At 47.1% G+C, this 68,565-nt stretch overlaps 6 protein-coding genes across 8 annotated transcripts; 1 reads left to right on the top strand and 5 right to left on the bottom strand.

Annotated features, from left to right (window-relative positions):
* Positions 1–17,873: 17,873 nt before the first annotated feature.
* On the bottom strand, positions 17,874–19,179 carry LOC306665149 (uncharacterized protein C6orf15 homolog). The gene is made up of 2 exons (XM_079146423.1): positions 19,064–19,179; positions 17,874–18,846 (listed from the first exon to the last, which is right to left on the bottom strand). The coding sequence occupies exons 1-2, from the start codon at positions 19,128–19,130 to the stop codon at positions 18,005–18,007; spliced, it is 909 nt and encodes a 302-aa protein (XP_079002549.1). The 5' UTR covers positions 19,131–19,179; the 3' UTR covers positions 17,874–18,004.
* Positions 19,180–22,567: 3,388 nt separating this feature from the next.
* On the bottom strand, positions 22,568–27,191 carry CDSN (corneodesmosin). The gene is made up of 2 exons (XM_079148800.1): positions 27,035–27,191; positions 22,568–24,769 (listed from the first exon to the last, which is right to left on the bottom strand). The coding sequence occupies exons 1-2, from the start codon at positions 27,117–27,119 to the stop codon at positions 23,295–23,297; spliced, it is 1,560 nt and encodes a 519-aa protein (XP_079004926.1). The 5' UTR covers positions 27,120–27,191; the 3' UTR covers positions 22,568–23,294.
* Positions 27,192–39,464: 12,273 nt separating this feature from the next.
* Positions 39,465–41,532, bottom strand: PSORS1C2 (psoriasis susceptibility 1 candidate 2). The gene is made up of 2 exons (XM_079147297.1): positions 41,389–41,532; positions 39,465–40,826 (listed from the first exon to the last, which is right to left on the bottom strand). Exons 1-2 carry the CDS (start codon positions 41,438–41,440, stop codon positions 40,471–40,473), a joined length of 408 nt encoding a protein of 135 aa, XP_079003423.1. The 5' UTR covers positions 41,441–41,532; the 3' UTR covers positions 39,465–40,470.
* Positions 41,533–43,263: 1,731 nt separating this feature from the next.
* On the bottom strand, positions 43,264–55,085 carry CCHCR1 (coiled-coil alpha-helical rod protein 1). Of its 2 annotated transcripts, none has more exons than XM_079147294.1 (18): positions 54,913–55,085; positions 53,828–53,894; positions 53,533–53,746; positions 51,711–52,014; positions 50,986–51,149; positions 50,751–50,886; positions 50,463–50,573; positions 50,197–50,346; positions 49,578–49,688; positions 49,376–49,482; positions 46,523–46,635; positions 46,286–46,331; positions 45,981–46,141; positions 45,666–45,854; positions 45,487–45,588; positions 44,240–44,391; positions 43,954–44,083; positions 43,264–43,543 (listed from the first exon to the last, which is right to left on the bottom strand). In XM_079147294.1, the coding sequence occupies exons 1-18, from the start codon at positions 55,078–55,080 to the stop codon at positions 43,434–43,436; spliced, it is 2,535 nt and encodes an 844-aa protein (XP_079003420.1). In that variant the 5' UTR covers positions 55,081–55,085; the 3' UTR covers positions 43,264–43,433. The 2 variants fall into 2 exon arrangements, with proteins under 2 accessions (XP_079003420.1, XP_079003419.1); XM_079147293.1 differs by having other exon boundaries at positions 43,954–44,125; positions 54,913–55,082.
* Positions 55,086–55,222: 137 nt separating this feature from the next.
* Positions 55,223–59,529, top strand: TCF19 (transcription factor 19). Of its 2 annotated transcripts, XM_079147295.1 has the most exons (4): positions 55,223–55,573; positions 55,903–56,464; positions 57,341–57,890; positions 59,118–59,529. In XM_079147295.1, exons 2-4 carry the CDS (start codon positions 56,227–56,229, stop codon positions 59,125–59,127), a joined length of 798 nt encoding a protein of 265 aa, XP_079003421.1. In that variant the 5' UTR covers positions 55,223–55,573; positions 55,903–56,226; the 3' UTR covers positions 59,128–59,529. The 2 variants fall into 2 exon arrangements, with proteins under 2 accessions (XP_079003421.1, XP_079003422.1); XM_079147296.1 differs by lacking the exons at positions 55,223–55,573; positions 59,118–59,529 and adding an exon at positions 58,764–59,077 and having other exon boundaries at positions 56,205–56,464.
* Positions 59,530–61,099: 1,570 nt separating this feature from the next.
* On the bottom strand, positions 61,100–67,438 carry POU5F1 (POU class 5 homeobox 1). The gene is made up of 5 exons (XM_079147508.1): positions 67,017–67,438; positions 62,635–62,755; positions 62,223–62,353; positions 61,661–61,819; positions 61,100–61,483 (listed from the first exon to the last, which is right to left on the bottom strand). Exons 1-5 carry the CDS (start codon positions 67,419–67,421, stop codon positions 61,217–61,219), a joined length of 1,083 nt encoding a protein of 360 aa, XP_079003634.1. The 5' UTR covers positions 67,422–67,438; the 3' UTR covers positions 61,100–61,216.
* Positions 67,439–68,565: the final 1,127 nt, after the last annotated feature.

The following is a 68,565-nucleotide window of genomic DNA, read 5'->3' as shown; positions in this document are numbered from 1 at the left end:
TTATTGAAACTACTGGATGGAAATAATAATCTAAGTGTAATGTATAAAGCTGCTCCCCCGTCCATCAGGTGCAGACATTTTCCCCGCCTCCCAAACACTTGTCAATCTGTGAACATCCTAGCTAGCTATTGGTTCATCAGTCAGCTTGCAAGTATCCTTCTCCAATATTGGTCCCCTGTTAGCCCAGCGGAATTCAACTGTTTACTATAGCTTCCCCACCACCTTTTCCCATCCTTCTGTCTGCTTCCTCACTTTTCTGTGTTCTCCTGGCTTTCCACTCTCTCTAGCGCACGCCCTTTCTCTTTCCTTTCTCTTTTCCTCTCATTTTCTCTCTTACCCTGCAGGGAGACACTCTGTTTGCTTAATAAACTCCCTTATGTGATTTCCCGTGTCCGGCGTGGTTCCGTGGAAATTTCCTTACACTAAGAAATTCAATGTAATACAAATGAATAAAGACTAGGAGGAGGAGAGAAGATATTTTATATTTGAAGTTAAAATTGGCTCCCATTTAAAAACTGTGAACCCACCTGGAGAAATAAACATGAGATTCTTCAGGCTAAGGCAGTTGCAGAGTCCAATACAACCCACAACATTTTTTCTCCCCCAGACAGGGGTCCTCTGAGAAGTCCCCAAGGCAGCCACCCCAGAGTTACCCTGCCTAAGAACATCTTATCTACAGGGTCACAAACCTCTAAAAGGTGCCAGAGAAAAAAATAAAGTTCCTAGGGCTGAACTTGGTGGTGAGTGCCTGTAATCCCAGCAACTTGGGAGGTCAAAGTAAGAGGATTGCAAACTGGAGACCAGCCTGGGCAATTTAGGGAGACCCTGTCTCAAAATAAGAGCTGGGGATCTGTGATAGAGCGCCCCTGCGTTCAATCCCCAGTGCCAGTAAATAAATACATACTAAAGTCTCTAGGACCCTGGACCAAATGAATTACAGTACCCCAAGTCCTGACAGTGGACAGAAAGGAAAGGAGAGTAAGAAGAGTGAGAGAAGGAAGCGGATGAGGAAAGAGAAGTGGCAAAGGAATGGAGAAGGGAGTGGTAAAGAGAACGAGGAAAAGCAGGAGAAATGCTGACAAGACAAGAAGGAGCCACTCATAGGACAGGGAAACCCAGTTGTGCAGCTCCTTGGATAACTGCCAGGCTCTCCCCTCCTGGAGAGCCCAGGCTCAGTCCCAAAAGCCTTATCTAGAGATGAAAAGAAAAAAGGCTCAGCACCAGCAGCAGTTGCTGTACTACTTCCTGGGTTTTAGAGGAGAAAGCTCATTTGGGGAGGAAATTTGGAGACAGTGAGGACTCAGGAGGTCTGAATGGGGGAGAAAAGGAAGCCAGTAGATGCTGTTTTGTGCTTATCATACTGATAATCTTTACAGTTCTCAGTGTTGTCCCTCTGGTCTGCCTGCCCAACCCTCCAGACCTCTGGACTTCCACAAGGCTCTGCAGAGGCTGCCCCATCTCCCACTGAGTGAGCAAGGGAGCCAAGATGCCTGTGCCTGCAGGAGGGGCCAGGTGGGTGCAGCTCTCCAGGCAGGTGTTATTATCTTAGTAGAGAAATCAGATGAGATCATGAATCTAAAACTCTGCACAGGTGAAAGATGAGTTATTTGTTGCTCTTCTGCCTAAAGAAGAAAGCTGAATGGCCCTTTGACTGGGAGGGAGAGTCCTGAGGAGGCCCCCAAGGGTAAGTGGACCTCAATTCAAGCTGTTGTTGACATCTCCCACAGAAAGAAATTTAAGGGCAGATCAAAGTGATACACAGATTGACTTTATTAAAAGAAAGCAAGAAGCAAATTCTGACAGAATAGAGTGTGAGTGAGCATTACAGAGGAAGTTGCTGGCTTGATCTTGGCATAAATATGTAAAACCTGAGGTTGGTTGGTTTGTTTTGTGGTACTGGAGACTGAACCCAGGGGTGCTCTACCACTGAGCTACATCCCCCAAGCCTTTTTTTTTTTTTTTTTTTTTTTTTTTGAGATGGTCTCACTATGTTGCCCAGATTGACCTCAAACTTGAGATCCTTCTGCCTCAGCCTCTTCAGTCACAGGCCTGCAGCCACTGCACCCGGCTAAAATCTATAGCTTAAGAGACATGACCTAAGAAGGTGTTTTTGGTCCTCCTTTGTGTTAGTCACTTGACATGTTAATCATTACCTTCTAAGGTGTTGGTTTTTTGTTTTGTTGTTTTGTTTTGGTTTGGTTTTGGTTTTGTTGTTGAAAATCTTCCCTATCTGGGGATTTCATCACCTGCTTTGTAAGTTTAAACAGAACTACATTTGTTTAACATTGAGGGCTACTGTGGATTTTATCAGCAGTCTGGCTGGTGTATGCATGAAGTAATCAGATCCTATAAATAGAGATTCCAGAAGAGTTCGGTTGACCAAAGCATTTTCTGGTTTGTTTTTAAGCCCAGGTCAGGAAGAGTTATTTATGAACTCTCTGGATAAGGTCTGATAATTGATTTAATAGCGTTGTTTGAGAGCATAGGAGGGGGAACTGGCATTTAAATCAGGAGTTTAAATCATGGCCTTTCCTGTCCTGTCTCCTTTCTACCTATCCTATGTCTTCTCTCCTACCTTACCTCCAGGGGTTTTCGGTTTATAGTCTCTCTTTTATTTGTTTAAGTAGAAGATATCACTGCTGGAGGAGATCCAGTACTCAAATCTCAGAGCACAGGGAGAAATTAGGGTTTTCACAGGGAGGGACAGTTAAGAGGTGGATTTAGGCGTCATGGTGAGCGGAGGTCATAGGGATAGAAGCCAAGACCACAGGAGACCCGGAGGTGGGCCCGGACTTCGGGAAAAGAGGGAGCAAGCGAAGGAGGTGGCCCCTGGCTGGCCCCTTGCATCCCTCCGGCCGCGGTGATGCCCTCTTGCTGCGCGGCCGGCTCCCGCGTGCAAAGGCAGCCCAGCCCGCCCCCTAGTGAAGGACGCTGGGCAGCGGAAGCGCGGGCTCCTCTTTCCCCTCCCCTCCCCACAGGGGCCTGGAGAGGATAATTAATGATTGTAGACTTGACAGTGATGGGAATGGCAATAGTTATAGTAGCTGTGCTAAATGATTATATGAGTCATCTCAATTCCCACAAAAAGGGAGGTGATATTATTCTATTTTACAAATGAAGAAACTGAGTCTCTGAGAGCTTCTTTGACCTGCTACAGGTCAACAGCATTAAGTGGATCCACCCAATAAACTGCCCATATCCTGAGTCGTGCTGCGGTGATGTTTACTTCCTTTCCTTTCCCTTCTCCCCTGGAAAGCATTTGCTTCGTATGAAAGGAGGAGACAGACATCATTACATGTATGATTACACGAATGGTATGAATCTACATTGTGTACAACCATAGAAATGAAATGATGTACCCCATTTGTGTACAATGAATCAAAATGCAGTTTGTAAAAAATTAAAAGCTAAATAAAAAATATTTTTTTAAAAAAGGAGGCAAAGGCATTAGCTGTAGGGTATATTACTCAGACAGTTCCCTTTGTGGGCTAGGGGGTGCTGGATTTGGAACCCAGGGCCTTAAGCATGGTAGGCAAGCCTCTAACACTGAGCTATGCCCCAACCCAAGACAACTCCCTTCTGAATTCTAGAACAATCCAGAAAAGAAACAGATTCAAGATTATTGCTGGATCTCCAGTTTCAGAACCAGTTGGCCCCTAAGGTAGAATACCCTTCTCCGCTTGCCAGAATGTCTACCTCCTAGTGGCAAGATACCTGGAAGGAAAGACGATTGCTAATCAAAATGTTGCCTGGTGACCAAGAAGTTAAAGTCAGAAGGGGTAGATATTTTAGGAACATTTCATTCAAGGCATAGTAGAACATTATATTTATTTATACCAACCTTGTTTTAAATAATATCTAAAATAGCCTAAACACAATGCAGAAACACACACACACACATACACACACTCAACTAGGGCAAATTGAGAGTTATAAAAATCAAATAAAATCAATGAGGTTAGCATGAACATCATGTTGCAGGGGATCACAAATTTGGCACTGAGCCCTCTAGCAGCCAATTCAAAGAGGAAAATGCAACCATCACATGGCTCCCAAAATACTTATGGTAAAAAGAGACCAGAGTCACAGAGGAAGAACAGCTATTTCCTTTTTCTGAGACCAGAAGGTAGTTTTCACCTGATCCCTAGGGGCTGGAAGTGATGTAGTAAGATGAGCAACATCTCAACCTCATTCTAACATATATACAAGTTTCATAGAGTTCATTTGTTGCTTCTATGTCCCTGTGACAGTTGCTGGCATCATGGTCAGGTAGAATCATGCAGAGCAATGTGATCTGATGCTGTGTGCCCATGCTATTGGTCAGGCTTCATCCATCCATAGAATGGATTCTAGCACAATCATGAAATAGGTGGCACACATATTGTTGCTTCAAAGTAAAATAAGAAGTCCCTCTCTGTAACCATCTTTTGATATAAAGAGCATGATTATCCGTTTAACATTATACACTTGATCACATATGAATATAACTCCACACAATGTACAACCACAAGAATGGGAAATTATACTCCCTGTATGTAGGATATGTCAAAAACACATCCCTAGGGCTGGGGAGATAGCTCAATTGGTAGAGTGCTTGCCTTGCATGCACAAGGCCCTGGGTTTGATCCCCAGCACCGCAAAAAAAACACATCCCTACTGACATGTATAACTAAAAATTTTTTTAAGTATTATATACTTGACTTTGCAACCGCTTTGGGCTTCTGCCTAAAAGTAGGTTACAATAGAATACTATACTCATAGCCAGAATGTGTCTCTCTCCCAATGAGGACCAATCACCAAGCAGTTCACAATTTTTGTCCTGTGGGCTCCCCTTTCTTAGATTCCATACAGACCCTCTTCTGCACCCACGTTCTTTCTTCAGATGGGACCTATTGCCACAGATTAGATTTTTATTTTCTTAGTTATAGGCTGCTAATGCATGCTTCCTGGGATTATCCTTTGATTGCATTTATTTGCTTCCCAATTTCCATGGCACAATCCTTCCCCAGATAATACCTCTCATTCCCTGTAATTTCCATTTATGGTAATTAACTTCCATCTAATCTCCCAGGAAACACTTGCTAGCTGTATGACTTTAGGCAGGTTACTTAACCTCTCTGAGCCCTATTTTCCATCATACCTGCCTAGGAAGGTTGTTTGGCATTAAATAGCAGCAAAAGTTTATTGAGTTCTTATGATGACAGACATTATACTAAGCATTTAACATCCAAATATTTGGTAGAGTCATCTCCACAACCCTATCACATGGGAACTCTGACTAGACCCATTTTACAGATAAGGAAACAGGCTTAGAATGCTTAGTGCTTGGTTTATTAGCCACAGTAGTTATAACTATAGTAATAATAATAATAATTATTATTATAATAGTAATAATCATCATCATCATTATTATTATTATTTTGGAACCAGGGATTGAACCCAGGAGAACTTCATCACCGAGTCACATCCCCAGCCTTATCTATAACTAGTTAATGTCATGAGAAAGGCACCATGAGCATGGGGGTTTCCTTAGGGGTAAGGAAAGACTGGAACAATGAGTTATCTGCAGATGGATGGACTTGCTTGGTTGTTTTGTTTTCATTGTACCTAGCACTGGATATGGTCCTTGAAAAAGTACAAAGTGAAAAAGTTGAAAAGTTTCTGCCTCCAAAGAGTAACCACTGAATAGCATCTTGACATTGTTCTCCATGAATACCTTCCTCCCCCATTTCCTCTGTACTGTGGATTGAACCCAGCGATGCTTTACCACTGAGCTACATCCCTAGCCCTTTCTAAAAACTTTTTAATTTAAGACAGAGTCTTGCCAAGTTTCCCAGACTAGACTGGCCTGAAACTTGTGATCCCCCTGCCTCAGCCTCCCAAATAGCTAGAATTACAGGCATGCACTGTAGTGCCTGGCAGGAATATACTTTTTAAAAGAGATCAACTTACAGTCTATATTATTTTATTTTTTCTGGGTAACATTTTTTCCCCTGATTTTCACTGGAAGGATTGCTTTCTATATGATAGTTTCAGCCTTTCCAGTAGTTTAAAACATGAAACTTTAATTCTCGTCTAAGTAGTGATAAGTTTTTTTTAACAAAGCTATTTGGTTACATTTTTATTTAACATTAAAGATGAGTCAGTATCTTTAGTCTTTCCCCTGAACCAAACACACTCTCACTTCTTTCCTTCTTCTGTTTCCCTTTACAGCACACTCTCCTAGGATTCCCAGGTCTGGGAAAATCTGGAACTGGAATCTGGTGAATGAATGGACCACTTAATAGTAGAGAAAGAGAAGGTGGGTGATAATAGGAGCCAGGTGCAGGGTTCAAGGTCCGAGTTCAAGTGGGTCCTAGGACATTGATGCATTCATTCAGGCACATATTTCCTGAGTCCCAGTGGTGCTGTCTGCCTGGAGGGTGAGAAGTAAAGGGAGGCAGCAGCCTGGAGGGGCAGCTGGCTGCACGTGAATGACCTTTGGTGCAAGCTCCAGGCTCTGCCAACAGCCAATACCTGAGCAGGGGAGTGGTGTGACAGCTGACCTACAGGATGGGCTTGAGGTCACTGAGCCTGTGGGTATGAGGTCAATTAGGAGATTGCACTAACCACCCAGGCAGGAGGGCCACAGAGGATTCCCATGTGAGAACAAAGAATATAAACAGGAAACAAATTTAACAATCAAACAAAAGCACCTCCTTAACAATTAAACAAAAGCACCTCCCTCTTGCGTGTATCTGTGCCAGGCCCTGCAGAAACATCTGAGGAGTCATTTTCTCTTCTGGTGACTTTCCTGGCTGGAGACTGTCCTGGCAAGCATGAAGGCCTGCACTCACTATCAGTGCACAAAACCATCTGTTGCCCACCTTGCTGAAGCTCCTGAGATCACCTGAATCTATTTCTTAGCTCACTCACACTTTCTGCCCCCTCCAATTCCTTCACCACCAGGAACATATTTTTTCTTTTTCTTATTCTTTTTTACAGTGCTGGGGATTGAACCCAGGGGTGCTTTGCACTAAACTATATCCCCAACCCTTTTTATTTTTAATGTTGAAACTTGGTCTGCTTAAGTTGCCCTAGTTGGTCTCAAACTTGTGATCCTCCTGTCTCAGGCCCTAAGTCACTGGGATTACAGGTGTGCATGTCTGACTCAGAGAACTATTTTACAAGGTAAATATGATCCTGTTACTTTTCTGCTTAAAACTTGGAATTCTCGTGATTCTTCAGATATGACTAAATCCCCAAGTCTCTGAGGGGGCCCATGGGCCCTGCAGGATCTGGCCAGTCCCTCCCCTTGGGCCTTTCTGGGGCTTTTAGTCTTCCTTCAGTTATTTAAATGCTCCAGACTCTGCCCTCAGGGTTTCACAATTTCCTGACCACTGTCCCCCATTTCCCCCGCCACACACACACACACACTCAGAGTTTTCTCTCAATATTTTTTGTATAAACATGGGATTCAGAGTAGTTTGTAAGTCCCATGTGCATCTGTTTTTAAAAAAATTTTTTAGATGTTGATAGACCTTTTTTTTATTCATTTTTTTTTTTTTAATGTGGTGCTGAGAATTGAACCCAGTGCCTCACACATATTAGGCAAGTGCTCTACCACTGAGCCACAACCCCAGCCTCCTTGTGTGCATCTTCTTCCCTTCCCTAGCCACAGTGCCTGGACATGAGAAGTGCACCATAATTAATACTTAAATGAATGAATAATGTGACCTGCTCTCGAGAAAATATCTTAAAGCAGTCAGACATGGCGGTGCATGCCTGTAATCCCAGTATTTCAGTAGTCTGAGGCAGGAGGATTGTCAATTCCAGGTCAGCTTGGGCAACTTAGCAAGACCCAGTTTCAAAATTAAAAAGGACCAGGGATATAGTTCAGTGGTAGAACACCCCTGAGTTCAATCCCCAGTACCACAAAAATGAAGAAAGAAGAAAATTCTTGAAGTCATTTGCTCTTTGTTGCTAATGACTTGAAACAATTTAGGTGATCCCTAGAGAGATGACAGTCTAAGAGGACGTTCACTGAAGAATGTGTATCAGTTTGCTAAGGATGCTGTAACAAAGTACCACCACTTACATGGTTTAAGCAGCAGAAATCTATTGTCTTGCAGTTCTGGAGTCTGCAGTTTGAATTCAAGGGGTAATCAGGGTTGATTCCTTATGAAGACCACAAGAGAATATGTGCCAGACTTCTGTCCTGGCTTCTGGTGGCCTCAGGCCTTCTGACTTGTAGATGGTGTTACCCTGTGTCTTTACATCATCTTTCCTCTCTATATATGTCTGGTGTCCAGATTACATCAGCCATATTGAGTTAGGACCCACCCTAATAACTTCATTTTAATTTGAATACCTTTTTGAATATCCTACTTCCAAATAAAAATTACATTCTGAGGTACTGGGGATAAAGATTTCAACATATCATTTTTGAAGGGCATACATCCTAAATAACAGTAGCTTACACAGGTCCTAGCTAGGTAAGAATGACAGATGGAAAATCACTGAGCACGTCATCCCACCCCAACCTGATGACTTCAAGATCTTTACCATGAACTGCCTCCCTCCTAATCTCACCTTTCCTGGAATGTTGCTGGATCCTCATCTTCCAACCTTCCCCACACCTGCCCTAGCCTCTACATGTCTCTTCACTTCATTCACTCATAAAACCTGGTCCAGGGTATGTTCCCCCCATTCAGACTCTCAGTGATGTAGAAAGTCTTCATGGTTAATGACACTATGCTCTAATAAAAGTAGGATGTGATAATATCATTTATATAAGCCAATGATGTCCATTGTCTGACTTAAATGCTAGTTATCATGTCCTGGGCCTCACACATGCTAGTTGCATGCTCTGCCACTGAGCTACATCCCCAGTCCAAAAAAGAAAGTATTTTTAACACCATTTCTCATATGGACCCCCACACGTAGCCTTTGGTTTCAGAAACCATCCTCCACTTAAAGAAATTAGAACCCCTAAGAATGCAGGGCCTAGACAATAGCTGAGACCATGTGTCAAGGAAGGGAAGAACTAGGACAAGACTTGAAAGTTCTGTCATTTCCAGAAAGCAGGGATGTCTTCAAGAATGCCAAAGATGGTGGCATACACCTATAATCCCAGCCACTCAGGGATGGAAAGTTTGGGGCCAACCTTGGCCAAAATAAAGAGAACTGGGTGTATAGCTCAATGGTAGAGCATCCCTGGGTTCCATCCTAACACTGAAAAAGGAAGGAAGGAAGGAAGGAAGGAAGGAAGGAAGGAAGGAAGGAAGGAAGGAAGGAAGGAAGTTAGTCAAGGAAAGTACTAAAAAGGACAAAGGAGCCAACTTAAAGGAGCTCCCATTGTTCAAGAGGAGATGACTGAACATAAGAAGGGACTGAGGGGGAGAAATGACAATGATGACTGGTCAAAGTAAATTAGACTATGAAGCACCCTGAGGTCATTAGGATCCTCAAAAGATTCAAGTTAATATAAAGGGCACAAAAGATGGCTGTCAAAGAAAATAATGGAGTTTTTTACATTGATTTGAACAAAAAGGAAACTGCTCATTTTGATTCTTCTGTTAATTATGTGTCTATTCATAAAGCAGAGGTAGGTGCTTATTTTCATCTATGTAAGCTAAAAAGAAACTCACAGGGAATGGTGAGAATGCCAAGCAGTCCCACTATATGCATGAACTTCAGCAGCAATAAGACCATCTGGCGCTGGGTGTGGTGGTGCACGCCTATAATCCCAGCAGCTTCAGCAATTTAGTGAGGCCCTGAGCAACTTAGTGAGGACTTCTCTCAAAATAAAATATTAAAAAGGCTGGGAATGTGGCTCAGTGGTTGAATATACCTGGGTTCAATAGGTGCCAAAAAAAAAAAAAAAAAAATTCTGGCAAGAGGCAATGTAGGAAGCAAGAACAAAAGAGAAGGCTGTATCAATAATAGGTACCAAAAAATCCCTAAAGAGGAGAGCTAACAACATCAACCCCATTCCTCATGCCCCTCAAGATTAAATATCTAGCCTGCTCTTATGGTATGGATATAGGTGTCCCCCAAAAGCTCCTGTATTAATATTCAGGAAGATTCAGAGGAGAAATGATTAGATTGCGATAGCTGTAACTTAATTAGTTCATCCTAGTTTGAATGGACTGAGTGGTAACAGTAGGCAGGTACAGCGTGGTTGGAGGAGGTGGGAAGCTGGGGGTGTACCCTTGGGGATTAAATCTTGTCCCCCAGGCTCCTCCTTTCTTCTCTCTGATTCCTGGTTGCCATGAGCAGGAGCAGCATTCCTCCATCATGCAATGTCTGGCCTCACCTCAGGCCCAGAGCAATGGAGCCAGCCACATTTTTCCTCCCCTAAATTGTTCTTGTTAGGTATCTTGGTCACAGTGATGAAAACTTGACTAACACAACTACCTTACTAATTACAAAAGGAATTATAAGCCGAATGTGGTGGCACATGCCTGTAATCCCAGCAGTTTGGGAGGCTGAAGCAGAAGGATCAAAAGTTCAAAGCCAGCCTCAGCAATTTAGCAAGGTCCTAAGCAACTGGGTTCAATCTCTGGCATAATAATAATAATGATAATAATAATAATAATAATAATAACAACAACAAAAGAAGTGCACAAGATTTAATAATGCTAATAGATCAAATCAATGTATCATAATGCAAGGAAAATGGATTATGTAATGCCAACCAACAAATATTTTTAAAAATATTTTATATTAGCCAAAGAAAATAGGTTACAAGTCAAGCATGGTGGCTCATGCCTATAATCCCAGCAGTTCAGGAGGCTGAGGCAGGAGGATCTCAAGTTCACGGCCAGCCTCAGGAATTTAGTGAGGCCCTGAGCAACTTAGTGAGATCCTAAGTGAAAAATTGGGGATGTGGCTCAGTGGTAACACACTCCTGGGTTCAATTCCCAATATTGAAAAAAAAGGGGGGGAGGGGATGAATATGGAGTTACCTTATGACTCAGCAATTCCACCCCTAGGTAAGTATCTCAGGAAAACAAAAATACATGTCTACCCAAGAACTTGTAGGCAAATCTTCATAACAGCATTATTCACAATAGCCCACAAATAGAAACAGCCTAAAATATCCATAAATTGATGATTGGAAAATAAGATGTGCTCTCTCTATATACTGGGATAAAATAGAAAAATGTTTTCATTAATTAATCAATTAATTTCTGTGGTGCTGGAGACTGAACCCAGGGCCTCATGCATTCTAGGCAAGCACATATCACTAAGCTATACCCCAGCCCCCTTAAAAAGGAATTTGACAATAAAAAGCTATATGCTACCACATGGGTGAACCTGGAAAACATTAGTGCTGAGGGAAAGAAGCAATCATGAAAGACCAAACGTGCATTATGCCATTTACATGAAAGGTCCAGAAGAAACAAGTTCATAGAGACAGAAAACACATTAGTGGTTACTTTGGGCTGGGGGTAGACGGGGCAGAGGAGGATTGGGGGGAAATGGGAAGTGAGTGCTATTGCATACAGGCTTTCTTTGAGGTTGATGAAAATGTTCTGAAATTGATTATCATGATGGCTGCACAACTCTATGAATATGCTAAAAACTACTGAATTGTGCTCTTTAAATGGGACCTGATGCTCCTATTATCCTTCCACTATCCTTACCCCTGGACTGCATGTCCAGGACAACACCCTGGAGCATGACAGATACTCCTGAGGACTCGTGGGAATGCGGGTTAGTAAAGGTAAGTGTCTTGGGGGTCTTTGCACAAGTCCCCTGAGAACAAAGGGAGAATGTTGACCTAGAAGGCGAGGGGAACACGCTGAAGACACCTTCCCTGTTGAATAATAAGAGGAACAGAGGTCAGTGCCTGGTCTAGGGAGAGAGACAAAAACAGGTGGCCTTTGAGTGTCACGAAAGATGGGTGAAGGCTGGGCACAGTGGTACATGGCTATAGTCCCAGGGGCTTGGGAGGCTGAGGCAGGAGGATCATGAGTTCAAAGCCAGTCTCAGCAATTTAGTGAAGCCCTAAGCAACTTAGCAAGACCCTGTCTCTAAATAAAAAATAAAAAGGTCAGAGATGTGACTCGGTGATTAAGTGCCCCGGGTTTAATCCCTGGTACCAGAAAAGGAAAAATTTTTTTAAAAAGGTGAAATGTGGTCCAGTATGGCAGCGCTTGTCTGTAATCCCAGCAACTCAGGAGGCTGAGGCAGGAAAATCATAAGTTCAAAGCCAACCTCAGCAACTTAGCAAGACTGTGTCTCAAAAAACAAAACAAAACAAAACAAACCTTTTAAAGGACCAGGGATGTAGCTCAGTGGTAAAAGCACCCCTGGGTTCAATCTCTAGTACCAAAAACAGAAAATGGACTTGTTGGAGGAAAGACCCCAAGTGACAATTAAACTGTGGAAACTATGGAATTTCATTTCAACCTGCTCTGTGCAGTTTTTCCACCCATTCCTGCAATGTCCAAATAGTACTTTAGCCTAGCTCAACCTCTTACTGACTATGTGACCTTGGGTAACTTACCTGAGTATCAGTTTCCCCATCTGTAAAATGGAAATAAGAGTAAGTACATCCTAAAGTTGAGAAAAAAACCTTTTTTTTTTTTTTTTTTTTTTTTTTTGCACTGGGAGTTATACCCACTTTGCCACTGAACTACATCCTCAGCCCTTTTTATTTTATTTTTAATTTTAAGACAGGGTCTTGCTAAGTTGCTTAGGGCCTTGCTAAATTGCTAAGGCTGGCCTTGAATTTGTAATCCTTCTGCTGTCAAATTGCTGGGACTAATGTTGTTAAAATTGACATAATCTTGCAACACATTTAGGTCGTGGTAAATATAGGATGATGGGAGCTATTATTCTTACCGCCCAGAGTGTCAATGAAAAGCATCTGACAGGCAAGCGCTGCCACCAAGGGTTGCGCCAGACTGTGGCAGATGGTAGGAGGGTGAGTGCTTCCTTTGGGCTTTTTCGTTTGGACCTCAGAATGACACAGTCTAACATCCAGATCAGTGGGGTAAAATACAGTTTTATGATCCTATGGAGTCCTTAATCTTTCACCAGCAAGCAAAGTTGTAAGGAAGGGAACCAGGCCTGGCACTGGACTTGCAGTGTACTCCCATGGTTAACCCGACTGAGGTGAAGCTGCTATGGTCCTGAGTTCCTGGATCCCTAATTGACAAAGAACATGTCTGCAACCCTGTGACTGAGCTCACTTTGTCCAGGAGCTCAAGAAGACTCAGCTCACCAAAGCTGTCCCAGTGAGAAAACAAGTTCAAGTTTGCAGACTCAGTAACTAGTAAGTTCACCAACGTGATGATGAAAAAAGAAAATGAAGCGCTGACCGATCCCTTATGACACAGACTATAAGCTGTAAGAAGGAAGCAGTTTGAGAAGCACCATGCTGCTTCTGCAGGGGAACAGGCAACCATCAAACTCAACCCCTCCACAATCTTCCTCTGAAAAGCTGTGAGCCTCTGATGGGACTGGTACCCATCCTCAAGGGCCACATTTCCACCAGGTCCCTGTGTCCCTAAAGACTTACATTGCTACTCCCTATGTAGTGGATGATCACTGAGTACTGAGAAAATAACCACCTGAAGATGCTGAGGCCAGAGAAATTGTCACACAAACTGCTAGCGGCTTTTGCAGCCAGGGACTCAGAATCAAGAGGAAGTATGGCATGCACAAGATGACCAAGGCCAACTGCTCCCTGGCCCACTACCTCAGGTGGTAGGAGAGTAGAAGTTCCAGGAGGAGCTCAGGGGTCTCTGCCATAGGAAGCCACGTGAACCACTGCCCCATTGAAAAATACCTGTGGGTTAAGGACCTGTTTAAGGGCAGGCAGGTCTCACAAGAGTGATGGAACAGCATGTTTATTGCCCATTAATCTTTCTTCCTTTGGGGCTAGAACTGGCTGTCCCTGACACATCTACTTGTAGAGGTAACATATAGACAGGAATTTCCCCCAAGAAACCTAGTGCTCAGTCTTCTCTTCTCTTAGCTTTTTGTGGACCTTTGAATAATAAGAAATGAAACAGTTTTAGTATCAGAAATAAATTATTAGAAAATTCTCAACCTAGCTGGGCACAGTGTTGTACTCTTGTAATCCCCAGCTACTCAGGAGACTGAGGCAGAAGGACCTCAAATTCAAGGCCAGACTCAGCAACTTAATGAGGCCCTCAACAATTTAAGGAGATCCTGTCTCAAAATAAAAAAAACTTAAAAGGGCTGGGGGTGTAGCTCAGTGGCAAAGGGCCTCTGGTTTCAATCCCTTGTACCCAAGAAAATAAAAGAAAACCAAAGAAAGAAGAAAAATTCTCATCCTGAACTGTTGTAATAGGTGATGCAAGAACTACATTCACTAAAACTATCTGGAGGGCTGAGGATGGAGCTCAGTTGGTGGGATGCTTCCTTGCATACACAGGGCCCTGGGTTCAATCCCTAGCTCCACAAAAAACAAAAATAAAACTATCTGGAGGGAAGAAAAAAGAAAACCATCTGAATGAGTAAATGTGGTTTGTTTGAGGAATAAAATATTTAAATGAGTAGCCACCTCTCCCTTCTTGATCTTGGAGTCCTCCTGAGTGTAATTCCCAGTGGAGAGCATTATACTGACTCCCTCCCAAACTCAACGACAAAGTTAACTGCAGCCATGTCACCATCCCATAGGGATTATAGTTCATAGTTCATAGGGTTATGAACTATCCTATGTGGTACCGCCAGGGCAGCCTCATTGGGAAAATGTGCAGCATTAGCATCAGTACTCCATGCTTGCTCAGAGATTTGCAGTCTCTAATGCACTTTGTAACCATCTTAATTAAACTTCATAACAACCCTGTGAAGTAGGCTGCACATCTCCCTTCATCCCATTTTACAGATGAGAAAACTAAGGTTCACAGAGGTAAAAAAAATTCTCCTGGGGCTGGGGAAATAGCTCAGTTGGTAGAGTGCTTGCCTCATAAGCATAAGGTCCTGGGTTCAATTCCCAGCATCGCAAAAAAAAAAAAAAAAAAAAAAAAGAGTTTATTCTGAACTAGCATAGTGGGAAAGGTTGTATGGCAGGAGGAGAAATGTGGTCTCCGAGCTTCTGGACAAGTGCTCTTTCTCCCATAGCCTCCTTCCTCCTTGGACAGGAGAAATGATTCCTGCTGCTTCAACCACCACTTCCACCAATAACCACTAATAAAAATGTAACAATCAGCTGTGCATGATGACACATACCTGTAATCATGGTTTGGGAGACTGAAGCAGGAGGGTGGCAATTTGGAAGGCAGCCTGGGCACTTAGAGAGACCCCTGTCTCAAAAAATAAAAATGCCCGAGCACTTAGTGAGACCCCTGTCTCAAAAAATAAAAAGGAGTAGGGATGTAGCTCAGTGGTAAAGTACCCCTGGGTTTAATGCCCAGTACAAAATTAAAAAAAAAAAAATTTAAAATCAGTACAGCAGCAGCAGTCTCCATTGCAATAGTAGCATCTTTATTAATTATATGTCAAGTTACCAACACTCTCCCCTTTAAGCAACACCTAACCTTAAGCCAGAGACCACTCTGATGGAACTGGCTACAGCTACCCAGGACCCTCCTCCATTGCAGCCCCAGCTTTCCTAAGATCAGTGCTGAACTTCACCCGCTCAGCTCAGTGTTGCCTGCATGCAAGCCCTGGCCCCCTGTCCTCTCTGGGCTTCAATATCTCCTCTGCACCTGGGACCCTGCAGTGCCTCCCTGGTGGAGTTGTTCAGAGGACTAGCTGGAAGGGTATGTGTGAAAACACTTTGTCCAGAATCTAGCACAGATAATAAAAGTTAGTTGGTATTTCTGTTAACAGCACATTGTATTTGAACACTCCCTGGACAGATAATAAGAAAAATTAGCTTGGAGTCACTGCCTCTGTCACTTGTAAACTTTTGTGAGTTGCTTCATTTCTCTGAGTCTTTGTTTCTCCATCACTAAAAAAGAATCTTATAATACCTTCATCACAGAGGGTTAAATGGTGAAATGTGTGGAGTATGGTATGAACTGAGAAGGGAATGAAATATTTCATGAGCTACAAGAAGAAATGTCTGTGAGGCTCTGGAAAGGCACAACAGGAGTGCAGATTGAGTTCTGTGTATAACCATGTGGCTCAGGAAGAGAGTGGAAGAAGAAAGAAAATGGCAGATTAGTGTATTAGCTTTCTGTTTCTATAACGGATACTTGAAATAACTTATAAAGAGAAAAGGTTTATTTTGGCTCTCAATTTAGATTCCAGTCCTTAAGGAGCTGGCCCTGTTGTTGTGGCACCTGTGCCAAGGTAGTAGTACATCATGGTGGGAGCACACAGCAGAGCAAAACCACTCACTTCATGGCAAGCCAGGGAGCAAAGAAAATGAGGAATGGTCCAGGGTCCCACAGCAATCAATGTCATAAATACTTCCCACTAGGCACCAGCTCCTAAAGTTTCCACCACCTCCAAATAGTGCCATGCTGGGGACCAAGTCTTTAACCCATGGCCTTTTAAAGGACATTCCAGATCCAAACTATAGCACAAGTAGAGAGATGGGGAGGAGGTTTGTCCTTTCCTTCAGTATTTCCTGAGCACCTGCCCTGGTCCAGACCTTGTTCTTGATGCTGGACATGCATCAGTGAACAAATAGACAAAGTCCCTGTCCTCTGGGGCTTACACCAATGAATCTGGGGAATAAAGTAGGGAATTTTTGACACAGGATTTAAAAAGTGCAAATAGGAGTGATTATAGTGAAGGGGCCACCAGAAAGAGGGACAGAAAAAATGAACCCCCAGGTCTGAGAGAATGACCTTGGGCATGAAAACAGCTCCTCATCCTTGCCCTAGGACCAGGAGAAAATGAGACTGTCCAAGGAGGGGAAGTAATTGGGCAAGGAGATGGAGGGAAGGAAAAGGTAGGCCGATGGGAGAGTGTCCCATAAAGGAATTCCCAAAGCACCTTCCACAGAGGAAAGTGGCTCCCCATCTCTTGGGCTGTGGTGTTGGCACCCCTGTTCCCTCCTCTTCTGCATGCTGTCCAGTCCCCTGGACCTGGGGTGATCCCATACTATATGGAGGACACACAACTGCACACTGAGGGTGGAGTAGGCAATGTGGAGAAAAAAGAATCTGGAATCACCTCCTTGCCTCTTCTGCTATAAATTCTGTCTGCACTTTTGTAGACTAACCCTCCACCATCTTCACACCAACTCCTGTACAAGGATGCTGAGCTCCTGGGAAAACCAAAGGGAGGCTGGAGAAATACCAGTGTGACCACAGAGTGTACATCATCCTGTAGGAATAAAAGCATCAGATTCTGTTGTAGTCAGGATTGCTGGCTCCAAGGTTCTTTCCCTTTTCTCTTTTCTTTATCAAGGGTTGCTATTCACTCAGCAGATGTTCAAAGTCTGTGGTTCTCTGGGGCACAATGCCCTAAGTGATGCATGTAAGGGAGGAGATTAGTGTATCTCCACTTTCAAGAAGTTTGACTTTCTGGGGAATAAAAGATAAGCATAGGCACATGACCTCTGGCTCTCTGTGTCTCTGTGAATGGAAGGGTATCATCCCACCTGGCCCTGGTGCTGGCTTCCTGGTCCTTCTCCCTCCCTCCTGCAGCAGGTGTCCTCTCAATGAGTCCTGTTACCTCTCCTCCCCTTTCCAGATTCTAAGACCATTCTGGAACCGCTCTCCTACCTAGGCAGGGTGAGACTATGAGGCTCCACCTGCATACACCTGGGCTTTGATCTTTCACAAAGATGGGGATGGTAAGAGAGGGTCCACAGGGGACCTTAGAGAAACATGGGGATGGCTAGAAAATAGGGATGGACCAAATGCACTTCAGTTTATACCCAGAAACAAAGACACCAAGAAGAAGCAAGTTCAAGAATTGCTTTTTATTTTATTGGACAGTAGCATGGGGGCAGCAAGGGAGGAGGTAAAAATGGGGATAATGCTGGAAAGCGCTGATGGAACCTGATTCAACTCGCATCACGAGGGGCTGGAGCACCACTCCCTTCTCTGACTCCCAACCTCAAGTTTCCCTTCTGCCATCTCTACTCCCACTGCACACCAGGGTTTTGAGGATTAGGGATACCAGCTGGGGTGTTCCAAAAGAAGCCAGGAGGATGAAGAACTCCTGGAGGAAACTGATTATTGACACCTGGACGCAAATGAATATTCCCCCAGTTGGTTCCTGGATATGGATTAAGAGTTCCCCAGCTGCTCCCTGGGAATTGATTATTGATACCCCAAATTCCAGAAGGGTGTGCTATGGGCCTAGTTCCCCATCCAGTCCCAGGACCTCCACCTCCCCAGGACACACCAGGGTTCAGGGTACCCCAGGGGAGGCCAGGCAGAATCCTATGGATGAGAGACCAGAGAGGGCGCTGGGCAAGGGCTTGTCCCTGAGCTCCCAGCAGATTAGAACGTGGCAGCTGTCCTGACTCTGAGTCCTGGTGGAGAACTGCAGTCTCAGATGAGGGCTGCATGGGGTGTGCAGAGGATGCCACAGGCCAAGGATGGCCTCCCAGTGCTACAGCACCAGCACTAGAAAGGTAAGGCAGTCCTTCAGGTGGCATCTGTCCCAGCTGGTTCTCATTTGCAGCAGTCATCACCTGCCAAGGATACTCAGAGGGCCAGGACACCAGAGGTGGCCACCTGGATGGAGGCCCTCTCTGCACCCCAGATCCTCCTACAGGTTGGGGGGCATCTGGTGGAGGAACATTGGACTTTGGAGGAAGCCCCACTAAATCATTAGACCCAGAGCCTGGTTTGGGCTCAGGATGTCCATAGTTAGTGGGACCAGTGAAGGAAGGTCGTCCCAACAGAGGCATGTTTGTCCCCAAATGTGGGGAAACTTTCTCTTCCACGGCACCAATGCTCCGGGCAAAGAATCCTGAGGGAAGGTAAGACAAAGCAGGCGATAAACTCATGTTTGGCAACAAGTTTCCTCCCTTTCCTGATTCTCTTCACTACAAGTCCCTTCACTTCCCCAACACCAATTCTCACTTCCTCAGGGACCCGAATGGGTACCTTTTGTGTGTATCCTACAGTCTTTACCCTCCTGTAATTTCAGTTCCCTCCTGCCCAAGGATCACGCATGGGCTCCATACCTGGCAGATGCAGACAGACCAGGAGCAGGCCCAGAGGAACCCAACTCCCTGCCGCACGGCCCGGCATCCTGCTCGGTTCCAGAATCTCCTTCAGCCCAAGACGGCACCTTTATCCTGTTAGTCGGGTGGGGGACAGAAGAAACAGGCTGGGCCAGTGGTTTAAGAGACAATAGATCTCCACGGTCCACCCTCATTCTTGATTCAGTCTGTGGCAACAGGTGCCACTTGAATGTCTCAGAGAAAGCTGGGTGTTTCTTTGCTTGAACCCTTTCCTTAAACTCCCTGCCTCTTCTTGATCCAGGTGTTCTGACCCACAGCTCATTCCTGGTTGCCATATCTGCCTTTCCTTTGTTCCTTCATCAGGCCCACTAGGATCTTTACCCTTTGCCTCCATCAAAAGGAGAGAAATCCTTTGTTCTCCTCTTTCTTTGGGATAATTCTCTCTCAGTACCCTCCCTCATGCATGCCCATATCTCCTTCATCTTGAACCTGACCAATAGGGGATTCTGGGATACAGAGTGCCCCCACCCCCATCTGAAGAACTGCTCCTACATGAAACCCTGTAGTAGGGAAATAGACCTGGTTCCCATCCTTATGAGATGATAGTGTATTAATTTCCTCTTGCTTCTATAAAAAAAAAAACCCACAAACTTAATGGTTTACAATGCTACAATATACTATCTTACAGTTTTGGAAGTCAAAAGTCCAAAAATGAGTCTCAGTCAGGTGTGGAGGTATCCTAGCAAATGGGAAATCTGAGGTAGGAGGATTGGAAATTGGAGGCCAGCCTGGGCAAACTAGTGAGGCCCTAAGCAATTTGCTTTGAAAATGAAAGGATTGGGATAGCTCAGTGGTAAAGCAACTCTGGTTTCAATTCCCAGTACCGCACCCTCCTCAAAAAAAAAAAAAAAAAAAAAAAAAGAAAAGTCTCCAGATTAAAATCAAGGTGTTGGTCAGCAGGGTTTTAGGGAAGAATCTGTTACCTCTCCTTTCCCAACTTCTGGGACTAACTGCATTCCTCGGCTGGTGATTCCAAACCTTCTCCATCTTCCCCAAACACCATGTTCTTTCACATTATATCAAGCGTCTATCTTTTCTACCTCCCATGTGCACATTTTAAAACCTGTGATTATATTGGATCCACCCAAATAATCCAGGATAATCCCCTTAAAATAAAGTAGGATGACTAACAACCTTAACTCCATCCACAACCTTATTTTCCTTTGCCATGTAATCTAGTACATTCACAGGTTCCAATGATGAGAACATGGACATCTTTGGTGGTGTTGGGGTGGGGGCAGAATCCTGCCGACCATAGATGGTCAGACATGAAATACTGAGAGAGAGCAGGTGTTTCCAAGTAACAGTAGAGGAGGACATTTTAATTCTATTGTCAAATGGCCATGCCTTGCAGCAGAGCAGTGGGGTTGTAGGATCTGTTAACTATTTGTCCACTTTTACATATTGCTATGGTCTATATATGGTTTGAATGTGTCCCCTACAGGTTCATGTACTGAGGCATGGTCCCCAGTGTGGCAGTGTTAAGAGGCGGTAGAACCTTTTAGAGGTGAGGCCTAATGGGAAGCAATTAGGTCATTGGGGTGATCAATACTGGGCTCTTGGAATGAATTAGTTCCCACTAATGGGTTGTTATTAAAAAAAAAAAAAAAAAAAAAAAAAAGAGTGAGCCCAACCTTGGAACTTTTCTGGCATCCTGTCTTGCCATGTGGTCTCTTCCTCTCACATGCAATTCTTCCATACTGTGACACAGTCAAAGGGATCCTCATCAGAGTCTAGCAGTTGCTAGTGCCATGCTCTTGAACCTAGTTACATGAACCTCTATTCACTATACATTATTCAGACTCAAGTAAGTTGACTGTGAAATATGAATATCTTTAAAATGGTTAAATAAAAAGTTAAGGGTTGGGATTTAACTCAGGGGCAGATATACACTAATCCCTGGATTCAATTCCCAGGAAAACACACACACACACACACACACACACACACACACACAAATGCCTTTGTTCTCCTCATTTCTTCTAGGAATGCCTCTTCCCACTAGATAGTCTCCCTGGTTTCCTGAGGAAAAATGTGAGCTGTTAGACAATATTATTGCTCTGGTCTCATCCTCAGACCCTGCTGAATAGGTATTGGCAGAGTGACAAACTCCTCTCCAGAACTTTATAGTGCAGGAAGCACAGTATTCCTTTTGGGTGACATCCACCAATTTTGCGAAACTTTTAATGGGGATCATACCAGAGACTAGAGTCCCCATATCACAGGGCCTATCTCCCCTGCATTTCCCATCCACAGAGCTTCCAAGGGCCTTGATTCCTGCCATGGACTTCACTTTGGGGGCCAGGTGCTGGGCCAAGGATGACTCTACGGTAATGACAGAAATAGAACTGTTTTGGAGCCCTGTTTTGCCTCCAGTCAGCCCTGAAGTTTGGTGCAGTGCCCCAGGTCATTGTCAATGTAATATATTGCTGCTGGGTCTGGACTTGAAACTTCAGCAGTTCTAAATTCAGCACAAGCCTACTCCATTCTGATAGGAGGGAAAAGGTCAGATCCTATGACAAGGGTGAATTCCTTTCCGTGAAGCAGGGGATCTGAGAGGTGGCCGGTGAGGCCTTTCCTATAGGGACACAGACTGCACCCTGCCCTCCTTGGGCTGTGAAAGCATCCTCAACCTCAGCTTCTCCTCTGCCAACTCTAGGATGTAAATCACGTGGCCCTGTCTATCCACACTCTCCATTTTCTCTCTCTTCTCCATGAAAGCCACCTTCCCTTCTGCATTGGAGCACTCTGACCTCTTCTCTGAGAGTTTTATCAACCACACCTCTCACTCTAGAACCACAGCAGATGCAGCAAGAGAGTGGAGGCAGAGAGGACACTGCTGGCTCTATTTTGCATGGGCTGGGATCTTGTAAGTAGGCCAGTGAGTCAATGTGCTTGGCTGCACTCCCTGCCAGACTCCTATCCTGTCTCACTCTCTCCACCCCTAGAACAACCAGGTTCTTACTCAGTCACCAGGAATCTGGTCTGAGTTGTTGTATCCCAGCCTTCCCAAGGTTCCAGGTGTCCCAGAAACCTAGGAAATCATCAACACCGGGGACTCCTAGAGAGGATGGCGTCTAAAAGGTGAGGCACACTAATGGTGGAAGAAACAGAGCTTGGGTGGAAAGGGGAAGGAGATAATGAGGGCTTTGTGTAAGGGAGGAAAGGACCCCGTGTGGGGAGTAGAGAGAAACTGGATCTTCTGGAGCAAAGAGAGAGGAAAAAAAATGGATAGAAGGGTTTGGGAAACCAGGCAATCTCTGCTTTCAACTCAACAAATATTTATTGTTTTCCTTCTTTGTGGGAGGAGATATAAGGTATGAGAGAAATACTGGGCCAATTTATAAATGGAAACAGGGACATGGGGACCTCTAGAGGCATAGGAGGTGCACCACCCAGGTCCTAGGAGGAAACCCAGGACTCTAAAAAGACAAAAATTCTGCATCAAGTTCACACAGTTTATTGAGCCATGTCCAGGGTCCAGAGAGAACAAGGACACTGCTCCAGTCTCAGTAGATGCCCTGGTGTCTCACTCAGGGCAGCATCTGAGCACTGAGAGAAGTGACAGCCAGGGAGAGGACTGAGATGGAGACTTTGAAAGGCAAAGGATGTGCAGGAAACAGCATCATGTTGGATGGTACAGGTGAGTTGGGAGCCAGAATCCAGTAGCATACAGGACTGGTTGAGCAGATGGTGAAGAGAGGTCAGTGAAACATGGTCATTATTTTCTAGTAACAATTTGGACTTTGCTTTATTTGGTCAAGGAAGAGAAGAAGGAATGACTTGTCCAAGCATCGGAGTTCAGGGGTTCCCAGTCAAGAACCTTAGTAGGTGGGTTAAGTCAATGGACCATCTCAAAGAAATGGCCAAGGAAATTTTAAAGGGTGGTGATCTGTAGAAATGACACTGCAGTAGAATGGAATCTAAGCAGTAGAAGAGAATGAGGAAAGGGATTTGGAGTCTACCATTTGGGCCAGTGAGTCATAGGAGATGAAGAAAGAAGAGGTGATAAGGGAGAGTCTACAACACTGGCATTATGGAGGAAGTAAAGCAGCTCTCTTGGGACCAAGGAGAGGACATGAGCTGGATCCCCAGACCCCTGGATGTCTCCCAGCTGGGAGATGGCATATGTATATGTGTGTGCCCGTACATGCATGTACAAAAAACTGTCTTATGGACTGTCAAGTAACTCTCCCTGGGGTAGAAAAACTTCAGGGTCAGCTAGCTGGGGCCCCAGAGGCTTCACATGGGCCAGGATGTCCCGGATAGAGCGGCAAGGAATCCTTCCAGGGCTGCCGAGGCCACAGGGCTTGGCACCAGCAGAGGGATCAGGTTGAGGAGAGCCATCAGGACCCCCACTCAATGTTGAGGAGGAAACGGAAATGCAGGGGTGACCGGAAGAGCTGGACTTGATGCTGCAGGGCTGAAGGATGATTTTTCCACTGGATAGGGAACTGGAGCTGGAGCTGGAGCTGGAGCTGCCACCAAAGGAGCCAGTGCCTGGTGGGGAGCAGGGACCCTGGGAAACACCACTGCAGGGGTGGTAGGATGAACCGGAACTGCTGGATATGCTAGAACTGACGTGCACTCCAGAACCAGAAAGGGAGCAGGGCCCCTTAGATCCTGTGAAACCAACTCCACAAGGCTGGACCCCGCCAGAGCCCACGGGCTGGAATACAATGGCTGAGGAAGCGCCTGACGGGTATGTGTTGGAACTAGAGGAGCCATGGCTGGGGATGATGGGGTTGCTGGAAAAGTATTTTCCCTCTGAGATGGGGGGCCCAGCTGCAAAGGATGGGGACCCTGGAGAGCCCTTGACAGGGTTATCTTTGGTGAAGTAGCCCACAGGGTAGATTTTACCCTTGCTATAGGTCATGCCTGGGACCAGATAACTGTCAGAGGAGCCACCCACCACCTCATAGCCACCATAGGATTGCTGTACAGAGGTGATGGGGGGGCAGGGTTTGCCTGGGAGACCACCATTGCTACAGGGGTTACCTTGAATCACTCCGGGGCCACCAGAGCCATGCTGCTCCACCACCACCACTACAGGCCTCTGCCCCCCTGACACGGAGTGGGAGCTGGAGATATAGGGGCCAGAATGTGAGACAATGGGTCCCCCACTGCAGGGAGAGTCGGGGACATCTGCACTACAGGGACGCAGGTTGGAGCTGCTGCTTTGACTACTGCTGCTGGACATCCCAGAGGTTTGGGAAAAGGAAGAGCTTCCTCCAGACTGGGAAGAGCCTGATGTCAAGCGAGATTTATCATCGACTGGTAGAGCTGAGCCATTTCCTGGTCCTCTGGGATATCCTGATCCTGGATTAAATAATGCAGATCCTGGAGAACCACCCTGGGAGGAACTGGATCCACTGGAGCCACCACTGGAGCCACCACTGGAGCCACCACTGGAGATACTAGAACCACTGGAGCCACCACTGGAGCTACCACTGGAGCCACTGGAACTGGAAATGGAATTGCTGAAGCTGCTGGAGCCACCATGGCTGCTGAAGCTGCTGGAGCCACCATGGCTGCTGAAGCTGCTGGAGCCACCCTTTCCAATGAGACATGGGTTGTTCGGAGAAGTGATTCGTGTGGGGTCCTTACAGGGGTCTGAGAGAGTCCCGATGCTCTTAGCCAAAGTTCCTGTGGAGGAAAGTAGTCAGTAAGGGCCAGAGAGGAGCCTGGATTTCTCTCTCACCCAGTCATCTGCCACTCTGGTTTCTCCAGAGAGGAGCCCAGGAGAGTTTGACAACAGAGAAAAAAGGAGGGAAAAGAGGTTGTCTCTAAAGGATATTGGGGTGACAGAATAAGGCAGTTTCTAGGAGTGTGGTATTGGGTGGGGAGGTGGTTAAACATTTACCAGAGAAATAGCGAGCCTCTAAAGTGGGAGGCATTGGAGAAGTAAGCTTTAGATAATCAAGAATGGGAAGAGGCAGGTCCAGGAACAAACAGGCCTAAAAGAAGACAGACTGAAACTCTGAGAGGTAGGGAGATCCGGAGGGGAAAAATCCTGGGCCAGACCCTGGGACCAGACAGAAAGAAAAGACAGAGGCAAAACAACAGAAGGTCGAGGAGGGAAGGGAAAATACCAAAATAAGATACTGGGAGAAGAGACACCCAGTGGCAGAGGGACCCACACAAGAAGAGGGTCACAGGTGACCAGCTCCCTCATAGAGTGCAGGCTGAAGGAAGGATGGAAATCCTGCTTCCTGTCTCAGTGCTGGCCATGCCAGTAAAGCTGGGTGGGGGCCAGGATGTGGGGGCACTCACCTGTTGCTTCAGAACCTGCTGGTACCAGTGTGACAGGACACCGCGCCCTGAACCACCCTTGCTCTCACTGGCCCAGCCTTGGGACACCAGCATGAAACCCGCCTCAGAGGCACATGACCATTATCAGCCTTCCTGTCTCCCCACCCGGCCTTTGCACGTGTGCATCTGCTGTCCCCACCCAGCCCTGTATCTGACTCCTGTTGCCTTTATTTACCTCAATTGTAGAATCACTTCTTTTTTAACTAAGCCTCTGCTCTTAACCCCCAGGCTCAACTTACCCCAGTCTGTCTCCACCACTCTCTATCACCTAAGTGTCTTCTTCCTACCTTTGTCCCTTTGGGTCCCACATGGCATGGACGGAGCCACAGACTAGCAGATCACTAAACCTCTCTGAGCTTCACACACACAGGGAGGCCCTGCCTTCCTTACAGCATTACTATGAGGCTGAGTGAGATCACCTACCTAGAAGACGCTTTCAAAAACAGAAAGCATTAGACATTATGATTCATTATTTAGTGCCGCTCATCCTTGAGCTCTCCACAAGCTACCAGATCTCCAGTCGGCTGCATCCCCTGTTCTCAAAAAGAAATCCTCTGCATACACCTCCAAGCCAAATCTCAGCTCTGCCACTGTGCCTCACTCCACATGAAATCATCTAGCACTCCTGGTCTCCTCCATTGCTCCCCCAGACACTGTGCACCCTGCTGTCCACCTGCCCACCTGACCAAGGGGGAAGGTCACAGAAAAGCCTCAAGAGCCACAAACACCTGGTGATCAACAGCACAGACCCACAAACTGCCCAGCCTGGAGTTTGAATCCTGGCTGTACTGCTTCTAATCATGATGCTGAGCCAGTTTCCTAACCTTTGGGAACCTTGGTGGCATCTGTACAGTGGGAACCATAACTCTTCTCTCTTATTGTTCTTGTCATAATCAAAAATGCTACTGTATTTAAAGTGCTTAGAACAGTGTCTGATACATTAAAAATAATTCCAAACCAAACTTGGTGGTGTACTCCTATAATCCCAGCAGCTTGGGAGGCTGAGGCAGGATGATCCCAAATTCAAAGCCAGCTCAGCAACTGAGGGAGGCCCTGAGCAACTTAACAAGACCCTGTCTCAAAATTAAAAAGGCCAGGGATGTGGCTCAGTGGTTAAGCACCCCCTGGTTCAATCTGCAGTACTCAAGAAAAAAAAAAAAAAAATAGGAAAGGAGAAAAAACCTTAAAAATGGTAGCAATTCTTTTTACTATGAAATATCCAATCTTCATCTTCTAGTGCTTCCATAATGACAACAACAACATTGAAACAATCCTCTAGAGCTTCCAAAACACCTGTCACACACATTAGCTAATTTGAAACACACAGGAAAATTAGTAGCAAGTGTTATTTTTAACCCCACCTTAGAGTATCGGAAACCAAGGCTCAGAAAGTTTAAGAAACTTGCCTGAGGTGACAAAGCAGTGAGGAGCAACCCCTAGACTCAAAGGTCAGATTCCAAAGCCCCTGCCTTTCTCCTCTGCTGGATTCTCTCCTAGACCCTCCTCAGGCAGTGGATTCCCCCAGCCTTCTCTGACCCTGGGTCTGTGTTCCTCCTCTCCCACCCCATCCTCCCACCCCTAGGGCCCCCAGCCTCCTACCTGGCAGGAGGACACCAGCCAGCAACAATGCCATCATCCCTTGCCCTCCCACACGCCCCATCTGGGGTGCCCGAGAGGAGCCCATCTCAGATGGTGTGGCCTTCTGACTGACAGCAACTTGTGGACACCCAGGGCCTTTATGTCAGGGCTGGACATTCTCTGGGCAGGAGTCATTGTGGGGAGGGGAGGAGGAGCGGAGGGGGTGGGTGCCTAGGGGCAGTTGGTGTGGCCCAAGGAGCTGAAGTAATCAGCCAGGGCATCTGCCTACTCAGCAGCAGTGGTGGCTGTAGTGTGGGGGACCCATGGCCACAGGGCCCCAGATCCTGCAGCCTGACTGGCCTGCCCTGGCTCCTCATTGCTTAACCTGGAACCAGATACTCTGCCCCATGGCCACCCACTCAGGTATAGCCACTCTCACCTTGGGACCCAGTCTCCTGGTTCCTTTGCTCCCTGCCTCCCAGGGTTGGCCTGTCCAACTGTCATCCTCCCATCCTCCCTCCACTCAAGCATGCAGGCATTTCAGCTTTTCCTTTGGTGTCTGGGAAGTTCCCCACACCTGATCCAGCCCCCACCTGACCCTGCTGCATGGTTCCAGCCCCACTGGGTTCCCATCCACAGCCCTGGGTCTGCCCGTTTCCTTGGGCTCCTGTCACTCAGCTTCCGCTTCCCTCCTTCAGATATGAAGATTTGCCCCCACCCCTCTGTCTCCTTGCTGCTGCTGCTCAAGCACGTGCCTGCACACACCCATTATGTGTCCCATCATTGAGTAACCTTTTGCCTCTCAGAAATTGAACATCCACATTCTGAAAGCTGGCTCCCTGACATCTGCCTTCTGGGGGGCTCCAAGGACAGTATGAAGGGCACTAGGTGGCAGGAAGAGGCCTGGACTAGGGACCCCTGTCATAGCTGGGCCTCAGTTACTCACAGGCCACTCACAGCCTCTCCCCCAAGGTGGTGACCTAGACTCCTCAGGGTGAGCAAGAGGCTAATAAGGCTAATTTGAAAGGTGGTGGCCGGGCAGCCCATTAGTTGGCTCTCTGGCCTGAATGAGTGAACAGGAAGCAGCAGCCAGCTATGTCTGAGTGGGATAAAGGAGAGCCAGGCAGTCTCCTAGGTCCCTGAAAGACAGAAGGCCAAGAGCCCTGGGATCTGCTGGGAGGGTGGCGGTTTCTCCTCCACTGCATCTCTCTCCCTCCTGCTGTGGTCCTGGCCCCACCCTGACCAATTGCTCACTGGTGTTGCCGAGAGTAGGGGAGTATCAGTATCAGAGGGAGGGGCCCGGGAGGCTGTCCTCCTACCCTGTCGCCTCGGACAGCCACCAGCCTGGTGAAGCCCTCCTCCCCTCACCTGAACCCATTTCCAGAACTTCTTGTCTCCTTACAAAGGTATCTCTGTCCTTGGAACCCTTTGGTTGGTCTATCCTGTTCTATCTCCTGACCTGCCTTGAATTTGTGACCACCATGGTGATGGAAATGTCTTAAGTCTGTGTTGTCTGATGCTATAGCCACTAGCCATGTGGGGTTACTGAACCTGTGAAATGGGGCTGGTATATTCCACTGAGGAATTTCATTTAACTCTAATCAATTTAGATGTACATAGCCACACACAGCTGCTGGCCACCATGTAAGTGTGGCCCTTGCCTTCCAGTTGGCACCCAAAATAGGAGTGAGAGGGTAGAGGATCTGGGAAACCCACCAAATCTTTCTGAACTTCAATTCCTCAATTGTAAAATGGGGGATATTTTAAATAACGACTGCCTTGGAAAGGTTTTTGTAAAGATCATATGAGAAGTTATCAGAAAGAATAAATGAGACAAGGGCATGGTCCCCTCCTGGCATGGTTGCTCAGCTAATGGAGCCCCACAGTTGCTCCTGTCTGAGTCCTCCCTTTGGGGAAAAACAAATGGGAGGATTTACCCACAGCCCAGGCGCTCTCCAGCCCAGCCCACCTGGAAGATTCTCCTCTACTCACTTCCCACCTGGGGCAGAAAATTTGAGGCATCATTAAAAATGATGTTGCTCTTTCTGGACATCAGCACCCATCCCTAGCTCTCAGGCCTCATCTAGGACCTAAGGAAGGGAGAGGGCATGGGCCAGGGACAGGAATGGCAGGGAGAAGAGGGGAAAGGAGGCTGGTGGAGGAGAGCAGCTGGGCTGTCCCCAAGTAGGTGGGGAGAAGTCAGGAGAATGCAGGGACTGTGGGTTGTTCTTTTCCAGCACGAGCTTCCCCTGAGCAGCCAGAGGTGGCAAAGTTTGTCTTGTTTTCTTCTTCACATTCCTCCTGGCTGCCGTCAGCCCTTGGCCAGGCTGGAGGAGGCTCAGTCTCTCTCGGCCTCCAGCCAACTCTCCACCACCCACACGGGCATTCCTCTGAGGCTGCTCTCCTCCTGTTCTCTTTCCACTCTTCCCCTCATTCTACCACCCTGGGCTGCACAGGTCCCCGACTGTCCTGCCCTCCCTGAAGTCCCGTCCACTCCCCTGTGCAGTGGTCCCCCGCACCCAATCCATGGTTTCACTTTTCAGTTGTTTTCAGTGGATAAATATGAAATTCCAAAAATAAGTCATAAGTTTCACAATACCTTTTATCACAAAATATAGTTATAATTGTTCTATTTTATTGTTAATATTAGTATGCTTAATGTATAAATTAACCTTTATCATAGATATGTATAGACAGGAAAAATCGTAGCATGATGCATACAGGGTCAGGCACTATCCACTGTTTCAGTCGTCACTGGTGGTCTTGGACTGTATCCCTTGCAGTTACAGGTGTGGCTCTAGTTTGTTCTGCTGTGTCCTTGATCCTCACCATTAGCCTTTCTCTCAGCTTAGGCAGTGAAAACCTGAAGTTAACGGGGCTAAGAAGGGAAAGGAAGGGACATTGGTTGAGTGCCTACACAGGGCAAGGTCACCCTGTGGGGAGCTGGTCAGTCTGGTAATGTCCACAGTGGTGCAGGCAGGTCTGCTGGATTCCACAGTGAGACTATCGACTCGAGCAGAGAGGACCCGGAGCAGTGGGAGGGCTGGGTGAGAAAGTGTGGGTGGAAGGAGCAATCCCCTCCCACAGAAGGAAAACCAAGTGCAAAGCACTGCCTTCTGCAGACAAGAGGTGGGGGTCCCTGCCTTTTATCTGTGAGGAAAGAAGGTGGCCGTTCATTCCAGTTTCTTCTCTACCACGAACTGGCTCACCATGCATGTTCATGTGCTGTGCTTTGGAAACTGCAACGAAGAGGAAGATGAATTATTCCTTGTCCTGAAGGGGCTGGAGTCCAGCTGGTGACATGCAGCACAAAGAAACTTTGAGTGGAGGAGGCAGGCCCTTGGCTTTGAGTAGGTGGGAGGACTTTCCCTGGGTCTCGTGGAATGAGGAAAAGAACAGGGAGCAGGAAGCTCAGACCCAGGGCCTCGTGGTGGGTGCGTGGGGTGTACTGAGAATGAGTAGATGACCTGGCATGTGCAGAGGAACAGTAGGGCAGAAGACAGGCAGCCCATCCACACCAGGGTGCCTAGTGATCTCTAACACCAGGAAAAAGAAATTTGGATTTTATAGGAAATGGAGTAAATGTGGTTAAGAAGACAGGAAACCAAAAGGCTTTGAATAGGAGACTTCTATAGTCCAAGAGGAGCCATGGGAGGAGAACCCCATTTACTGCTGCCCAACCTAGTACTGAATCTTTATTATCTTGTCGAATCTTCACAACAGTCTTACGGGATAAGCACTGCTTTTCTTTTTTCACAAAGGAGAAGCTAAGTTTAAATAATATGTTGGAACCAGCTGCTAACAAGCAAAAAGAAGTTCAGAAATGATTCTAATCCAAGCCTGTGGGGCCTCCAAGCCCATGGAGGTCCCTCCACTCTGCACCCCTGGCACTGTGCTGTGCACTGCAGCAGTGCTTCATGGCCAGGCTCAGAGCTTCCTCTCACCCTGTAGCATGGGTGCAAAATTCCTTGTGCATCTGTCTTTCTGGAGAGAAGGTTCCTGCTTCTCTCAAAGTCTCAAAAGTTAAGAAGCTCTAACCCAGAGAGTGAGGGGCATACGAGATCCCTCCCACTCAGCTTTTCTCCCTTGCATTTCACCAGCGCGTCTAAATGTCAGGGCAAAAGTTCTCGAACAAGCATTCCATGAAGGGAGACTTTGTACACCTGGGACAGACTAGGGAGAAGGAAATGGAGTAGACAAAGATAAGAAGATGGAAAGTTTGAAAGCAGAGCTAATTTACAACAGGAGAGGTGGACAAAGGACACCCAGAGTCCCTCGGAAGCCCAGGACCCAGGCTCCTCTGTGCTGCTGCTCCACTCATCTCAGGGAGAAGGCCTTTTTCCCTCCTCCCTGCTCTTTCTCCATCACACATGTTGCCCGTGTGGACTCATCTCTAGTCACAACGCCCTCCTCTCCCTGCAGTGGGAGCGGACACTCCTGGCCCACTCCCACTGGGAATGTCCTCTGAGTTGTTTTTCCTGTAGTGGGGATGGGTGGCCCTGAGTCACCACACTCTTCACCTGGCTACTCTTGTGACCAAAACAGCATAGAAGGAGAGGACTTATCTTCATGTGGAGTTCCGACTGGTCTGTGCAGGATGGGACAGACCCAGCCTGTGCTGCCCCCTATGACCAGGGAAACATCCCCCCTTGGTCCTGCCTCTAATTCTCTGCCTTCCTTTTGGAAGCACCCCACTCCCTTCTATAGAAGCGGACATGGTAGATGGACTAGGGTGAACCAGTCCATGCTCTGCCTGGCCCTGATTCCTGCATCCTCTTTTCAAAGAGATTCTGCGGCATGTAATCTATAGACTTCAAAATGTGGCAGAAACCACTTCTCTTCCACCAGAGGGCTCCATGACAGTGAGGACAGCACCCACGTGTTTGTTGAACTCCCTGTACTCAGCTCTGATAGGTGCTTGCTGATTTTTTGGAATGAAAGAATGAACAAATGCATCCAGGCTAAGTTTCCTCTTTCCATCTTACTCAGGAACAAGTTTTCCTCCTTCATGGCTTCCTTGTCCTCTCCCCTTCCAAACACTTCCACCATGTGCAAAGCCCCCACAGGTAGTAGGAGGTGGGGGGATGCACTATGGCTCTCCAGGAGAGCCATGTGTGGGAAGCAGGGAGACAGATATGTGCACTTGGCTCTGAAACAAAGCCATTCACCAACTCCCTGTGCTCTCTCCATCTGTCCGGCCCTCATTCCTCATGACTGACTAACTCCCCTGAGCCACTCTTCTCTCTACTGGATTTTTTTTAAGATGCAACAAACTTCCATTAATGAATAGCAGTGTTCACATGGCTGTGATGAGGAAGTTCAGGGATTTCCCCTAGACAAGGCATTAATCTTGTGCTGGGGGTGAAGTAGGACAGTGCTATGTGTTTTAAAAATTCCCTAGGGGATTTTGACAATCACTGCTCTGGGGAGCAGACTAACTCCTCCATCCCTCTCCCTCAGAATATCCAGTGATGTGGCCTCTTCTCCGCTCTACTCTTCCTTCCTTTTTCCCTGCCCGTCTCCCTTTCTGTTACTCTTTCCTCCAGAACTGCCCTCCTGCATTTGGCCTAGTCAGCTTCCCTTTTCCATATCCCATCCCTGTTCTCATCCTCTTAGCAGGACCCAGGGCTCATGGGAGTGAGGACTAGGATCAGAGCCAAGTGCACCTTCAGGCTTAACTCCTGAAAGAGGAGGAATTGACAGCTGAGGACCCTGCCCATCAGGCTATCTGCACCCTCAATCTTATCCCTTCACCCCTCCTTCTCCAAAGCAGCAGGGAGTCAGCTGAGGACCAGTCATGCTCCCTGAGCTCAAGACTTCATGGCCCTATTTATGTGACACCTAATTTGGCCACCACCCCTCTCATCCTGTGAGGAGATGCAGACAGAGGCTGTGATTAGCTCTCAGAGTAACAAAATATTTTCCCCTTCTCTGTTCTGTGGAGCCAGTATCAGAGAAACCAGTGCTCCTTGTCTACTCATTGTGTGCACCTATTAAATAGTCATTCTTTCCACTGGGGTTATTAATGCTTTTTATTGTTATTGGTCACCCAGAATTAGAGATGCAGTTCCCTTCCCCATGCAGGAGAAACTTGCAAGAGAGGAAGGGAGAGAGACTCGGGGCACAGTCTGATTGTGGTCTTGTGGCCTAGGGAGAAGTTGGAAGGAGTTGTACCAGGAGAGGAACTTCTAGGCTGGGTGTGGCCCTCAGAGCCCCAGGAACAGGACCCCTGTGGGGTCTTCTGGTCTGAATGCCTCTGGTCAAGGGTTCCTCATGGACAGGGAGCTTCTCCAGTTCCCTAGTTCCCCTGGCACCTGATGCACCACCTAGCACACAGGTGACCAGTAAGCACGGACTCCTTTCGGAGAGGCGGATCCCAGGACTACACCATCTGCATCAGAGAACAGCTCTGATCCCTGGACAGTGTAAGACATTCAGTTCATCGCAAACATTTGCATGCATGGAATTTATCTAGAGTCTCTCAATGACCTGAGAAGTTAGGAGTTATTATTTGTTCTTTGGAAAGTAAGTTCCAAGAGTTAAACATGATGTTTACTGCCAGTATCTGGGGGTTTAGCTTGGCATCCTGATGCTGCAGTCTACAGACTACACCAAGCTGTTTTTGCCTCTCCTCCCCAGATATTCCCTTAAACCTGGTTTGCTTGCTCATTTCAAGTTCTTGTCACCTGTCATCTCCTTAGGTAGATCCTCTATGACTTTTCTTTTTTTTTTTTTTTTTTTAACTTTTTTTGTTTTGACAATTGAATCCACTAAGCTATACCCCTGGCCCTTTTTATTGTATTTTATTTTGAGACAAGGTCTCCCTAAGTTGAGAGCCTCCTTAAGTTGCTGAGACTGGCCTTGAACTTGCTATCCCCTAGTCTCAGTCTCTTGACTCACTGGGATTATAGGTGTGCGCCACTACTCCCTGCCCTCCATGACTTTTCTACTTAAAAGTGTGTCCCAGCCCCCTACACAAACCATCACTCCTTCCTCTGCCTTACTGCTTCATATCATTTATCACTACACAACATCATATTACAGATATCCTGTACCCATGTTAAGCCTTCAAGTCCCCCACTAGAAGGTAAGTCCTGTGAGCATGCTAACCCCATTCCTTTGCCTCACTGCTGTTTCCACACCCCTAGAGCACCTGCTTTTGAAGGAACTCAATAAATAATCCATGAGAGAAAGAATAAGTAATGATTGTTGGACCACTGACCAAGCAGTCTGAGAGCTGCATTTTCCTGAGGGCTCCAGAGCCTGCCTCACTTCACCTTACCTTAGGTGTCTGGCTGGCCTTGTGGGGTCCCCTTTAGGTCTAAGAGGATTCTTGTGTGTGCTGACAACGGCCCAGGAGCACATGATTTTAATAAAACCAACAAGCAAGGAGGGGTAGCCAAGAAAAACCCTTACAAGGAGCCTCTATGCTGCCCTCTGGTGGCCGTGTGAGAAACACCCACGCACAAGAAACCGGGGTTCTCAGCCTTGTGTGCAAGTTTAGAGATTATTAAAGGAATTCCCTAGAGTCACATCCCAAGACTGCACAGAGAATACATGACAGAGTAGGGACAAGAGCCTACCTCACAGTCTGGTGTTCTCACCACAGAGACGAGTAGAGATTATGCTACAGAAAGGAAAGATTGGGGACAATTTTTTACTGCCTTTGAGGATTTTAGGCTGAATTTGTTTTAATTCAACAAGTTTTTAGACCAATGCCAGGCACCTAGAGGGCACTTAATTAAAAACCAGAAGCCATGGGGCTTGGGTTGCAGCTCAATGGTAGAGTATTTGCCTAGCATGCACAAGACCCTGGGTTCTACTACAAACACACAGAGGATCACTTGATCCTGGGAGTTCTCTGGGTAACAAAGCAAGACCCCATCCCAAAATAATCAAATAAAATAAAGGGAGATGAGACTGGGAGTGTGATTCAGTGCATAAGGCCTTGGGTTCCATCCCAAGACCCCAGAGAAAGAAAGAAAGAAAATACTGTACAGTACAAGAGTTCAAGTTTATACTAAAACAAGTCTTTTTCAGTCAAATGAATTCCAAACATAAAACTAGCCAAGGTCTCAGGACTTTTTTCCTGGGCTCCTGCCTCAAATGTGCCCTCTCTAATTTAACTTTTATCCCTTCTTATTGCCATGACAGACATGCTGATTTCCTCCCTAGACCCAGAGCTCCTTGAGGGCAGGGAGGACAGAAACTGCTTCCTGGGATTGTCACCGTGACCCAGCATCCCACACAGCAGAAGCTCAATAAATGCTGGATGTATGGACAAATGGGGAAACAAATGGGTGGTTTGGAGTTTCCCTGCCTGGAGATCTTCAAAGCAGGGCAGACAACCATCTCCTCTGTCTAGTCCAAAGACATGATTCGCCTGCCCAAAGGCTGAGGGCTGTGCCCGATGCTTTCTCAGGGTAACTTGGCTTCTATAATTAGACTACACCAGGACACTAGTTCTAGGTTCTTTTCTTTCATTGGCAAGCATTTATTGACTATATGCTGTGTTCAAAGTACTATGCTATTGTTCTATGAATCTGTAATTCTATTCTATCATTTAATTCCATGACTCCTTGTTGACATAAGATGTGACGCTGTCCCCTGCATTCACTCCTAGGTGAGGTCAGCCAAGGCAGACAAAGAGCAATTGGCATTGTCTAACCTGATGGATAAGGTAGCACAATGGGTCTCCCTGTGCTAATACTCATACCATCCAATCCCACTCAGTGTCCCCAGCTAATAAACATGGTATGTTTGAGTGCCAATACCCACTGCCTATTAATAGGTATTAAAATCCCCAATTACCTCATGCTTCCTCCCTCTCTCTCCCTTTCAACCCACCTGTTGTATCAAACTGAGAATCGGTTTGAAGCCAAGCAGTCTATTTTTGGCATCTGCAATATGTCTTAGGTAAATTACCTCTCTTAATGCTCAGTGTGGTCTTATTTTTTCTATTATCTTTCTTTTATTTGTTTTTTTTTTTTTTTCTGGGGGGGGGGGGGATGTTCAACAGAAGGCACTTTAGCAGGGCATCATGGTGCATGCCTATAATCCCAGCGGCTAGGGAGGCTGAGGCAGGAGGATCGAGAGTTCAAAACCAGCCTCAGCAACTTAGCAAGGTTCTAAGCACCTCAGCGAGATCCTGTATCTTTCCCTCACTTTTTCTCTCCTTCAAAATTTTTCTCCCCCTTCCCTTTCCCAATTAACTCTATCTCTCTGGCTTGGAAGGATATGAGGATTAGTGTTAGGGGCCAGACTTTCTTTCCCCACCTCAATCGCATACTTCCATACCTCCCTGCCATGAGTACCCACCCATATGTGAATATATCCCTTCTCGCCTTGGGCACTGTTGTACAGAGGATAAAGAATTTCAGACACAAGCTCTGGCACCAAGACCTTCCCTAATTTTCCCCATCCTCTCTGTCCAACAGTATCTCCCACTTCCTCCGGTATATTCCTCACTGAAACCATTTGAATATGTTTTCTGCTGCCCTGACTTGGCATTCATTAATGCATTCACCCACTGACAAAACATGCATTAAAGGGTTGGGGATATAGCTTAGTTGGTAAAGTGCTTGCCTCACATGCCCTACGTTCAATCCCCAACATCACAAACACACACACACACACACACAAACATGCATTAAGTGCCCAGCCTGGCTCAGGCACTGCATTGTACCTGGGTTACACAAATGAACAAAGATGGAATAAGTAGTGGTTAAAAAAAAAAAAAAAAATCAGACTTATTAGCATAGCACTGACCAGAGTTCAAATCCCAGTTCTGCAATTTCCCATGTATGACCTTGCATGAATCACTGTACTTCTCCAAGGCCCTGGTACTCTTTTCTTTAAAATGGTGAAAACATGGGCTTATTGTGTAAATTAAGCAAGAGCTTAATCTATAGAATATTTGGCAACAATGCCCTATAGCACATTTACAGCAAAATCAGCTGCAATGGTATATAGCAAATGATACTTTGAGTCTTAAGTAGCATACCCTGATAAAAACATTCAAGTGAAAAATACATTAAAAAGTGCTGAGAGCCTGGTGAGATATGGTGGCATATGCCTCTAATCCCAGCGGCTCAGGATGCTGAGGCAGGAGGATCCCAAGTTCAAAGTCAACCTCAGCAAGACCCTGCTTCAAAATAAAAAATAAATAAATAAAACGGGCTGGGGATGTGGTTCAGTGGTTGAGCACTTTTGGGTTCAATCCCTGGTACCAAAAAAAAAAAAAAAAAAAGTGATGGAGCTGGGGCAAGCCTGATGCCAGCAAATCAGGAAGCTGAGGCAAGGGAATGGCAAGAGGAGGCCAACCTGGCCAACTTAGCAGAAACCCTGTCTCCAAACAAAAGTTAAAAAGGGCTGAGGATGCAGCTCAGTGATAGAGCTCCTCTGGGTTCAATCCCCAGTACGGTGAAAGGAGGCTGGTGGGGGGTGGCGGAGTTGAAAGTGGGACCTGGAAGGGAAGGAGGCCAAGCAAATGAGTAAAACCATTCAGAGTCTCAGGGAGGCCAACTTGGGTGCAGGGGACTGAATGCTTTCGTATTTGTCAGTTATCAGTTAAACCCTGGGGTGGGAGTGGCGCGAGGGTTGTGTATGAGGATGTGGGAGAGAAAAACTTCCAGCACTAGGCACCAGGCAAAGATCCCCACAGCCCAGCATGGGTTGGGCTACTGGGAATGATACAGCACACTGGGAGTCAGTCAGTAGGCACTAAAATGGTAAAGGCTACCGAGAAGAAATGTACAAACTCAACAGTCTCTGATCCCAAGAGGGACGTGGCCTGAGAGGAGAAGACAGGGCTAACAAAACCATTGCCCACAGGTGGCGTGCTGGGTAGAGGTGGACAGTGGTGTGGTTGATTCTTCTCAGAGGAGACACAAGTGGTTGGGGGAGAGGGTTAGAGGAAGCAAGTCCTGCTCTTACAAGCCGAGGGAAAGGCACACGCACAGGCAGAGGCCTGCAATCGCCTGGCCACACAGGCTCCTGGGTCCTTCTGCCGCTTACTTAGGCCGCTGACCTAGGGATGAGAGGTGAACAGGAGCCGACAGCTTACGCACCTGCGCCGTTCCACAGCCCACTTTTCCTCCAGGTCCTGGGCAGTTCTTATGGGAGCCTCCTCTGATTGTTCTTACTCACGGTGGTGACTCTAAACTCCGCATTTACTACCAAGGTCACTGCTTTGGTGCTTACTCACATACTTAGTTATAACCTTGCATGTAAATCCTGTCTCTCTTGGCTTCATTTTAAACTTCCTTGAGAAGAAACTACAAATTTTTACTCTTTATATTCTTATAATCTCCCATGACTCCAGGAATTGGAGGACATATTAAGGGTATAAGATAATGAATGAATGAATGAATGAATGAATGGGTGAATCTGATCTATTTTGGGTACTATTGAATCCTACTAGGGTCCAGCACAGGGGCACACTCCTGTACTCCCAGAGTTTGGAGAGATTGAGGCAGGAGAATCTTTAAGATAGAGGCAAGACTGGTCAACTTAGTGACACTCTCCCTCAAAATGAAAAAAAAAAAGGGGGGGGAGGGCTGGGATGTAGCTCAGTGGTAGAAAATCCCTGGGTTCAGTTCAGAGTAACCATCCCCCACCCCACAAACAAAAAAGAACAAAAATCCTACTAGGCTTACCCCTACAATTCTTTTGTGTTCTAAAATTATTATTAAACCCTAAGCTTATTTTTATTTTTTTTCATTTGGGTCATCTATAGATTTTAATGGGAGTCATCACAAAAGCAAACTGGATCCTATGGGGTGAGTTTAAGGTCATACACCTCAATTTTTTTATTTATTATTATTTTTTTTATCCTTTCCTCAACCCTCACCCTGGTCAGCCACTTGATTGACACTAGAGTTAAAGAGATTGAGATCTCTGAACTCCTGCCTTTTGAACTAACTGCTCCCTAAAGGAATTTTGAAAAACTATGTATTCCTTACACATTTTAAAATCAATATCTAACAGTTTAAATACAAAACTAAATTGCAAAGAATACATTTTCCAGGGATTTAAAAGTACTTACCTGTGAAAAGTCACATCACTCTTTTAAGTGTAGCAGATAGAATATAATACCATAGATTTTCATATCTATTTAAGAAAACATCTATCTATTTAAGAAAAGTCCTTTAACCAAATAAAATTTACCTAGTTCCTTTTTTCTCTTTAGTTCCTTTTCCATTCTCTTTTTCCTATAGAATTTCCCCTAATGAAATTTATTTTTTATTGTAGATCTTTTATATTTTGCTGTATATCTTTTTTAGTAAGTCTTTTATTGTACCTCTCTAACAAATATGTGTGCATAAATTGAAATTTATTTCCTATGACCATAGGACTCTGATAAATGATTATTCTTCACTGGGTTCATATTACAATTATTGTAAGACAATTGATCAAAACAACAAATACTGGCAATAATTAGACATTAAAAAGTAAACTTTTATTGAAAATGCATCTCTTGGGGCTGGGGATATAATTCAGTTGGTAGAGTGCCTGTCAATCCCCAGCACCACAAAAAAAAAAAAAAAGAAAGAAAGAAAGATAGAAAGAAAATGCATCTCTTAATGAGATGAAAAGGACTGATTTACATTTCCCATTGACCTTTATTTGGCAGCTCTAGGAAGAGTACCCCTGACAGACTCAGGGTGGGCAAGAGATTTATTTCAAGAAAAGACACTTATATATCTAGAAATTGATTCCCTTAAAATTGCCCACACACCCCTGGGATAGTTAGCATGTACTGCCAGAGCATGCAGACTATAAGCCTTTAAAGAAAGACCTAACTTGCTTTCTCACTCTTCAATACAGGGGTTCCTGAAAGGAAGGCACTTGGGACTGAACATCCTTGTGATTCTGTCAGATGCATTTTCAGCCCTTAACTGGCAGAGTCCTACACCCTTTTGCATGATATGAAAGAAAGATAGAAACTCAAATTACTTCCAGACCTCTGCAAGTTTAGGGCTGTGAGAAGGGCTTCTGAATATTCAAAACCATAATCAATGGAAAAGAAGCCGCTTAGATTCAGAATTAAGAAAACATGGTTTTTATTTTTCCATTTCATGGAAGCACCACCATTGTTTACTGATGGGTCCCAGTCATACACCACCGGGTGGCAGCAGAGAGCACAGTGCTGCTGGCCCTGCCCCAGCATTCCCAGGTCCCAGGGATGGAGAAGAGAAGGTGGGAGACAGGGGCAGGGAGAGAACTGGGTGAGGTAGGAGTGTGTGCTTATGCTGTCAAAGAAAAAAAAGAGGGAAAATATGGATGCTAAGTATGAATATTAAAGGTGACACAAAACATGGACGAATAAGATTGAGGGAATAAGGAAGGAAATTAAGGAGTTAGGCAAAATTGGGGACAGTTTAAGTGGAAAAATAAGGGTAGAGATGGGCTTGGGAGCACTCTGCCTGGAGGTCCAAGTCACCTGGGGATCCCTGTTATCTGTACTCTTCCCGGGGAGGGTCAAGATCTGGCTCATCCTGAAGTCCATGGTCTACCTCAGGGGCAGGTGGCCACGGGTTTTCTGGGGGCTGGGGTCCTGCTGGCCAGGGGTCATCAGGCCGAGGAGGTTGAGGGGGATCAGTGCTGGGAGGCTCAGGGGGCCAGACACTAGTTTCAGGCAGGTCTCTCCAGGGACGGTTAGGGCTCGGCGGTGTAGGGTCCTCAAACAGAGGGGGTGCCCCTGGCCAGGGGTCACCAGGTATTGGAGGGCCCTGAGGCCATGTTGGGGAGCTTTCCTCCTCTCTGCCATCTGTGGGTGGGGGAGAAGGTTGGTCCCTGCTGCCTGAGATTCCTGTTGAAGAAAAAGGAGAAAAGTAAGAGGTGGAGAGGGCCAGTCCTCTGGGATGGACAGCCTGAGCTGACCCCACAAACCTCAAAGTAACTCTCAAAGCATTCCCCATACATTTACAAATACCACAATCTTAAAAGGACATGAAAATTGATCTTGAGCCATTCATTTGCCCAGTGTTAAGGATCTGACACTTCCCCCAAAGCTGGCATGAGCACCAGGCTGGTCTGTACCCCAAAGTTGTCTATACTTTGTTATGTGGCATCCACACCCCATCTCTACAATGATCCCACCATCCCTAACACAGACCCCAGGTCCGATAAATACTCAACCCACATACCTGAACTCTGAAATTGCTACATGGTCCCACCCACAACAGCAAAATATTGATTCCAAGCCAAAATGCTCTGAACTATTCCTCTCATAAAAATTTTTGGCATCCCCTCCACCTCTGTGTACCCAACCGGTTCCCCCCTTTCCTTCTTAGTGGTCATCTTCACTAAGGGTTGGTCATCTTGGCCATCCCCATCACTCCTAAGATACTCCTGGCCTCCTCCCAGCTCACCTCCAGCAAACAGGCAAAGGACCAGAATCCCCAGTAGCTTCCAGTTGAGCATTATGGTTGTCTACTGGACCCCAAAAGTGGGGTGCTCTGAGTCTAGGTGTCTGGGAACCCCAAGAGGCTTTATAGGGGAGGATGAAGAGGAGGAGGCCAGTCTATAGGGAGGGGCCGACCCAGTGACACAAGGAATCCCATCAGGAACAAACTGGTCAAACCTGTTTGGAAGGCCCTAGCTAACAGGTAGCCTGACTGTGGCGTCTCTCATTTTAGTCCCCCAGCCCAAGACCCAATCACTAGCTCTCACTATCAGTGACCCAGATGGTCACCCCACCCTTGTTTTCACACCTGCTCCATCCACACCCTGCAGAAATCAATATCCACCTGTCATCTCCATGATCACAGGGACCTCCACCTTTCATCCCTGGTAACTATCAGAAGCCAAAGAATGGGAGTAAACCCTGCTTGGGGAAGCACCATAATTACAAGGCTGTGAAGCAGGACGCTTGAGCTGAGGTGGGGGGAGCCTCTGAAACCTGGGATGCAGCTGACAGTGCCCACTGACACACCAACCTCAGCCCCCTCGCCCTTCATTTTAAGGAGCTTCCTTCTTCCCCTGACACTTCTTCCTCAGCACCAGGCATGCTGCTCACTACTATGTGCCTGCTTAGATGGGACCTCCCAATGACATCCAAGGAATTCCATGTGGGAACCACCTGGGCGACTGTGAAGAGGAAAGACACATGAGGATATCCTGCTTTCCTCTCCCCACCCACAGTTGGTGGCATTAGTCCCAAGCCAGAGGCTCAGGAAGCTGCCCCTCCTATAACCCTGGCCTCTTCCTCCTTCCTCAGGAGCCCTCTTTGCTCCAGCTTTGTCCCCTCTCAGTGCCACATTCTTTAGGTCTCAGCTCAAAAAATGCATCTGTTTAAAATGCCAGTTGAGCTGGGCATTGGGGCACATGCCTGTACTTCCAATTACTCTAAAGACTGAGGCAGGAGAATCACAAGTTTGAGATCTACTTCAGCAACTTAGGGAAACCTGTCTTAAAATAAAAATATAAAAAGGGCTGGGAGCCTGGCACGGTGGTGCATGCCTGTAATCCCAGTGGCTAGGGAGGCTGAGACAGGAGGATGGAGAGTTCAAAGCCAGCCTCAGCAATGGCGAGGCACTAAGCAACTCAGTGTAGACCCTGTCTCTAAATAAAATACAAGTACAAAATAGGGCTAGAGATATGGTTCAGTAGCAGAGTCCTCTCCGGGGATTCAATCCCTAGTGCTACCAAAATAAAAAATATATTAAAAAAAAAAAAAGTAAATTCAACCTGAACCCTGGAATAAATTCTATATTCCTTGCCAGTATTGGCCTCTTCCCTATCATCCTCTATCCAGGTCACCACTAAGCCCTCCGGTCTGAGGCCTCACCTCAGAGGCCTCTCCTGGCCCCTCATCTAAAGCTGCCCCTCCTAGAGTCCCCTTCTAACATGTATCTTTATCTTACTTCCTCTTCCTAGCTCTTGTTTGAAGCACTCATTTATCCTGAGGTCCTGGTCTATGTGTCTCTCCCACTAGAACACAGGCACCTAGAATGTAGGCACCTGGGTGCAAAGGCCTTGCCTGGATCTAAGATTCTTGTTGAATGAATGAATGTTTATCTTTCTCCCTTCTGGCATTTATCATCTTCCAGAGAAAGAGTTTTAAAACAAAAGGTGAGAATAAAGGAAAACAAGAGCTTCTCAAAAACTTCTAAAGCAGGCTAGGAAAGAGGTACCATAGAGAGAAAGGGCTGTGTGTGGTACCACTTCTCCAAGTCCCAGGAAGAAAGATGGCTACAGGGAGAACTAGCATATTCCCCAAGATAACAAACACTTCCAGACAATGGTTCAAGTGGAGTCATCTTTATTTATGATGGAGAATTCACACTTAGAGGAAGCTGGTGTCTGTGAGGCTGGATGGGAAGCGGACTGGGCTGGCCCCTACCCAGTTCTCCAGGATCCTTCTGGGGATTCAGCCCTCAGGCAGGCTTCCCCTCCGGCTCTCAGCTGCAGCTGCTCAGCTGTGGACTGGAGCAGAATTCTGGTTGTCTCCTTGACAAATAACTTCCTCCCTGGAAATGGCCTCACTCAGGCCCTGTAGGTTATCAAGCAGGACAGAGAGGGACCCTGGGAAAGAAGACCAGCAAGAAAGGACCCTGGTTTGCCAGGCGTGGTGGCACACACCTGTAATCCCAGCAGCCTGGGAGGCTGAGGCAGGAGGATCAAGAGTTCAAAGCCAGCCTCAGGATTGCCCAGGCACTAAGCACTCAGTGAGACTCTGTCTCTTAATAAAATACAAAATAGCGCTGGGAATGTGGCTCAGTGGTCAAGTGCTCCTGAGTTCAATTCCTGGAACCTGCCCTGCAAAAAGACCCTGGGTTGTATACAGGGACAGGGTTAGTACTGGAGAGGATGGTATGAGGGAGAAGTTTCTTGGGTTCAAGGTAGGTGTGGATGGAAGAGGCACACATACATAAAAGGGTCTGGAGTAGATGCCACGAGTGCCCCAATTTGTCCCTTTATGCTTAGCCCATTACCTTTCGTGGACCCCCTAGTGGACAGAGCTGCTGCTGGTGGTACAGGTACTGAGGATTCGGGAGGCCTGGGGTTGGACTCCACAGATTTCTCCTTATCCAGTAGGGAGGGAAGAACTGCCAACAGTCGCTGCTGCTTGTAATGGGAGAGGAGACCCGCCTGCTGCAAGGTGGCCTGGGAAGGAGAGGGTTAAACGCCACCTAGCCCAGGTAAAGCCTTCCCTCTTTCTTCCACACTTTTACCTATCAACCAGTAAACCATGGGGCCCTGGTCTCTTCAATCTCCTACCAGCATGAGGTTCTTGTCCCTCTCCAGCTCCTGCACTCGCCGGGTCAGGCGCTGCCCCTCCTCCTTCCGGGCCTCATCCTGCAGACGCCTGAGCTCCTGATTCCGTTCCTTTTCCCTGGTGGCTTTGCGTTGGATTTGGTGCAGGGAGACCTCTGTGGAGAAGCCAGGGTACGGAGGGGGAGGGTGTGTGTCAGCCTAGAGGCGGCCAGACCCCATGAAAAGGACACTGGAGTGCCACAGCAGGTTCCCACTCTGTTCTGTGGATCCCAGTGTCTCTTTTATACAGCTGGAAAGGTGGGAGGGGAAGATGCTCCAGGTCCCTGTGAACTCAAGTACCCCCCCATCCCCCAACCCATTCAGGAGTTCCTTAGGGGAGAACTGAATATGGGCTACATATTAGATTTTGTGCAATTAATGCTCATATTCCCAAAGTATGATCATGGTTTTATAGTTACACAAAAGAATTTCCTATTTGTGGGAGATCTGGCTGAACAATCATGTTTGCAACCTACTTTAAATGATGAAAAAAGTAAATTTAAATATGTGCATGTGGACTGGGGAGATAGCTCAGTTGGTAGAGTGCTTGCCTGGCAAGCACAAGGCCCTGGGTTCAATCCCTACCACGGAAAAAAAAAAAAAAAAAATGTGCATGTACAGACAAGAGAGCAAATGTGGCAAATGTTAACTGCCATCTCTAATTAGAGATGATACAGTCAATAAAGGATTTTTTCAGGGGGTACTGGGGATTGAACTCAGAAGCACTCTACCACTGAGCTATATCTCCAGCTGTGTGTGTGTGGGGGGGGGTACAGGAGACTGAACCCAAAGGCCATCTAACCACTGAGCCACACATCCAAGCCCTTATTTTATTTTGAGAAAGAGTCTTAGTAAGCTGCTGAGGCTGGCCTGGAATTTGCAATCCTCCCACCTCAGCCTCTCAAGTTACTGGGATTACACATGTGTGTCACCATGCCAGGTACCCCAGCACTTTTTTATTTTGAGACAGGGTCTCCTCAGTTGCTGGGGTATAGGATGCACCACTGCACTCAGTGTGTGCTGTTTCTTGATGTGGCACTACCTTCATAGTGTGTTCACTAGGTAAGAATTCATGTGTACCATTCCTATCATTTCACTGGATGCGTGCTTCAATAAAAAAACTTTAAGACAAGTTTTAGGGGGAATAATGACCTCAGGTCTCAACAAGTCCTTCGTCCTTAAAGGCCCATGTCCACCCTGGCACATCTCACCAGCCTTGGCCTGCTCCCTCCGAGCCTCGTTCAGTCTCCTCTCTGTGTCTGAGAGCTGTTCCCGCAGTCGAGTCTCCACTTCAGCCACCTTCTCTTGCAGAGCTGGGATGAAGGTGCAGTGAGTGTCAGGAGGAACCACCCCACATCACAAAGGGGTGCACACTGTCCCTCTCCCACACCTTGCCCATAGATCTCCTGCTGTTGAGTCAGCTCCTGTCGGAGACTGGCAGCCTCTTCAGTGCTCTCCTGCTGGCCCTGGCGAGCTGCTTCCAGCTGTAGTCCTAGGTTGGCCAGGGACTCCTGGGTTTGCTGTAGCTCCTGTTCCAGCTGCTGGGCCACCTTGCTCAGTTGCTGCCGCTCTGCTTCCCCTTAGAAGAACGTACTCACTCAGACCTCTCCTTGTGCATGTACCCTAGATGTCAAGTCTTCCCTCTTCCTCTTCATCAATATCCCCCATCTATTTATCTATCCATCCTTCATCCATCTAGATCTACCTTGCTCCCGGGCCCGGCCCACTTCCTGCTGGATAAGGTGGGCACTCAGCTGCAGTTCTGCATCCAGGCGATTCCGTTCTTCCCGAAGCTGCTCCAACTCAAGGCTTATGTCTAGGTCGGGTGGTGGGGGAGGTGGGGGAGGGGGTGGAGGTGGGGGGCAGCTAAGACAGAAGAGAAACAGGTCAACTGCCTAATCCCTCAGCCCCCATCCCTCCTCAGTCCTCACTATTTTGGACTCCAGCAGCCAACACCCTAGAGACCCACCCCCATAACACCCCCTCCACCTCAAAGTGCCCAGACTTCACCTTTCCAGGCGCAGCTGAGCAAGAGTCAGTTTTCGAGCCATCAGGCCTGGGAAAAGGCAAAAAGAGATGAATACACAGAGGAAAAAAGGGGCAACAGGGGAGTAAGGGAGAAAGAAATACAGGGGCTGGCAAGCAGGAACAAGAAAGATGGATGTGGGATCAGAGTGAGCTGGGCCAGAAGATGAGGGACAAAGCAGACAGGGGCAGACAGGACATGTTCACAGTTGCTCCACCCACCCTGAATGGTGTGGACCTTGCGGACAGCATAGCTGAGTCTGTTGCTGAGGCTGGGAAGCCGGGCTATAGTCTGTTCCACCTTAGTCATAGCACTCTGGAAGCAGATCTGAGAGCTGGAGAAGGCACAGGTCACTGACCCTCCACCCTAACCTCATCCCCAAAAGACCTGCAGGATCTTGTACAGACAACAATATCTGTTATATGAGTGAGGAAAGCAGGGAAGAATAGGAGAGAAGAAAAGAGAAGCTGAAGCCACGAAAAGGATAGGACCTTAGTGCCCAGCCACTTTACCCCATGTTGGAACTGCCCTGCAAATCACATCTAAATTCCTTAGCCAACACAAGCAGAGAAACTAAAAGCTTAAGGCCTTTAACAACTGTCAAGATAAAAATGATCCAACTGCTGATAAAACACACATACTCACTAAGTCATTCCTGATACCAATGAGCTACATCTTCAGGACTTTTTCTTTTTGGTACTAGGGATTGGATTCAGAAGTGCTGTACCACCAAGCTACCTCCCAGGACTTTTTCTTTTTTTATTTTGAGACAAGTTGCTTAGGGCCTCACTAAATTGCTGAGCCTGGCGCTGAACCTGTGATTCTTCTGCCTCAGTTTCCTGAGTTGCTGGGATTACAGGTGAGTGCCACTGCACACAATTCCTTAGCACTTTTTAAAAGTTTTATTTTGAGACAGGTCTAAGTTGCCTCAACTACCCTCAAACTTGTGATCTTCCTGCCTCAGTCTCCCAATAGTTGGGATTATAGGTGTGCACCACTGTATGCAGCCTGATCAGTGTTTTTAATAACAGCCCTATATAAAAAAATAAATAATAATAACAAGGTTCCTGGACCTACAGCCCATAACTCAGGAGAATGTTCAGTAACAATTCTACAGGAGGCAGCAAAGCTGGTACCATGAGGTTGGATAATCTCCAGCTGAACTAGACTTTTTCACCCACAGGCCACTGCTCCGGAGATTTGGTGATTTGGTACTGTATGCAGCACACTCATAGTATATGAACTTGGATGCATTTTTCTAAGGACAAAGCCCATAGTTTCCATCAGTTTTCTAAGAGGTCCTTGCCCCAAGAAGGCATCAAATGACCATACAAATTTTCAAAGAACTCCAAAGTTTATTTCTCAGAACCTGTTTTTTTTTTATTACTATTATGTAACATAGACCAGTTACCCTCAGGCACAAGCCCAGGAATGCAGATTCCCTGATACCAATGAAGGGCAAGTTCATGTGTTTTCATCAGCTGGATAAAACAGAGGAAGGACCAACATGGCTCGGGAAAACAGAAATGAAAGAGGCCCCCAAAGAGGGGCCAAGACTAGAACCTTCTTAGGAGAGTATGAGTTCCCCCTGACAGAAAAACAAATGATGACATGACAAAGCTGGCAGCAGAGCAAAGACCACTGTCACCTGAAAATTGTTTGAGAAGGTACTTCAACACCTACAGTGGCTCTTATTAAAACCATTTTCTGAATGAAAATAAATAAATTTAAAAAACAAAACAAAACATTTTCTGGCAGTTTCCAGGTCATCTAAAGAGTTGCTAACAAACCTGGCAACAACCCAACTGGACTGCTTTAAGCCTGGAGAACTCTTCAGTAATAAATCATTAACAAAAGTCATTTCTGTGATCTTCTGGGACCAAAGTAAAATTCTGTCCTTGACATATCTCTGTTCTCCTACAAGTAGAAAATTCATGCAATGGACTGAATCTGGGCAGTGGCTCCTCAGAACTAGTCTATTTCTGTGTAAGTTTTTTAGTGGGAACTGGAGATTGAGCCCAGGGCCTCACACATGGTAGGCAAGCATCCTACCACTGAGCCACACTTAAATTTTTCATAACTTTTAAAAGCTGAATAAGTCCTCAAGGTATCAATCCAAGCAAGGGGAATAGTGAGCAAGAACCAAGACTGCATCATAACTTTGTGAAACCAAAACTTGTTAACTGATCCATTAAGGAAAGCCTATGCTAAAAGCTGTGTATAGACCACCTACTTCAAAAGATCCTACTTCATGTATCGTACAGATGAGGACTGAGGAGAGGCTGTTATCAGTGCAAAGCTGTTCCTCAGAGGTCTCACTAAAGATTATGTAACAATGATCAGGAATTAAAAACCCAGGAAATTACTATGAAACACAAGCCTACACCAATATACAATTTAGATGTACATCTATCTAGTAAGCAAGTAGGGGATAGATTTAAACAAAATATTTTCTAACCAGCTAAGCACAATGGCACATGCCAATAATCCCAGTGACTTGGGAGGATTGTAAATCCGAGGCAGCTTGGGCAACTTAATGAAACCCTGTCTCAAAATAAAAAATAAAAAATGCTGGGGACAAAGCTCAGTGATACAGTGCCCCTGAGTTCCATCTCTAGTACTGCAAATTAACATATTAATAAAAATTATTCCAACCAAACAGGGGTTGCCAGGCATATATGAGGCCCTGGGTTTGATCCCCAGCACCACATTAAAACAAAACAAAACAAAACAAACAAACAAACAAAAAAACAAAGAAAGAAAAAAAGGAAGCAGCAGATCATATATCCACATCCCCATTCCTGAACAGTTCTGAAGGTGGAGATCCTCCCTGCTCAGGCAGGTACTACAACTGAATTGCAAAAGGTAGCAGTGCCCCACCCAACACACAGTAGGAGTTCACAACAACAGATCCTGGTGTGATATTTCAGAGGGTTAAAGGCCTTCAGCCCTGCATCCTCCATTTGCCAGCTTTTCAGCCCCTCTCACCTGAGGCTTTTCAATTCCAAGGTGCCCCAGAAGCTGGGAAGCAGCTGATGAAGCTGCTCCTCCACCCATTCCTCCATCCCAGATACCTGCTGATAGCACCAGCCACAAGCTTTAGCTGCTCCTCAGCTGAGGCTGTCTGCTGCTGCCACCGCCACCTGGCCTCCTGAGCACGATTCAGTTCCAACTGCAGGGCCTAGGGAGGATGAAGTAAAGGAAAGGGTCCCTCCCTGGGGCCCAGCCCACAAATTCAGGCTACTTGCCCTCCCTTTGCCTGTCTCACACACTAACCTTGGCACCCGTCCGCTCCACCTCCACCTCTGCAGTTTTGTCCTGCAGGGAGCGCTGCAGGATGGCCTGCTCCTGGCTCCGGGCTGTCACTTGTTCCTGAAGCTCAGCCACCTGGGGGAGAAGAGGGAGCCTGGCAGGGCAGCCTAGAGCCAAAAGCTGTGGGGGCCACTGGGGACAAAAGGTTAGGGGCAGAGGTCTTTGAAGAAATGCCATGTAGGGAGATAACTGGCTAGGGTTCCTGAGAATAGAGTCCAGTTAATCTTTCCTGAGTCCAGTTAATCTTTCAGAAGCATGTTCCACATACCCACACTTTGAGGAATACCCCCTGATCCATCCACAAACACCCACCACCTCTGACCAAACTACTTAAAGCAGGCCCACTATGGTCTCTCTGTCACATTATCTTTAAAATTCTCCTTTTCAGAACATATGCTTGCTTGACATTACCTGTTTATTTGCTGGTTGAATCTCTGTTCGAGAACATAAACTCTGAGAGCAGAGTTGTCTTGTCTGCTTTGTTCAGGTTGCACATGGTAACCACTCAATAAATATCTGTTGAATAATTGCCATTCCTGTGCAAGGAACTTGGAGGAATGCAGGAAGAAACAGAGCCACTGACCTGTCCTTTCAGCTGCTTCACATAGTCTCTGTGCTCCAGCTCCTGGGTCTTAAGCTGCACCATGAGGGTAAACACCTTCTCCCGCCAGCGGTTCAGTAGGGACTGGCACTTCTTAGTGAACTCAGGCTCCAGTAAATCTGAAGATTGAACCTGAACATAGGGAAAAGTGTGAGCTCCTGGGGCAAAAGAGGAAGGAGTTACCATCTTTGGCTTTTCTCTGCCCTGCATGAGCAACAGAGGCCATGGGCTGCCTTGGGAGGGCCTACCTTCCTGGTCAGCTCCTCCTCCTGCAGAGTGAGCATGTGCCTGAGGCTGTGCACACGCACCTGCATCAGCTCCACGGTAGCATGCAGGCCATCTCGGTCCTCCTGCAAGTTCTGTGAGGGAGGAAAAGTAGAGTATCTTGGGGCTCCATGCCTATCCTAAGGCACCCATCAGTCTGGGTCCTGCAACATCATTGCCTACACTTTTGGGAACTAAGCTCTCCTCCAAGGGTGACCACATCCCCTGATTCCCGATGTCTCCCTCCAGACCCATATCCCATATTCTCCCACCTGCACAGTATCCAGAAGCTCCTGCCGCTCTCTTTCCCATGCCTGACTATGGGCCTCGAGAGGGCCTTGTTCCCCCACATATTTCCTCAGATTCTCAACCAGTGTCACCTGAGCCTCCAAATCTTCTTGTGTCTTGCTAGGATCAAGATGGAAACAGGGCAGCCATTAGGAGGGCACCCTGAAGAATCCCACATCACCAACCTCTGGGCCCCCTCAGCCATCCCTGTCAATTTACCTGAGCTCCTTCCGCAGCAGTTCAGTCTCCTTCTGGGCCACAGTCAGCTCCTTAACTTCCCCTGCCCTCCTCGTTTCCATACTATTCAGAGACTTCTCCAAGCCCTCAGCCTTGTTGGTCAAACTAAAAACAGCCTCTTGGTGGGCCTGTGTCAAGGAGGACAGCTGTGGAGAGAAGAGTGGGCTCAACTCAACCTTATATCAGGCCCTTCCAAACTTCCCGTTTTGGCCTGTCTCTCCATTCCCACTGTCTGTGACCTCAGAGAAAGACCCAACAGATCACCTAAGCTGTCAGTTTCATCCATGAGGGCAGAAACTCGGGCAATTTGGTTATCAAGTCCCCAGCACCTATCTCAGGGATGGCAAAAAGAAGCACTGGGTTTCCTGACAGAATTACCACCCTTCTTTAGTCCTCTATAGGGGCCAGCCCATGTTTCTCACTGTACCCCACCACACTGGAATCAAGGTACCTGGAATAAAGTAGGGAGAAAAACTACTTCCTACTGGAAGAGGAAGTAAGGCTTCAAGTGGTGAGAGGCCACCTGAGTCCTGAAAAACAAGCAATCTGAACGAGACCAAAACACCAGACTGCCTGCTTTACTCCTTTGCCAAAGACTTCCTGGCTCGACTGCTCTTGGGGATCTCTTCTGATAAGTACTCCTTGCAAGGAAATTCCTGCCCAGTTACTCTGTTAGGAGTCTGAACCCCTCCAGGTCCCACATTCACCTGCTCTTTGTGCAGCCTCTGAACTTCCTCCAATTCCCGCTGGTTCTCCTCTTCTAGTTTCTTGCGGATAACCTCAGCCCCAGCCAAGGCAGCACGCAGGCCCTCAGCCTCAGCTCGGCCAGCCTTCTCTGCCCGTGCCAAAGCCTCCAGCTCCATGGACTGGGCCTCCAGCCTCATCTTTTGCTGCAGTGAGGTCTCCCGTAGGACCCGGACTTCCTCCTCCAGCTGCCGCAACTCTTGTAGCTGCCGAAAGATCAGCTCGGCCTGCTGGCTCAAGGCCTGAGACCCCTGCAGCTCTAGGGACCTTCAAAGACAGGATGGCACAGACAAGAAGGTGTCTCTTATGCTAAGAGGGGGGCCAAGGGCATAAATGGAGACAAGAAGAGAACCCCTCAGTCCCATGTGGGGAGGTGGGAGATGAAGCTGGGGCATGGGGATCTCGGTATTCACATCAACACTGTCATTCATTGAGGCCCTACTAAATGTAACAGGTCTATTATCTGGGTTCATAGGACCTAATGGCTAGTGAGATCACAGAACAAGGTTTCTTTGGAGACCCACACACAGGGAGATGTATCAAACTTCAAATATAAAAATCAGGAGGCCACAAGTTCTGAGTGAAGAGGTTAAAAAAACATGTAAGACTTCTGAATTCTGATTTAAGACTAGGAAAAATGAGGGAAGCATGGGCCTAGGAGTAGAGACTCCCTGAGCTTTCAGTATGAATGTGGCAAGGTCAGATGCTAGGTAGAGGCCTTTACGAAGTGTTTGGCATGCTGTATGAGGAGTCTGAAAGGGCAGAATAATAAATGACATACTCCCAACCTTCAGAGAACAGTTTACTGGTGTCATTTAAATTTAAACCAGCTCATAACATGGCTGAGACAACTCCCTCATTAAGAACCATACTTTTTTTTTTTTAAGTTAAAGGGATCCTTAGGCTAGGGAAAATAAGTGACTTGCCAAAGGTTCCCTACCTAGCAGTCAAATTAGAAATAGAATTTCTGTCTCTTGACACTAGTCTAGTACTACACCTTCATTATGCACCTTTCTCCTTGATGTAATCCCCACTCTGGATTGACAGTACATTTGAGAAAAGATACATGAAACAGCAAGAGTAAGAATTTTTGCTGAGCACATTGGCACATGCTTATAACCCCAGCAACTCAAGAGGCTGAGGCATAAGGATCACAAAGTTTAAGGCCAGCCTGGGTAACTCAAAGAGACGCTGTCTCAAAATAAAAAATAAAAACAGAGGCACATGCTTGTAATTCCAGAAACAAGGATTGCAACTTAGCAAGACCCTCGGCAACTTAGTGAGACTATATCAAAAAAAAAAATAAAATGGACTGGATATGTAGTTCAGTGGTAAAGTCCACATTCATACCACACACAAAAAAGAATTTTCACAGCACATTCACAGACAGCATGGCCAGATCCAATGGTATGTTCTCCAAAAAGGCGTTCTTCAATTATTTCATCAGAATGAACCCATGCACCACAGTAGTGCATCTACACTTCTAGTCTGCACTTCATCTTGTTTTATTTGGTCCTTTCCAATTAGTTACGATCAACCTACCTCCTCTCTTAGAAATTTATATTCCTTATGAATTGAAAATTTAAGTCAGGCTCTCATTTATTTTTCACCCCATCTCTAGAGTCTAACCCTCCTTGTTATATATGCATTTTAGGTACCAATAATTGCCTACGTAAAAATGCACAAGTTATTGAACCAAGGGCTAAAATATGGTGAGGAATCTACTTCAGAGAGAAAGGGTCACTAGCAAGCACAAATGAGAAAACAGTAACAATGGATCCCTACCTGCCTCTTCGCCCTGGCCCTTGCCCATTTCCAGAAACACCCTGTTCAAACATGGTCACTGGAGACCTCTGGGTGTCTAGTCGCCTCTCTGAGACATCTTGATGGGCTGGGGGTTGGACCAGGGGAATGTCTGAGACCCAAGCAGGAGCCATTCTTGAAAGAGTTGGAAGGGGCCGGGCTTGGAAGTGGGAGGGAGGAATCAGCCCAGTGAAACCTGAAGAATCATAAAAGTAAAGATAGTCATTAGTTTCCTAGGAAGAGGCAATCAATGGACCCCTTGCATGGCCCCACTGACCTGAAGGTGGCAACATCTCCACACTGGCTGACAGCTCTACATTCTTTCTCCAGCCATCTCTCTTCCCCTGGACAATAAGGAGAAACAAGGACATTCCAATTCAATTTTCAAGCCACCTTCAAAAGAGAAAGCTCCTACAATAACCAAGTCATAATCCTTAAATTACAGCCAAATTCAGCAATTCTCAGCTCCTTTTTCCTACTTCACAAAAAAAGGTAGGGGATACCCAGGTCCATTTGCTTATCCCAACCTGGATCCTGATAGAACCAGGCAATAACCATGATGTGGACAGAATTTATTGAAATAGGCCAAGTTGAGGTTTTTAGGGCTTTATTCCTACTTTTAAGATTCTGGGCAGGGCTTTTACCTTCCTCCTCTGGGCTGGAGGTGAGAAAGGAGGTACACAGTGCAGGGGCCCTGAGCTCAATCTCCAGAGTTCTCTCCATGGCTCAGCAAGGCCTTGGGGAATCCCATCAAGGCACCACAAAGCCATGACTTCTGGATCCTTCCCTATTAAAGTGCTGGCCCAAGGCCTGGCCCCAGAAGAATGTGGCACATGTAGGGGTAGTTGCCTCTCTGGGAACCCTGGGAATCCAGGCAGCTTAAAGCAGGAGGCAGAAAAGCCAGCTTCCTGACAGCTCATCCAAACCTCTTTTACTCTCAGTTTCCCTCTACTATCCCCTCAGATTCAACTCCTGTTGCCCTTCTCTCTACAGTCCCACAGCGCAGAGTGGACTCTGACCACTTTTCCTGACCCTCCCACCGATTTCATCTATTGTTTACCCAAACCTGGGATTCCTACCCACGACCCCTCTTACATCCTATCTGATTTTTTCCTGAAGGGATTATTGTGGTCCCTCACTTTCACCCTCATCTCCCAGCTAATGGCCTGCTTTGTTCTCTTTACTGTCTCCCAAATACACCGGTCTCTTCATCTTGCCGGCCTCTAAAGCTGTTTTGAACACCTCATCTTTTCCTTTACCCCGGCCCCTGTGACCCTCTTCCCTTGTGGACCCCCTGAACCCACCCCAGAACCCCTTCAGCCCTTTCCCGCCCCCAACCGACTCTTCTGGAACGCCCCTTACCCAGCTCGAGAGCCCCCTCAGTCCTTTGGCCACACCCCCTACACCTTGCTCCGAGCCCGGCCTCCACGCCTCACTGTGCATGCGCACGGCGGGTTGTTTAGCGGGTCTCCCCAGTCCAATTCCCCCTGGAAGGAAGCCGGGGAAAGATGCACGCAGGCGCACTGGCATCTAAGGCTACGCCCAATCAACGCATCGAGGCATCTCCGCGCCCTGTCGGCTCCTCCCTACTCCCGGAACCCGGGAAAACTTCTAAACTAATCAAAAAAGGCGGAAGGCGGGAGATCGGGGGACCCACCCGGAGCGCCGCCCAATAGAGAGGATGAGGGCAAATGAGAAGGCCAATCAGGAACGGCACAGGGGGCGGGCTTGCTCGGCGCGAAGTCTACCCGGGAATTCCGAAGGAGGGGTCGACGCTGCCCGCGCGCAGAGGCCGCGCCCCTCCCTGCCCCGGCTTCCTGGCTGTCAAACTGCTGCGGGAGCGGTTGCACTGGCCTTGGCAGAGAAGCCTGAAGGATACTGCCTGGAGCAGAGACCACTCCGAGACTGCACCACGCGGGTAGATCTGAAACTGCGCTGGTACCGGGACGTAAAGGGTCGTTTTGCCTTGCGGAATCTCAAGGAGCGCCTTCCTCTGTTTTATCCCACCCAGAGAAGCCAGGAGGTAAGGGGTTAAATTCATTTTGTTGAATCATTTAGGGGCCCGTTTGCACTGCCCTTTGGGGTGACAGTGAATTCACTTGGGTTCGAGCTGAGTGAGGGATTGGCCAGAAGAGCAGAGCGCGGTCTATTGGGAGGGGTGCTCTTATTTGGAGAAGCAAGTCTGACAGCAAGCTTCTCTTCTCCAGATTACACTGAGGTGATTCGTCCGTATTGCATACTCATGTTTGTAGAACAGAACCGCCCCCCGCTAAACACACACACACACATACACACACACCTCCAGTTTGCATTTTCCCAGGAACTGCCTAAGTATGATTCGTTGCCTTGCAGATTGGAGGCTTCCCGAGATGTTTCACTGCCTAAGAATACAGCTTAACTGAGGTGTCATTGGACGTGTTCCAGTTTTTGCATTGGGCCAGCACCTTCCGGGATTCTTTAGTAGCAAATCTGTTTAACAATCATCTTTACGTTGCGTTCAGGCTACTAGAGCTCTGAATTTTGACTACTAGAGTTGTGTACTCAAAGTTGAAATTACACAAAGCACAGCTCATTTGTTTCAGACTGATACATTAACTACAGCCAGGGATGCATGGCTGAGGAGTGGAAAAGGTGATGGCTTCCTGAAAGAAAGGTGGTGTGGTGGGGGCACCACCCATGCTACCCTGCTTCCAACTGCTACGCATAGGGGGTGGCAGAGGCGGTGATCTCTACACTTTCCATCCCCCCACCGGGGCTGGCTGCACCTATCGCTTGGGCTGCAGGGCCGACCTGTGTGATGTGGCCCTGCGGCCCCAGCAGGAACCCGGCCTCATCTCTGGAATCCATGCTGAGCTGCATGCTGAGCGCCGGGGTGATGACTGGAGGGTCAGTGTGGAAGACCACAGCAGCCAAGGTAAGCACTGAGTAAGGCAGCATTAAGCCTGGGCAGTTCCAGGTTGGAATAAGTAAGGGGATCTTCTGGGACCCTGTCATCTGCCTCCCAAAATCCCTATCAAGTTGGTTGGACAGTCATAGTCTAGTTCTTGAATTTCCATCAGAAGCATGCACTGTCAACTCTGCAGAATTTATTTGCTCTGTTTAGCTTACAAAAGGGTTTGGTAGGTCCAGGGCACAGGTCATCATCAGGGAAGAACCACAGTGGGGATGTTTTGGGGCCAAGCTTAGGCTTGACTCAGGTCTCATCTTGGCTGAGGTGTTCCTGTTAGGTAACTCATAATGATCTGAACATGTATCTTTCCTTTCGACTCAAGGAAGCCTCAGAAGGCCAGGGCTCAGTTGTGTTCTGCCACCACCTCCTGGTAAAACTTCAGGCCTGTCATTTTACTTCCCCGTCTTAGTTTCCTTTATATAACACAAAGTTTGGTAAAGTCTGTGCTGGGAGTGCTATAAACATTAGACTATAGTAGCCAACATTCATGTAGTGATTAGCTAGGTATCTTCTAAAGCACATTGGATGTAGTTGACACTAACACCCTCAATTAACAGCCGAGGAAAATGAGGCACAAACAGCTGGTAAGTGGCAGAGTCAGAATCTGAACCAGTCTGAGGCTATACTGAGTGAGCATGTGAGAACTGGACCTAAGCACTTTGGGAGGAGTTTCCAGGTAGGGAGATTACAGGTGGCGTCATTTGCCAAGGGGTTTAAAATGTGAGGGAGAATTTGACTTTCTTTCCCATGTCCCCCTGAAAAACCAAACAGGTCCATATTTGCCTACTCATGATTGGTCATTTCTGTTCTTGTCATTGTTTCATGCCCCACCATCAACAGGGACTTTGGTAAATAATGTCCGACTCCCACGGGGCCACAGGCTGGAGTTGAGTGATGGTGACCTCCTGACCTTTGGCCCTGAAGGGCCCTCTGGAACCAGCCCCTCGGAATTCTACTTCATGTTCCAACAAGTCCGGGTCAAACCTCAGGACTTTGCTGCTATTACAATCCCACGGTCTAGGGGAGAAGCCAAGGCTGGTTTCCTGCCAATGCTGCCTTCCCAGGGAGCCCCACAGCGGCCCCTCAGCACCCTCTCCCCTGCCCCTAAGGCCACACTGATCCTCAACTCCATCGGCAGCCTCAGCAAGCTCCAGCCCCAGCCCCTCACTTTCTCCCGGAGTGGGGGTGGGTCACAGACCCTGCCTGATCCTACTCCAGTTAGGGAAGTGGGTACCACGCCTGCCCCACCCCCAAGAAATCGGAGGAAATCTGCTCACCGAGTGTTGGCAGAATTGGATGATGAGGGTGAGGCTCCCGGGAACCCCCAACCAGTCCTCACAGAGCCCAGGAAGAAACTCCGTGTGGAGAAAACCTCACTGACACCCAGTGGGTAAGTGGCATCCTCACTGTGGGCCTACCCTCAGTATTTCACTGCCTTTTGATTCCTTTTTAGAGCCTTAGGCTGTGGAAACCCCTCTGCTTGGGAGGTGAACAGAAAGAATTGACATTAGAATGGCAGGAACTGGGTTAGCTCTGACATATAAATAAAAACAGGAGGAAGCAAGTTGGTATGTGGGGCATTGATTAAAACAACAGGAGTGCAGGGGAAAACAAAAAACAAAAAAACAACAAAAAAACCTTTGACCAAGGGTAGTAGTACACACCTGTAATCCCAGTTACTTGGGAGGCTGAGGCATGAGGATCAAGTTTCAGGCCAGCCTGGGCAATTTGACAAGAGCTAGTCTCAGAGAAAAATCCTGGTTGGTTTAGTGGTAGTACTTGCTTAGTATGTTTGTGGTCCTGGCCCCTACCCGCAGCACAATACATAAAATTAGGAACTCCTTGTCTACTGACATCCTTTTGTTTGGGATTGAACTTGGGGCCTCAAGCATGCTATACCCCAACCCTGAATCTTTTTGATTCATTTATTTTTGGTGCTAGGGTTTGAACCCAGGGACACTCTTACCACAAAGCCACATACCCAGCCCTCTTTATTTTGATGGAGGGTTTCACCAAATTGCCCAGGCTGGCCTGGAGCCTCCTGCTTCAGCCTCCTGAGTAACTGGGGATTACAGGTTTGCACCACCATAGCCCCCAAGTCCCTTTTTACATTGAGGACTTGAACTCCTTTCTTCTAGTGCTTAAAGGCAGGAAATTAAATTTCCAAGGCTCATATTATCTAGTGAGTCTTTCTAGACCACCCTACGGTTATCCAGGGCCAAGTTTTAGATTTTTGCTGCAGGTTTTCAGTCACTTCCTTTAGAAATCAAAGTGGCTGTCCTCGGAAGCACCCAGTGAGTGCCCCCATGATTCCCCCTGTAATTGGGGATAGGGAACCCTGTGCAGCCCTTTGTTACAGCCTGCCCCAAGAAGAGACAGTGGCCTGGGTTCAGTGTGATGGTTGTGACATCTGGTACCACGTGGCTTGTGTTGGCTGCAGCATCCAGGCTGCCAGGGAGGTCGATTTCCTATGCCCAGGGTGTTGTGTTGGGATCCAAACCTAACGCCCACCACCAAGGCACCAGAGGACAGAACTGGCACCTCCAATCCAGGATTGGACACAGTAGTATGCAAATGGATCCTAAGAAATGCTTCCCTTCTTTCCTTCCCTGCACAGGAGGGAATGACTACAAGGAGAGGTCCATTGCTATGGACACCAGTTCAGGGCCTGAAGCAGGCTTTCGTGGCCAAGGTGACAGAAAATTTCCTGCCAAAGTGCTGCCTCTACCAGAAGTTGCCAGTGAGCTGGAAATCCCCATTGTTACAAGCTGTAAGACCTTGTCATGGACACCAGAATATATTATCCAGCACACATCAACTGCAGAAGCTATGCCTGAGAAGTTGCCAGTGTCCTTGAATGGCATCACCCAACACTCTAGGAAAACCCAAAGGCACAGTCCCATCACCCCAGCCCCACCTGCCCCCACAATTTCCTTAAACTGCCTAGTCCTCTCACTGACTATAATCTCTAACCTGGCTTTTCAGAGCTTTGCTTTTATTTCCAAATAAAGAACATGCAGCTTCATTCACTCCTGGTTGTTTGTTCTTGTGGCTCTGATATTCTTTGCTTTCCAACTTTGGGAAGAATAGACTTGGTAAGGTCTTGGAGAACTAATTCAGATTTTTAGGGGAAGAAGGGAAGAGATAAATACAAACCTGCTCATTGGAAAGGTGTGAATATACAGGATAGCTAGAGATAGGAGACAGGAAAGAAAAGAGGAATGAAAGTTATAGGGAAAACATTCATTAAATTAAAGCCTATTTTTACAGGCTTCATCAGGGAAAAAGAAAAGCTGGTAAGCCAGCTGTAGCAGAAGTTGACTGGTCCAATGTGGATCAACCTCCTAATCCACATACCTATCATACATGTGATGGTGTAAGATGGGCCTTGCACCAAGCCAATCTATTGCTGGAATCGAGCCATACCATTCTGAAGACTGGTCTGATATTGCTAGAGCATTACATCCTTTCTATAGTTTGTACAAGAAAAGCCATACTTTAACCTATTCTATTGCAACCTGTATGTCTAACCACATCATTTAAAGACTCACCAAACTCATATATTTTGACTACATTAAGGAAACCATTCCAGAGCAAAGTCCCCTCAATTAACTAGTGGCAGTGGGGCTGGGGAGATAGCTCAGTCGGTAGAGTGCTTGCCTTGTAAGCACAAGGCCCTGGGTTCGATCCCCAGGACCCCCCCCAAAAAAAAACTAGTGGCAGGACCAGGAATAAGATCAATATCTAGCGAGTCACTAAGAAACAGTATGTGACAACTTAAGAGGAACCCAAATGGACTCTGGTACCAAGAAAATACAAGGGGAGTAGTGAGGGATGTAGCTCAGTGGTAGAGCGCTTGCCATGCATGCGTGAGGCACTGGGTTCAATCCTTGGCACCACATAAATACATAAAAGGTAAAGATATTGTGTCCATGTACAACTAAAAACAAAAAAATTAAAAAAGAAAAAATACAAGGGGGAGTTTCTGGTTGGGGTGACATGCAGTAGAAATAGTATCTGGAGGTTTGATTTCTTAGTATACAGTCACTGAGGATTTCCAGAGTAGCACAGGGAAAGTCACCAGTACCTGATAAGTACCAGGGTACATGGTAACTACCTCTGTGGTCATTCAACTTAAATACTTCAGGACACCAAGAACTAGCTTAAGCTTATAAGGACTCTACAAAAAAACTGGGGCTCCAATCTCAACTCTCTTAGGAATTGTGTGACTTAAGTTCATTTATTCTGGAGGTTAAACCCATGGGCACTTCCCCATTGAGCCAGTCCTTTTTTATTTTGAGACAGAGTCTTGCTAAGTTGCTGAGAGACCTGGAGCGACCCTGAGCAGCTGAACTGGCACCTCAGTTTCAGGGTCACAGGTATGAGAGCAGTTAGTATCTGACATTAGATTTCTCTATGCCCACTGCCCTTCAGTAACTAAAAGAGAATAAACCAAAGACAAAGTAAGTTATCTATCTACTGTGTCCCAGGCTTCTTTATTTAAAAACAAAGTATGAGTGATGTGGGGATTAAAATCAAGAGCATCAATGAACTTCACCTTCCCTCCAACCAGTTCCCCAATCTCCCTACCCCCACCCTTCGTGCTTCCAATTCCTTCCTAAGTGAATTAAGAACTTAATCCCAAAAGCCCTGGTCCAGACTCCAGGTTCTCTCCCTAGCTTCTCATCTTTCCTCTGCCCCCAGAGGACAGGCTCCTCAGTTTGAATGCATGGGAGAGCCCAGAGTGGTGACAGAGACAGAGGGAAAGGCTTCCCCCTCAGGAAAAGGGACTGGTGAGTAGAGTGTGGTGAAATGAGGGCCTCCGTAACCTGGGGTACCAAAATGGGGCCCTGGGGCCAGAGGAAAGGATACAGGTCCCCCTGAGAAAGGAGACGCTGCAGCCTCAAAATCCTCTCGTTGGGAATAGTCAATGCTTGATCGCTTGCCCTTCTGGCGCCGGTTACAGAACCACACTCGGACCACCTGGGAGTGGATGACATGGGAGAGTGACATTAGACCATAAGCTCCTGGAGGTGGGTCTGGCTCTGATCATTTTGCCCAAAGCCCAAGTGGCAGGAGAACAGCAGCCAGAGTTAGGGAAAAGGGAGTGGCAACTGGGGAAGGCAGAGAGATGGAGCAGACAGGGACAGGTGCACTCACGTCCTTCTCAAGCCCCAGCTGTTGGGCAATGTGGCTGATCTGCTGCAGTGTGGGTTTAGGGCACTGCAGGAACATGTTCTCCAGGTTGCCTCTCACTCGGTTCTCGATACTCGTTCTCTTTCTCTTCCGGGCCTGCAGGAGGGTCTCCGCTTTGCATATCTAGGCAGGTAGTGAAGGGGTGACAAGGTCATGCTTTAGACCTGCTAAGCAACAGCACCATACTGAGGGGTCAGCAACTTGAGAGGAGACAGAGACTGGAATTGTCCCCAGAACCAGAGGGTATGAAAAAGGAGCAACCTGGAAGGAAAGGTTTGGATCCCCCAACAGAACTGAGGGATTGATTATATTCCATCCCACTGAGAAGTGCTGCCCTGGACTGGGAAAGGAGTTGTAGCTCAATGGTAGAGTCTATGTGCCAGGCTCTGGATTCAATACCCAGCACTAAAGAGAGTGAAAGACAACTGCTGCCCCCATGTGGTAGAGCAAGAGCTGCAAGCCAGAGAGGGAAGCAATCAAGACTGGGCTGACTCAGCAGGTCCCAGTGCATCCTTCTCAACCTCACCTCCTGAAGATTCTCATTGTTGTCTGCTTCCTCCACCCACTTCTGCAGCAGGGGCCGCAGCTTGCACATGTTCTTGAAACTGAGCTGCAGAGCCTCAAAGCGGCAGATGGTCGTTTGGCTGAACACCTTCCCTGGGAGGGGCCAATTGAAATAGAAGCACATGAAGCAGCCTGCAGGATCCCTGGTAGTACCCTCAAGACCCAGGTGGTCCTCACAAGCTCCCAAACCAGGATCCAGCTTCTTCCCAGAGGCAGATCAAGTCCAAAGTGTCTTCTCCCTCTATCCCCCTACCCCTGGAGGAGAGTGGGGATAGGACCTGCCTTGATACCCTCCCCTCACTCCCTTGCTAGGAAAGAACTAAATTCAGGAGAGAGGTGGTCCCTGTGGGTCAAACAAGCTGAGGGGGACCCACCAAAGAGAACCCCCAGGGTGAGCCCCACATCAGCCTGGGTATATCCCAGGGTGATCCTCTTCTGCTTCAGCAACTTGGCAAATTCCTCTAGTTCTTTCTGCAGAGCTTGGATATCTTGGCACTGCATAAAAACATGGCAGAGGACTTGTAAGAACATAGACACATCCAAAACAAACAAACCACACACACACACACATCAGTTAACCTCCTTTTTCTATTTAGGGTTCAAGAATCTGACTGAGCATACTACAGAGATACAGCCACATCAATGTTCATAGCAGCTCAATTCACAATAGCCAAACTATGGAGCCAACCTAGATGTCCTTCAATTGATGAATAGATAAAGAGACTGTGGTATATATATATACAATGGAATATTACTCAGCTATAAAGAATAATAAAATTATGGCATTTGCAGGCAAATGGATGAAATTAGAGAATATCACGTTAAGTGAGATAAGCCAATCTCAAAGATCCAAAAGAGGAATGATCTCACTGATAAGTGGATGATGACACTTAATGGGGGGTGGGAGGGGGACAAGAATGGAGGAAGGAGGGACTATATAGAGGGAAAAGAGAGGTGGGAGGGGTGGGGGGGAAGGAAAAAAATAACGGAATGAATCAAACATCATTACTCTATGTAAATATATGAATATGCAAATGTATGCTGTGACTCCATGTACAAACCAAAACAACATGTATCCCATTTGTTTACAATAAAAATAAATTAAAAAAAATAAATTAATTAATTAATTAATTTTAAAAAAATGAGATGTCCACAGGAAGCCATGGACCTCAATGAACTCTGACAGCCCTAACCAGGAGCCAGGCCACCTGGATCTGTTCCTGCCTGGCTGGGTGGGGTGGGCTGTGTCCCAAGGAAGCTTTCTCCCAGCACCCTGAGATTCCCCCAAGCTTTGGGGGTACAGGGAGGGAATCACCCTTCTGTGAGGGAGGGAATGAGGCTGCACTCAAGCAGGAAGATCCTGAGGGTGACTCAGGCAAATGGAAGAGTTATCTTTGCGTTCATGATGTCAGTCACACCCGGAGCCAGAAGAATAATGCAACTAGACTGTGAGGCAAGCTGGCAGAAATGTGTTGGGGCCTGGGATTTAGATATATGGATGGTGGTGTCGAGGATATAACTCAGTGGTAGAGTGTTTGCCCAGCACGCACATGGCCCTGGGTTCCATCCCCAGCACGACAAAATAAAACAACAAGACTGGGCTTGGTGGTGGACACCTATAATCTCAGGGGCTCTGGAGGCGGAGGCAAGAGGATCACAAGTTTAAGTCCAGCATCAGAAACTTAGTGAGGCCTAAGCAACTCAGTGAGATTCTCTCTCTAAATAAAATATTAAAAAAAAAAAAAAAAAAAAAAGAATCTGACTGAGGCCCAAGGAATGGTCTGTGGAACTATCTCAGCCTCCCAAGATACTCACATAAAACCTCTGGAAATAGCTTATTTACACATGTATTGCTTCTCATGAGTCAAAACACTGCTCTTCTCCCAGAAACTGGCACATCTAGTAGATATTAAGCACCATGCAAGGGATGGAAAGAGAGGCCCTAGGATCCATGAGAATACCTGACAGGTTACGTAGTGAGCTCCTGCCTGCTAACTCAGTACTTAGGGCAGACTCTGACTCACGAATTACCCCCAGTTTGAGGAAGTTTTGAGAATAGAGAAATAGATGATGTCTGTATGAATCTAAGTTTAATATAGCCTCTCCAGCTTATTTCCAGGGACCCAAACTCGGACAAGGCATGTAGACACAAACAAACACACTACAAAAACTACAATAATTAGCCAGGCAAAGTAGCACACACCTGTAATGCCAGCAACTCAGGAGACTAGGGCAGGAGGATCCCAAGTTCAAGGCTAGCCTAGGCAAATTTGGCAAAATCCTGTCTCAAAATAAAAAAGGGCTAGGGATGTAGCTCAGTAGAGTGCCCTAGGTTCAATATCCAGTACTACAAAAATAAAGTTGTCAAAAAAGAAGTGCAGTAATTGCGGTGGTACCTGCCTATAATCCCAGCTACTCTGGAGGCCGAGGGAAGAGATCTCAAATAAATAAATAAATAAATAAATAAATAATAAATAAATAAATAAATAAAAATTAAAAGGCCTGGGGAATCATTGTGTACAACTATAATGCACCAATAAAATATGTGTAAAGAGAAAAAAAAAGGTGTGGGGATGTGATAATTCAGTGGTAGAGTCCCCCTGGATTTAATCCCCAGTTCCCCAGTACTGCAAACAACAAAGTATGAATAGCATTTTCTATATGTTTGATGATCAATCTTTTTAAAATGTCTGATTACCCTTAATTTTTACTTTATCTTTTTGTAATATAGAGGCACCCTCACTGATAAATTGAGAACGTCCTATAAACCAGTGGTTACACAATGTAGAAAAGAAGCCCTGACTTTATAAGCTCATATTCTAAAGTGGCAAAACAAATTACTATCTTGTATAGTAGATGTACCACAGAAACAAATCAAGTAGAGTACAGGAATGGATTAGAGCAAAATAGAAGAATAACTCTCTCTCCCCCCTTTTTTTTTTTTTCAGTGGCTGGGGATTGAACCCAGAACCTTGTGCATGCTAGGCAAGTGTTCTACCACTGAGCTACATACCCCCAGCCCTGGAGGAGAGCATTTTAAAATAAGAAAGTGATATTTGATGAGGTCAGAGGAAGAAGAGCTGGACAGATCCTGCAGATGTTATGTCAACTTTGGTTTACTGAGTAAAATGATCCAACTCTTCTCTGGGTATTTTAAAACTGACTCCAACTGATGTGTTGTCAACAGACTAGGTGGAAACAAGGGTATTAACTAGGAAAGCTATTGCTCTGATCCCAGTACAGACATTAGTGGCTGGAATCAGAAAATAGGACATGATTGAAGCAGGATGTACCTGGAAGGTAAAGATAGCATTGGTTCCTAAGGTGTGGAATGGGAAAAGAACCCAAATAGCTGGCTCTGGCCATGAGTAATTCTGATGGGGAGGGGCGATTTGGGCCAGCCCCAAAGAAGACAGAGAATGCAGTAGTCATCTGATGTCTAAATGGCATGTGAGCCTTGAGGGTGGGTGAGAGGAAGGAAGGGTAGATAGAACAGAAGTTGAAGTTTAAGGACTGAGCCCTGGGACACTCCAGCGAAGGGGCAGAGGAGCAATACACAGCCTTTGCAGTCCTGGGGTGTTTAATGAAAGTGTTTTCAAACAGACAAATTTTCATCCCCAACTTCTGCTCAGTCAGTGTCTTCTCAGCTTTTTCAAATCCTACTTTTGTGTTTGGAATGGGGTAAACCACAGTTCAAATCCTTGCTTCATTTAACAGTTAAGATCCGTGAAATAAGCTAATAATGCCTCCCTAGAAGTTAGGAGTTTCTATGACAGCTAATGAGATAATGATGTATAAACTGAGCACACAGTCAGGCACTTAGAAAGTGGGCCCCAATTGGCAGCCATTATTATTCAGCAATCACCTCCTGTAAAGAGACTGGGACTACTCGCTTGCACCTATATCCACTCACACCTTCTCTGAGGGCAAAGGCTTTGTACTTGTTCTCTAATAGCTTACACTTGTTGCTCTGGAGGACTGGAAGATACTTAGTCCCCAGGTGGGGCTGGAGGCCTTCATCCCCCTCAGCAAAAACTGCACACTTTTCAGAAAGGTCTGGAGATAACTTCTCCCATGATTTCATTTTCTTTACAACTTAAGGAACGGAGGCTGAAATTGATCAAATTAGTACTCCAGCTTCCTACAAGGGAACGACAAGGTGTGTGTTTAATATAATGGTGACTCATGGGCAGGAGGTAGAGGTCAAAGACAGACAGACCCTAAACTTGACTGGAGGTAAACCCTACTCCACAGGTCTACACACGGCCCAAACAGGACCTCCTATCAGAAACTAGTCACACCCTAGTCTTTCAGGAACAATAACCCTGGGATAAGCACTGTTTTTGCCTTCAGGCCATGCTCAACCCTAAGGCCAAGATCCTAGATTTGATAATGATCGAGCTTTCCAAAAGGGCTAAGGGTGAAAGAGTTCAAACCTACCCCAGGCCCAAGCCAGTGCTAGGCTGGTACTGAATGAGTGACCTGACCCTGGGCAGATAAGGGCCAAAGTTGAAGAAAGGGCCAGTCTGGTTCAGCTTCTGATTCTTCCCGGTAATTTCAACTTCCAGTTCTCATCTCCCTCCTAGGAGTGCCTGAAGTCATCACACCCCCCCTCCCCATGCCTATGGCAAGCAATCCTGCCTGCTCCCCTCAGGTCCCAGGTCTGGGCAGCTGCAGGTGACCACTTCCCCCTCATCTCTGCCCCCGCCAGCCCAGCCACTTCTGGGCAGCCAGTTCCCCGTGACATCTCACTCACCTCCTCAGGGTTTTGCTCCACCTTCTCCTTCTCCACTTTCACCACAGCAGGGTGGGCAAAGCAGGGCTCGGGGGAGGCCCCCTCAGAGTTGCTCTCCACCCCAGCTCCCACCTCGCTCTCAGGCTGAGAGGTCTCCAGGCCACTGTGGGGGACCAGGCCCATTCCAACCTGAGGTCCACAGTATGCCACCCCTCCGCAGAACTCATAGGGTGGAGGGCATGAGGGAATCCCCCACACCTCCGAACCTGGCCCAACCCCCGGCCCAATTCCAGGACCACCGGGAGGGCCTGGGAAGCTTAGCCAGGTCCGAGGGTCAATCCAGCCCGGCTCTGACCCTCCTGGCCCATCGCCCCCACCACCTGGAGGGGGCGAGAAGGCAAAGTCCGAAGCCAGGTGTCCGGCCATGGGTTGGAAGGGCACCCCAAGCCGGGGGCCTGAAGAAATAGTTCGCCAAGCAACTGCTCAACACCTCTCTCCCTCCCCAATCCCACCCACTAGCCTTGACCTCTGGCCCCGCCCCCCGGATGGGTGGAGGAGAGGGCGGTGGGGGTGGGAGAAACTGAGGCGAAGGACGTTTGCCTGATGGTGGCGTTGCTGTCTGTGGAAGGGGAAAGCTGGGGACCTCCAACTGGGCACCCCTCCAGGACCTTAGAACAGGACCCCTGGGGACCTTCCCCTTCAACTCCCTAGCAGCTGCCGGGCCTTTTCTCAGGCCCTGTACATCTCAGAGATGTCTGGGATCCCCTCTTCCACATTCTTCACAAAGCAGGTGCTTGACGTCCTCTCCATAGACCCCTGGCACTGTCCCCTCATTGGGGTTCACCCAGTCGCACTCTGAGCTCTTCAAGCACTTATTGAACATGAATATGCCAAGTACTTCTGGGGCCACCCTCTACTTATGAAAAACCACAACCACAAACACACTGGCCAGCTGTTCTTCTCTAGCTTTCCTACCCCCGTTCAGAAACCCAGTCCTTCCTTTCTAGATACTGGCCAAATCCAGTTACCCTGCAGGCTCAGATGCCTGCCACCAATCTACCCAGTCTGCACGTTCCACACTGTCTCCAGAGGCAGATTGCCAGACAAGGCAATTCCATACCGAGGTGGCTCCAGTGTCTCCTCACCTAACAGGCTCACTGATTATTTCCCCCAAACACACACACTTCCCCTTATAGGAACCAGGCTCTGGGTTGACTGAACCTAAGTTTGCAACCCACGTCCAGATGGAGAGAACTGACAACCCCGTCACAGGCTCCCCAGTGAAACACCTGAACATCAGGCCTCCAACCCCTCCCTGTCAGAGACTGAGACATTTAATACCACAGCAGGCCCAATTCTCCCTCCCCCACTTCCCCATCCTAGTTCCTGGGTGGAGAAAACCAAGGGGGTGGCGGGTATGTGGAGAAAAAAATATCTGACTTCAGGTTCAAAGAGGCCTGGGAGGCACTGGGGGAAGGGGGCAGGACAATGGCCTTGGCTGTACAATCCCAGTCCCCAGAGGGGGCAGCTCTAACCCTAAACAAGTGCTCAAACCTTGAATGGACCAGGA

The sequence above is a fragment of the Sciurus vulgaris genome (assembly GCF_902686455.1).
Source record: "Sciurus vulgaris genome assembly, chromosome: 7".
Taxonomy (NCBI): Eukaryota; Metazoa; Chordata; class Mammalia; order Rodentia; family Sciuridae; genus Sciurus; species Sciurus vulgaris.
This window is presented reverse-complemented; position numbering and strand designations above follow the sequence as displayed.

Excerpts from the sequence above, each read along its gene's own strand:
- LOC306665149 (XM_079146423.1), bottom strand. The coding sequence starts at position 19,130 with ATGCCGGGCCGTGCGGCAGGGAGTTGGGTTCCTCTGGGCCTGCTCCTG. Across the intron at positions 18,847-19,063 it reads GGTCTGTCTGCATCTGCCAG|GATTCTTTGCCCGGAGCATT; the intron begins GTATGGAGCCCA and ends ACCTTCCCTCAG.
- CDSN (XM_079148800.1), bottom strand. The coding sequence starts at position 27,119 with ATGGGCTCCTCTCGGGCACCCCAGATGGGGCGTGTGGGAGGGCAAGGG. Across the intron at positions 24,770-27,034 it reads GGCTGGTGTCCTCCTGCCAG|GAACTTTGGCTAAGAGCATC; the intron begins GTAGGAGGCTGG and ends TTTCCTCCACAG.
- PSORS1C2 (XM_079147297.1), bottom strand. The coding sequence starts at position 41,440 with ATGCTCAACTGGAAGCTACTGGGGATTCTGGTCCTTTGCCTGTTTGCT. Across the intron at positions 40,827-41,388 it reads CCTTTGCCTGTTTGCTGGAG|GAATCTCAGGCAGCAGGGAC; the intron begins GTGAGCTGGGAG and ends TTTCTTCAACAG.
- CCHCR1 (XM_079147293.1), bottom strand. The coding sequence starts at position 55,080 with ATGCCAGTGCGCCTGCGTGCATCTTTCCCCGGCTTCCTTCCAGGGGGA. Across the intron at positions 45,589-45,665 it reads GCAGGAGATCTATGGGCAAG|CTCTGCAAGAGAAGGTGGCT; the intron begins GTGTGGGAGAGG and ends CCTTCATCCCAG. Across the intron at positions 43,544-43,953 it reads CACTAGGGGGTCCACGAAAG|GGTCCCTCTCTGTCCTGCTT; the intron begins GTAATGGGCTAA and ends CTTCTTTCCCAG.
- TCF19 (XM_079147296.1), top strand. The coding sequence starts at position 56,227 with ATGCTACCCTGCTTCCAACTGCTACGCATAGGGGGTGGCAGAGGCGGT. Across the intron at positions 56,465-57,340 it reads GGAAGACCACAGCAGCCAAG|GGACTTTGGTAAATAATGTC; the intron begins GTAAGCACTGAG and ends CACCATCAACAG. Across the intron at positions 57,891-58,763 it reads ACCTCACTGACACCCAGTGG|AAATCAAAGTGGCTGTCCTC; the intron begins GTAAGTGGCATC and ends CACTTCCTTTAG.
- POU5F1 (XM_079147508.1), bottom strand. The coding sequence starts at position 67,421 with ATGGCCGGACACCTGGCTTCGGACTTTGCCTTCTCGCCCCCTCCAGGT. Across the intron at positions 62,354-62,634 it reads CACCCTGGGGGTTCTCTTTG|GGAAGGTGTTCAGCCAAACG; the intron begins GTGGGTCCCCCT and ends GGCCCCTCCCAG. Across the intron at positions 61,820-62,222 it reads ACAATGAGAATCTTCAGGAG|ATATGCAAAGCGGAGACCCT; the intron begins GTGAGGTTGAGA and ends CTACCTGCCTAG.